This window comes from Miniopterus natalensis, chromosome 9, assembly GCF_054644295.1.
Source record: "Miniopterus natalensis isolate mMinNat1 chromosome 9, mMinNat1.hap1, whole genome shotgun sequence".
Classification (NCBI taxonomy): domain Eukaryota; kingdom Metazoa; phylum Chordata; class Mammalia; order Chiroptera; family Miniopteridae; genus Miniopterus; species Miniopterus natalensis.
This window is the reverse complement of record NC_142089.1, coordinates 52,717,877-52,775,921: the sequence shown is the minus strand read 5'-3', so window position 1 is coordinate 52,775,921 and position 58,045 is coordinate 52,717,877. Positions and strand designations below refer to the sequence as shown.

The 58,045-nt window shown below is 41.1% G+C and overlaps 1 protein-coding gene and 1 pseudogene across 4 annotated transcripts; both read right to left on the bottom strand.

Moving 5' to 3' along the window:
• Positions 1-13,356: 13,356 nt before the first annotated feature.
• SAMD13 (sterile alpha motif domain containing 13) lies at positions 13,357-56,597 on the bottom strand. Of its 3 annotated transcripts, none has more exons than XM_016220662.2 (4): positions 56,544-56,597; positions 51,785-51,869; positions 27,910-28,021; positions 13,357-14,501 (listed from the first exon to the last, which is right to left on the bottom strand). In XM_016220662.2, the coding sequence occupies exons 1-4, from the start codon at positions 56,551-56,553 to the stop codon at positions 14,358-14,360; spliced, it is 351 nt and encodes a 116-aa protein (XP_016076148.1). In that variant the 5' UTR covers positions 56,554-56,597; the 3' UTR covers positions 13,357-14,357. The 3 variants fall into 3 exon arrangements, with proteins under 3 accessions (XP_016076148.1, XP_016076150.1, XP_016076152.1); XM_016220664.2 differs by lacking the exon at positions 56,544-56,597 and adding an exon at positions 53,248-53,356; XM_016220666.2 differs by lacking the exon at positions 56,544-56,597 and adding an exon at positions 53,005-53,224.
• LOC148092461 (dnaJ homolog subfamily B member 6 pseudogene) lies at positions 14,434-20,363 on the bottom strand (annotated as a pseudogene). The gene is made up of 2 exons (XR_015715043.1): positions 18,734-20,363; positions 14,434-14,501 (listed from the first exon to the last, which is right to left on the bottom strand). The product of XR_015715043.1 is annotated as a dnaJ homolog subfamily B member 6 pseudogene (transcript).
• Positions 56,598-58,045: the final 1,448 nt, after the last annotated feature.

Sequence of the window (58,045 nt, the reverse complement as noted above, 5' to 3'; positions counted from 1 at the left end):
GCTCTTAAAACATTTATTGCGATGGGTTGCAGGTGAGCTATGATATCCCAGATGTTACATCCCATGTGTGTGGCAGGGAAACCAGTGGTCTGTGAATTTGCAACCAGGTTCCTGTTTTGTGAAGGAGGTTGTCTCCTGGTTAGGATTGTAATCTATGTGCTGCAAACAGGCTTTAGGTTTCACTTGCTCGTTTCGGGGCTGGCAGAAGGAGCAGGCTGCCTGAACTGTAAACACCTGTGAGGTGTTTGTTTCAAACACTTTGTAATTTTGTTACTGAAGGCGACAGGGACTGTGCTCCTATTTTCTGGGAAGCAGAGCTGCTCTCGCAGCACTCTCCCCTCTTTTCTCCCATCCTTACTCCCACCGCATCTCAAGGACTTTCAGGGGGAATAAGGCAGGTGTGTTTACCGCCTGGGGGGCAGTTTGCATAGCACACAAAGGAGTAGCTATTGTTTGGGGCTTGTGGTCTTGGCAGCCAAGATTCAGGCTGAAAGTTGTTCCAAATCCTCTAAATTCCATCTCATGACTTTTCACTGAGACCAGCTCAGAAAACGTGTCCAGTTCCTTTTCCTTAAAAAGTCAGACTTAAGGTCATGCCATTCTTTACTTTTAGTAACCTGCTTTTTCTCCCTTTTTGCTCCCCAATAGAATGACTTTTGAGACAGTATTTTACTTATTTGTCATTGAAAGAGAATTTATCTTTTTCAATTACCTGCAAAATTTAACTACAGAAACCTTAACTTCCCTCTGACCTCTTAACCCTCTGTCCAGAAAGAGCACTTCCTTCCCTTCAGGCTCTGGGCTAAATGGAGCTTGCCTTTGTCATCTTTTAAAACCTTTGCAGTTTCTGCTTCCTCACCTGCATTTATGAGAAGACCAAAGCTTCTTTCTAAAGACATGGATTTCAAGCCTTCTAACCAGACACACTGGGTTCTTCTTGCTTCCAAATAATGGAGACTTAATCTCTTTGTATTTTTCATATTCTTTGTTCTCATTTTTCAAAGAACTCAGCTGCCTCTCATTCTGCCATTTGCCCAAGCTCTTTTTCCGAAATTCTTAAAGTCTTTTTTTGGATCGTACTGAGGCCCTATTGAGAATGGGATGGCTCTGGACCTACTCCTCAGGAGAATGCTCATGCACGTCCCCAGAGGTGCCATGACGTCTGCTGAGGAAGTAGTTTACATTCTCTCCTTAAAGTATAAGGATTCCAATAGAAATTTTCCACATAAGGAAGACAGTCACCCAAGCATAGAACAAGGGCTTACTGGTTACCTTTATATGAGAAAGGGAAATACATCTATTAGAATAAAAGAGAAGGAGCCCAGGTACATTAGTTTGCTGAGGCTGCTGTAATAAATTAACACAAACTTGGTGGTGTATGACAACCGAGATTTATCCCCTCATTGTCCTGGAGGCCAGAAATCCAAAATTGAGGTGTTGGCAGGATTGTGCTCTCTCTATAAGCTCTAGAGGACATTCTAGGATTATCGGGCAACCACTCAACCTACTATAACAAGCCAGGGGACACTGGGCAGCATCTCGAGGGCAGCTCTTCTGGTGCCTATTGATTTTTAGGCGCACAGGCTACTATTCCCTTCTTATCTGGGGATGGCGACATTCCCCTTCCAGTTTGATCAGCTGTCACACAGATGTTTATAAAAGCCTGAAAAGCATGGGCTTTGGATGTAAATAGTGCTCAGTTTTTAGATTGGGCCCTACCAATCTCTAGCTGTGTGACCTTGGACAACTTACCCTAAACTTTAGTTCTCTAATTTTGAAATGGGAGTAATAATAGTACTTACTTCAGAGTAACTGAGGAGTAACCGGGGAGAATGCACATGTGAGCTAGAGTGATGTTGGTTTCAAGTAACTGAATACCTAAGCATGTATTAAACTGAAAGGACATCTTATTTACTTAAGAAGTTGAGATCGACTATCCCGGGAATGGTTTGTCCATTTGTGATAGCACAAGTACTCAGGCCCTGCCATCTTTAGTGTGTGGTAGTGTTTCCCCGCGAAGTGGGCGGTAAAGCTCCTGCTAAAGATGTTGGGGTGCATCACCCAGATCTCCCTTGGGACCAAAGCACTCGGATGCCAGAAGTGTTTTCCTTTGATGGCTTCTAGGTTGAAAAGGAATTCCCCTGCCCAGGAATTGCCCTTGGCTAAAGGAAGCTGTCTCACCCAAGTTTATACCCACTCCCCTGCTAGGCATTGTGGGAGATCCAAAATCCTTACCCCCTTGCCTCAGCTGAGACAAGTCTGCGGGACACTTAGGCTCCAGAGCTCCTGATTGGCCAAGGCCTCTGTTGCAACTGCATCGCAGTTCAGCTTCTCCCTCTGCCCAGCCCTGCTTCCCTCACTGCTCATAGGCGCTGTTCCAGAGAACACTCCTCAGTCAACCTCCTGCATGAAAATCTCAGGGTCTCACTGTGTGTTTTGTGGGCAAGCCAACCTGGGATACCAGGAGTAGTTCCAGGAAGGAGACTCTACGATGGGCGTTTTGGAACTGGACCACTCACTGGCCAGCTGGCAATGAAGCCATGAAATGAGGTCATGCGATTGTTAAAACTCTCACCAGAGGTGAACTGGAAGGGGACACTGGAGGAAGGGAATACACTGGCAGAGGCAAAATCTTAGATGCTTGAGAGGTTTGGGAGAAATAATTATTACTAAGACTATGGAATTTGGATGGGCGTGGCTGGGAACCATTAAAGCAGTTAGAAAGAATTAAAAGCTGTGAATGATTAAGAACGAATATAAAGCAAAGCATGAAAGTGAGAGGGCCTCCCTGGCAGCATACAGGGTGGGGAAAAAGTAGGTTTACAGAGTTCGTACAGAAAATAGTACAATAATTAATAAATAATAATACAAGAAAAAACTGTTTCCACATACTCACAACTGTAAACCTACTTTTGCCCCACCCCATATAAACAGACACTATGGCCAGATGTCAGAAAAAAATCTTAGGATCAAGCCCAGGATTTACTATGAAAATAGTGGAGTTCCAAGAAAGATTAAGTTCTCAACTCTGACAGATCTCCACACCGAGGTCAGGGTCCTGACTGAAGCACCTGGAACCTTGAATCCTCAGATTTCCCTGAATCCTCTGGCCTGCTCCTCTCTGTTAAAAGCTAGCACTGCTCCCCCTTGCTTGAAGACAAAACAGAGGCTTCTGCCTAGCAAGGTGCTTCCTGGGATCTATCCCCACCTCCCCGCTTCCCCGTCAGACCTATAATTAGGGTCAAGTCACATCGTAAACCAGACAGAGACATGCTGGGCCTCCTCAGGGAGGAAAGGGCTTATAGCTCAAAGAACGGCAAAGACTCCGGCAGTAATACAGGGGCTGGAGGACTGCACATGAGACTGAATCCTGAGGGTGCTGGGTAAAACCCGTCAGACTTTCAGATCAAGGAGGAACAGAGCAGTTTCCACTCATGTGGGATGGACCATTGTATTCATTTCTGGTCCTGCCCAAAGACTACATTAAGTCTCCTGCTGTTTGTGTATGGGATCTTGACCGCCTGGGCATTCCACAGACCATCACTTTGGTCCCATGCATCCGTGATATCATCATGTTAATTGGACTGGAGGAGTAAGAAGTGATGCTTTCGGGTCAGAGAATGGTGGAGTGATTTAGGGCGGGAACGGGAAAAATCTGTCCCACCGCGTGTATTTTGTAAATACAATTTTATTGGAACACAGCCAGGCCCAGTTGCTTATATGTTGCCTATGGTTGTTTTGTGCTATAATGGCAGAGTTGAGTAGTTGTAACAGAGACTATTTGACCCATAAAGCCTAAAATATTTACCCTCTGGCCCTATATAGAAAAAGTTTGACGACCCCTTGGTCTAAGGCATTCCAGGACATGTCTTCCAAAATAAAGGACACATTACTGCATCTCAAGCTTTCTACCACTAAGAAGAAAGCACGGTGCCTGGACGTATCTTCAGGTTTTGGAGACATCATATTCCAATGGGATATTCCAGTGGAAATACTGGTCCAACCCATTCAGTGGGTGACAAGGAAGGCTTCCAGCTTTGTGTGAGGCCCAGAGTAGTAAAAGACTGTGCAGCAGGTCCAGGCTGGGTACAAAAATTCCTACTGCTTGGACCATATGAATTAGCAGACCCTATTCTATTAGAAGGAAAAGTACAACATAGGCTCCTAGGGTTTGGAGCATACTATCTGTAGCAGAGAACTATTTACTATTTGAAAAACAGCTCCTGGTGTGTTACCGGGTCTTAGTAAAGACAAATGTCTGTCTATGGGATATCAAGAAATTTTGTGGCCGGAGCTGCTCATCATGACTAGCTTTCTATCAAACCCACCAAGCCTTGGGGGCTGGCAAGCCCAGCAGGAAGCCACTGTAAGATGGAAATGACAGATCTGGGATCAGGCACAGCAGGGCTAGAGGGCACAAGAAAGGCACGTGGGCGCCGTCCAACAGTGGCTGCAGAGGAGGGAAGCTTTCATGGCAGTGGCAAAGGGAAATCCTCCCAGTGAGTAAGATCTGAAACATGCACCAAAGGGGCCCCTACTTTGTGTAGAAAGAAAAGTGTCCCTAGGTAAAGATATATAAAAACTCGTGGGCAAATGGCTTGGTTGGTTGGTCAGGCTCCTGGAAAGAGAAAGATTCACAGACTGGGGAGAAGAAAGAGGTTTGTGGCTGTATTAATTATGCTTTCTATTTTATGTATCTTATGATGTTTTGAGATGTTGCGGGGACTTACAGACCCAGGGAGAGACTAGACTGCCTTTCTCAGGGGTAGCTAAATACTAAAAATAAAAACTTGCTTGGGAACATGCCTCTCATATACAATCTAACCACCTCTTTTATTTATCGTACACACCATGCCAATATTTCCCCAGTCCCAAGTCAACCCAGGGCCAAAAACCACACAGCTAGAGACAGCTCCTATGCCCCAAAGCCTGTGGGAATTATTCAAACCAACTAATCCTAAACTGTTTACTCTGCCCTGCTTTGCCTTTCCCATGGAAGCGCCAGTTAAGGCCCTGGCCTAGGCGTTCCCCTTGCTCCTGATTCTGCCTCCTGACTAAAACCAAATGCATTCTCTGTGGCCCTGCATGGTGTGGCATGTCCCCTTTACTCAGGAAATATAAGTAATAAATTTTCTTTAACTGGCATTGACTTCTCCATGTTGTTACTCATTAATCTTTATAAATGAAGACCTGGACACAAGTCATGGTGGGAGTGGACATTAAATGTGAAGATCTTTGTATTGCATAATGTCTATTAAAGGGCATCAATAATGGAAGAGGCAGTGACCAATTAAGTGAACAGAATGACTTGGCCAGTTGACGTCAGTCATTCTTTGTCACTGGCAATCCCAGTGCTGGCACAGTGAGTTCATGAATACAGTAGCCATAGTAGCAGAGATGGAGGCCACACTTAGGTCCCCAAAGCATGGGATTCCGTTTTCAATTATCGATCATAACTGTTGCTAACAAATATCCAACTTTCCAGCAGTAGAGACCAAAATCAAGTGAGAAGTTGATATGCCACCAATCCTTGAGAACACGAACCAGGTACTTGGCAGCCAGTTGAATACATGGGACCCCTTTCACTCTGAACAGGGCAGTGACTCAACCAGAATTGGTACATACTTTGGATATGGGTTTGCCTTTCTTGCCCACGGAGACTTAGCCAGCAGCACTATCCAAGTGTTTACACAATTTTGCATAATCTTGCTCAGACCAAGGGACCTACTTTAAAATAAAATTGCAGTCTGTATATGACCACATAATCCTCTGGTCTTATCACATACTGTACATCCAGAAGCTGATGGTCTGAGAGAAGAGTGGAATGAAAGGTCTTTTAAAGTCACAAGTGAAGTGCCAGTTGGCAATGATACCATGTGATGATGGAGTACCATCCTCCAAGATGCAGTATATTCCCCAAATACTTGACTCTTGTATGATGTTATGTCCCCAAACAAAACATGGGTTTGGTAATCAAAGGGTAGAAATGGGAAGGGACCCACTGGGAAATTTATGTTTGCCCATCCCCTCAACTCTAGGCTCTGATTGTGGAGAAGTCCTTTTCCTAAAAAGGAGACAATTCCACTAGGGGATCCAGTGAGAGTGATTTAAACTTAATGCTATAGGCTTGTACAATCAACCAACTCAACAATTCTCAAGCCCACTGTTCCCAGCCCACTGCACAGCCAAGAAAGAATCAATCAGACTAAAATCCTAGAACATTTATGAAGGGGAAATGAACATTGTAGAACTTGACAATGTTGTGAGTTTTCATTGGATGGTGAAGGGGAGCAGTGACACATATAACTCAAATAACTGGATTCTCAGAAAATCACACAAATTGCACGGCCAGGCGTGGCTCAGTGGTTGAGCATCGACCTAGGATCCAGGCAATCGGGGTTCGATTCCCGGTCAGGGCACATGCCCGGGTTGCGGGCTGGGCAGCCGATCAATGACTCTCTCATCATTGATGTTTCTATCTCTCTCTCCCCCTCTCCCTTCCTCTCTCTGAAATCAATAAAGATATATATTAAAAAAAAAAAAAAAAAAAGAGAAAAGAAAATCACACAAATTAACTGCTGAAATAAACGTCTAATTGGACTTTAAAAAAAAAAAGTCTTTATTGATTTCAGAGAGAGGAAGGAAGAGGGAGAGAGAGAGATAGGAACATCAATGATGAGAGTCATTGATTGGCTGCCTTCTGCATGCTCCATACCGGGAATCGAGCCTGCAATCTGGGCATGTGCCCTGACTGGGAATCAAACCACAATCTCCTGGATCATAGGTCAATGCTCACCCTGAGCCACTCTGGTCTGGCTAATTGGACTTATTTATTTCACATGGGAAGCAATTGAACCAAAAGAGGTTAAGAGACTTGTACAAGGTCTTACATATAAGTCAGTAGCGAATCTGGGACCAGAACCCTGATCTCCTCACCCCTCACTCAGTGTTCCCTGGCTCCTCCACTGTGGATTAATAGCTCTAAAGTTTTCCTTTTTAACTACATGCCGATTAGGCGATGTTAACTTACTCTGCATTCTGCATGCTCACCATGCAGAAGATTGATGAACAACCTACATTCTGGTGGCTGGGAGAAGTCACCTTAGCATTAAAAATTCATTATGAAATCTGCCCAAACAGACAATTAAACAGGCTGATGTCAACCTAATTGGCTCAAATTAATGAATGCAGATCAACTCAGATTTTAAAACTATTTAAAAAAAATTTTTTTTTTTTGCTGTTATTGACCCAAAGGTATCAGAGGTGTATCCCTTTCATCAGGTTTATAAAACTATTTTGAATGTCATTGAATGTCCTATTTTTAATTAGGGACAGGATGTACTTAGAATTCACAAATGTCTCAAACTAACTTCTCTAGGTCTTTGGGGGCCAATAAAAACGTGCATTTTGCTTAGCACATTTCCCTTAATTCAGCATAACATTTTCCTATGAAGCTTAAATAATGCAGGGTTTCTTTGTTTTTTATGTGCCCTTAATAAAAATAAAGCTCTACAGCCCCCCAATATCCAAGAACCTAAAAAAGTAATTGTTTTATCTTTTAGTAATAGTAGGATGCATCAAATGAGCAGTGTTTGGGTTCGACATATTAGTCCTGTGATTTGGATGGGCCTGAAATGGAGTGAGGTCATAGTAATAAAACCATACTCCAATCCACTCTTCACATACTACTACTGACTGTACAGCGCAGTCTCATTCGATCCTGCACTACCCTCATGAGACTGATGTTATGGAAGGATTGCCAGCTTCCCTCCGTGTCCATCGTCATCTCCTTGCTTAGCTGGCTACGTGGCTGCCTGGAATAAAGACCACAGTTCTCAACCTCCCTTGCAGGTAAGGATGTGAAAATGCTATATGCAACCTCTTTCCTGTTACTTCTTGGCTGGAATACAGTTGTGATGACTGAAGCTTAAGCAGCCATAGGACCCCATAGGAACCTGGGGGGGCAACACCCTAGGAGAAGCCTGGGATCCCATGATTATGGAATGGCCATACCAAACCAGAAATTCTGTCTTTGCCTAAGTTACTGTTATTCGTGTTTTCAATTGAAACCAATCCTAACTGATACAATGTTCTGTCCTAATTGAGATGTGCTGTAAGTATAAAATACACAGTGGATTTTGAAGATGTGAAAAAAAGATTGTAAAATATATCTTTAATGACTTTCATATTGATTACACATAGAAATGGTAAATTTGGGATATATTGGGTTAAATTTATTATTTCGTTCTCCTATTTCTTTTTACTTTTTAAAATGTGACTACCAAAAATTTTAAAATTACATATGTGGCTCACATTACATTTGTATTGGAAGTGCTAGGCTAGTGCTGCTTTGCCCTGCCTCTATATCTGCATTACAGAAAGATGAGGTACCTGAGGCTAAGAGGAGCCATATGATTTACCCAAGGTCCCATGTCAAGTAAAGGGTGGGGCTGGATTCAAGTTCAGATTTATCTGAAACAGCCCCAGTGCTTCTAGCCACTGCACCACAGTGTATCAACCGGTGGCACAAGAGAGAAAATCCTGTCCCAAACACTAATTCTTAATGGCTGGAAGTGCTGGTTGCTTGAAGAATTTTACTGAGTCTCCCTCAAAATTACATTCATAATCTGATGAGTTTATAGCCTTATTTTCAAATTGTATATTTCCCAGCATACAAAAATATAGCGTAACCCACTGAAAAGGGGAGTGAAACAACTTTCAGAATGATTCTGCCACCTTTAATTCAGAAAGGAGACATTTAACTTGAAAGCTTTGCCACAGATATGCCCCACAGATGATGAAGCTGGAGACCCTACGGCAGATCTTGCCCTGGTTGCATTACCTGAGTTTTCTGGAAGCTTAAGGCCTCTAAGCTCTGTGACCTCAAATGCCCCATGAGTGATGCCTAGGTGCTAGCACGTGTTATCTTGTGGCACAGGTTCCCTTATCTTGTTGTTTGTAGATCTGGCTGCCCGGGCCATGGCCTGCCCCACAGCTAGTAAGTACGTGTAGTATTATTTGCACTTTTGCTCCCTGCCCTCCTCCTTACCTGTGCTATGATGAAGCTGGTCGCTCTGCCTATGTACTCACTCTACGGAAGAGGGGCGCGTTTTCTATTTGGAGACTGCCTGACGCCCCCAGTTTTCCTGATTGCCCCCTAAAGACAACTCTAGACAGGAACACCCTGCCTAACCGAGGTAAATAGACATTCATGAATATAGCTACCTGTGGGTAGCCAACGACTTCTCTTGCTTTCCTCACAGGCTCCTCCATTATTCTGCCCCAGAGTAGGCTAGACACAACCCTCTTCGTGAGGTTCGCAAAGATATAAGACAGCCACAGCCACCAAATGAACTTGGATGTGATTATTTTAATCCCCTTTTCTCTCTATAGAACTGCCGTTGCTGGCCAGAAAGGTACCCAAACGATTTAACTGCCTGTGGAGCTACAGCATGAAGCTAACAAGCTGCTCATTAGTGCAGCCATGGCTCTCTCCCTCCTTCCTGTGGCTTCTGTTCCTGGTTTAGAAGCAGAATTAACAAGTTTTCTCCTAAGCAGCATATCTGTCCTACAGCACTCAGCTCTTTGAACATTGAAGTTCATCCCCCAAATCATTACAGAAAATAGTTAATGGCTCTGTGCCCGGGCCTGACCCCTGCAGATCCCATTTGCAATGACAGTCAGAGGCAGATGGATCACCACCAGTAAGTACGTTTTGCATTTGGCTTCCAAATATGGCAGCGGCTGGGCAACTGTGGGTCATTAGACTCTTCCAAATTAATTTCCTCCACAGATACATTTCACTAATGCCATGGAAGGACAGTGTGTGCCCCTGACGGGGTACACTAAGCTCAGAGGGACAAAATCCATGCTCACATGGGATAGTTGTTGAGGACAGAATGAGAAGGCTGCCAGCAGTTGGTCTCTTTTTCATCCTATCCATCACGTCCACTAAATATAAAAATTGATGCTCATATCTGCTGCGCATTCCAAGGCAATATGCCAGCTTGTTTTCAATGAAATCTACTTGCAATCTCTAGTTCCTGAGTTAACTTACTCTAAGGAAGCTCTCTGTGGTTCTTTGCTTTAGATCAGGGGTCTAAATTTCATTACACCTGTAGGGTCCAGACAGGTAATGTAAAAGTGTGCACTTGCTGATTGCAGAATATTAAGGAATTAAAAGATTGTAATAAATTGGAGCTTTTGGCCTCACCTAGAAGAACGCAAATGTAGTTGTAAAACCATACACCTACTGCACTGGCCAGAGGAAAACGTCAGCTTAGATTCCACTGAAGAGTGACCCGTTGGAGACCTTGCCTTTAAATCAATTCATTAAATGTCCTTTCTAGAGTATGAATCGTAGAGGTTCAGATGTGGGATGGGGTGGGGAGGGGAGGTGGAGTGGCAATTACTTTTCAAAATCCTCTGTGGTTTGATATCCCATGGGCCCCTTTGGTTGAAAATAATCAGGTTCAACATCAAACAGTTCTCAAGGGAAATCTACTGGCACCGAGGCATGCTCATTCCCACTCGCACTCAGGAAGTGCTTCCCCACGTGGCATGTGTATTTGCTCTACCAGTTGCAGACCCAGATCACATTAATAGAAATCCAGTGATCTGAAAAGGAATCAGACGTCTATGGTTTTACTGCTGTCTGGAGACAAAGGCTGCCTACCTGCTGAATTTCCTCTACCTGCTCTCTATGGCCCATTTTGATTACACTGATTTTTCCCTGGACTGGGGTTAGGTGGGGGAGAACGCTTCAGTTATTGCTGAGGCACTCTGTCACAGGCTTCATTCTGCGAGTAGGAAAGGCCAACTACCTTGAATTTGCCAATTTTACCTAAAAGCTGTCAACAGAGGCTGAGGTATGATTTGCTTCTTTTCAGTTTGCTCGCTCTTCTTTTTCTCTTTTTTTTCTTTCTTTTTTATTGGTTAAATGCTAATTTCTTGTAGGTATGGTGAATGTGCTGGTGGTGATAAGAGAAAACAAGAGAGCCAAGGAACTAAGACAAAGCTAGGATGGTAATGCATGGAGACAAATGAACTTCTATCACTTGTTTCACTTGATGAATAAATAGCGAGGCCAAGTACCAAACCCTACATCCCGTACAGCTTGTTCTAATGCCTGCACTCTGACTACGCTGCTCTCCACAATTTATTGGTGTTAGGGAATGAGAATTCTGCATCCTACCATTTCTGAGACAGAATTTAAGGTATTCTTTTGTGGCCCCCACTGGGAGTAATTTTTCATGCAATCTTTTACATGGACCAATCCTTACATATCAGCTTTTCTCTGTAAAATACCAGACTGTCATCTCCTGACCTCGGAATTCTCATTTCCTAGCTGACATCAAGGTTCACAATTTTCTCTATCATTTAATTTCTAAAAATATGTACGTTATCCAGCTTTCTTCAACATTGATAGTGATGATACTCTTGCTTGGAGAGAGGCCTGTGACTACAAAGTCGCCCCCAAATGCCAAAGAAGCCTAGAGACCAAAGGACAAGGCAGACAGTCCAGCTTGTCAGTTAGTGAGTTGAATAAGATGCTTAGTGCAGAAACCCAGTCCTGGGCAGCGGGATGCTGGGGTCTCCGTGTCCACCCCCAGACATGTGGTTTTATGGCTGAAACCACGGCTCTGTGTGCCCGAAGAAGAATGTGAACAACAGTTTGCTTTTCAATTAAGATAGTTTCCTTTCCTTTTTTTTTTTTTTTCCTGACAAGCCTTTATAGAGCAGTCCAGATCCGAAGCTTAGTTGAGTTAGGTTGGGATTACTGAACAAAGTTTCCAATAGTTGTGAAAGGTGACTGTGATAAAAACATCCAGACTAAAAAGGAGTGTGAGCCCAAGTTCAAATCTAGAGAAAAATATAACTAAAGACACACTTTCAGTGTCATTTGCCCAAAGTGTTCAATGGCCAGCTGACTGACAACAGTAAGTCATCCCCCAATATTCTTTCTCTTTTATCTATAGAATAATGAGACTTTTGAATTTTAATTGGGCCCATGGTCTTTAACGAAAATATTATTTCTAGCCCCCCTTGCAGCTTAGTTATGGCAATGTGACTGAATTCTGGACAGTAAGATATAGGAGGACATATTATGAACAATTCTTAGAAATGTCCTTAAAGGAGGGAGGTATATACCTTTCCCCCTTTCATCTTCCCAATGAGTGGAACTCAAGTGGTGATGGTGATGGCAAGAGCTGAAGCAGCCATCTTGGCCTATGAAATTCTAGGAATGAGTGTCATGCATAATGGAGCAAAAACAGAGGTGGGATCTGTGTTTCCATCACAGAGGCCCAGAGCAGGGAATGCCTGGTTCGCTCTCTGGGCATTCACATGAAGAGGAGCAAGCTTCTGTCTTGTTCACATTACCTGTAGAGGTGGGGTAAGCTCAGGGGAAGCAGTTTTTATCACTCACAGCAAAACCCTATTCCAGACTAAGTAATACAGAAGGCATCAGTTGGATGCACCGAGGCACAGGGCCTGGATATTCCCCAGGCTATCCCTCTGAGGTAGAGGGTTCAAGCATCATCATAATTTCACTTGTGGGAAACTCCTTCAGGAAGGTTAATCAAGGTCATTTCACCTCTCTCCTACATGAGCTCCTGCCCCTTCTTCCCCACCTAGGTCTCCAGCAGGTGCAGTTCTCCCCTCTAACCAGTCTCTCTCCTCACAGTACTTACCTGTATTGTGCCTTTTACTCTTATATGTTTCTGTTTGCTGTCTCAGGTAGATCATGAGAACTTGGAGATAGAAAATGTCTCTTTTGTAACTCCCTCTCCCACCTAAAGTGCAAAACAAAGCATTACCTAAATTTCAGATACTCCATAAATTCCAATTAATTTGGAATGTATCTTTGAATCCCACTCACTATACCATTTCCTATGTTTTTCACTCATGTTCAGACATTGTATTCTTTAGAGAAATTACCTCCACAGGGGACTGAATTACAATACTCTCTAAAATAGTGATTCTTAACTCTAGGAGAAGGAAGAGGGAGGTTCAGGGAGTCCATGAACTCTGCAAAGTTTTGTATGTGGGAATATGAACTTTGGTCTGGAAGAAGTTCCATAGCTTTCATCAGAAACTCCCCCCAAATCATGACCCCCCCGCCCACTGGCCCACAGCAAAAAAAAAAAATTTGGCTAAAAGGACACGTAAAATTTGTTGCTGGGATAAGAGAAGGAACAAAGCAGACTTGGACAATTCCACATATAGATCTATATGCTTCCTACAGCTAAAGTTTTTTATTAAAGGTTTAACTTACCCTGGTTTTAAGGAGTAACCTTAATCTTTAATCCCAACTGCAGAAGCAACCAACAGAAAAGATCAAACACACACCCGGAATAAACTGAAGCCATGTTTTACTGCAACCACAAAGCACCAACCCAACAAAGCATTGACACACAGAGATCGAACAAATGTCTCTTTGAACAGAGATGTAGCAAGCCCACTTCTTCAGGTTCTTAAAAACAGGCACTCAAACCAGGAATCGGACAAAGTATCAGAGCAATTAAAAAAATATTACACCATCATGAAGGAATGTATATAAAAATACTCTGTACTAGTAACAAGGCTTTTTGATCTGGAACTCTTTGCAAATTTCTTCAGAAACAAATTATTATAAATACAACCATAAAGTGAAAAAATGCTTTCCTCGGAAACAACCTATTTAAAAGCAATTCTATGCAGAAAACACCATTACCCCCTGTGAAAGCCAGCTGACCATGGATGGATATCCCCAATACACAACAGAGTTTTTCTTTTCAGAGCTACAGTTCTGCTTCTGAAGGGGCCGAGATGCACGTTCCTTCCAAACGTCGCAGCATATCCCAGTGAAACCTTAATAAGGTCAAGTGGAGGACCCTCTGTAAAAAAGGGTGTCGGCAATTCCATCCCAATAACACAAGCTCTAAGGAGCAGAGGAATGCAAGGGAGACAGCAATCCCTTTCTCTTTCTCCCCTTCCCCAAGTCTGTAACCAAAAGATGCTCATTCCATTAAAATTTTAAAAGAATTTTGGGAAAGCCATCTATGAATGAATGAAGGAAATCTTTATGACTTCAAAGCTTTTCTGGGGAAGGGCATCTACTCATATCAAACACTGATTTCTTTTTACTCTCTTTGACAAACCCCACAAGGAAAACCATCCTGCCACGTGTTCGTGCTCCTCCTAGCTGAATTCAGGGCGGCCGATGGATTGCCTAGTCTATCCAATAGGATAACGTTTCATTTGGTTGAATTTCTTTACATATACACATGTATGTATTCTGTTTACAAAGTTTCATCACATGAAACTAAATTATTTCGTTATGTATTTTTTGAGGTCTGAGACCCCAACTGACTGTACTATGAAGAGTTGTTCTTTAAATGCTTTGACTGCAGAGGTTTTACATGATACTCGTAGATTTTCAGAGCAGGCCCCAATTTTAACTGAAGTCCTGTCAGCACGTCATTTCTTGTCATCAATAGCAGGGATTTTCCATCAATTTCCTATAATGGAAGCAGAGGGGAAAGCTGCCATGTAAGTCCAGAAGCTCAAGAACAACAAAACAAACGGAAGTTCAAAGAAAACAATCGTATTGTGATTGTCTCCAAGCTAAAATCATTACTTGTTCACTTGTGTCAAAATGGGGGGAAAAGGAATCTTCTATTTTTATCTTCCAGCTGTTATTTTTATTTTTGGATTAAATACAATTCATAGCTGTTCTTGTTTTCAAGATCACATCACAAATGTCTTAAAAAACTGACAGCAAGCTTGGAGTATGTACCCTTAAGGATCAAAGATAGTGCTTCCAAAAGGAATAACGACACTTTCCATGTATAAAGTATATTATAGTTTATTCAAAATTTGGGTCCTTACTTCCTAAAATAACTATAAATTAGAACAGGCAGGGATTATCATCTTAATTTTACAGGCAAACCATGAATCAAGGCAAGAGGTTAACCTGTCAAGAATCGAGATCAGGAAGTTAAGAAAGGATGGCACAGGGTTTTAACTCTCACCTGCCCACACCAAAGCTGATGTTCTTTTCATAACTCCACCTGTTTCTCTTGACACTTAGAAGTAAATATGTGCTGTTTAGGTGGACCACTGGGGACTTAGGTTTTCTGGAATCTTATCAACCAAAAATGGACATTGGTAAAACAACTCACTCACTCTAAACTTCTTTCCTGCCCTTTAAACGGAGAACCATCTTGCATCAACCTGGAAATCAACCTCTCATGCTGCGGGCCTGACCATGGACCATAATTCCTCTTAATGGATCCTCGAGATTCCAAACAAGGTAGTGAGGGCCAGGGCTCTGCCCATCACAAATTCCCTCCCCTGTTCTCCTCAAAGTCCACTCCCCACGCCCTTCAGATAGCCACCCAGGTATCCTGCATTCCAGTTACCCTGGAAACTACAGAGCTTTGGGATGAAATAAAAATGAAAGATACGAGGACCCTGAGTACTGAAAGTGCTGAGAAACTTTTGGAAAGGAAGCACTGAGAATGCTGACTGCACCTTATTTTTGTAATCCTTTTATTGTGGGGAGAAGCTGAGCTAGTTCTTAGGGAACCTGGGTTCTAGAGATGGACCAGCTGTGCACGCTTGGTAAGCCTTGACATATGCGGTTCATCATTCCACTCACATACACCTGGACTCACCTCCCCCACTGATGGACAGGCGAGGGGACACAATGTGCAATGGTAGCTACATAAAACTATGACTCCCTCCTACACCATGGACAAGGGGGCCATTCCTCCAAACTCTCTCATGTACTTTGCTAGGTTGGGAAGAAACTGTACTTAGACTGTCTCTGTGGAGGGGGAGAAGCAGCACTGGGCGAGGGGGCTGAAGAAAAACCCACTTTGTGACCTTAGGCAAGTCCCTTCCTCCTCTCTCTCCTCAGTGGGTAACGGGAGGAGATGGGGCTTCTGATAGGATTCCATGAGATACCACCCTTGCAAATGCTCCCTGAGCTATGAGTTATACAATCACTTGTCATTATTCCTTGACAAGACCATGGTCTTCATTTCGCTTGTCAGACACCTAACACGAACCAGAGCAAAAGGACATGGAGTTAATTCTATCTGGTCTATGGTGTTTTTGAGTTTTGGAAACCGAAAACAAAATGTCTCCCATTAATATGTAGGAGACTATTCAAAACCATAGCGCATAAGTAAGTAGTTGGTTGACAGGGCAAGAGTGGAAAATTAAGGACATAGGAATTGAATTTCCAATCCTAAAGTATTTTTCTTCTATTTCGGCAGCTAGTAATCCCAAAGATGGCCCATCAGTCAAATCTGCAAGTGTGAGAGTTGGCAGAGGAGCTTGGGGCACCTAGAAGTCACAGTAGCTGTTCTGAAGGCACTGTGAGGTCACAGAGATCTGAATCACAGGTTACATCAAAGCTTGCACACCGAGAGTTACACTGGCTCACTTGGAATGCTTTAAAAAGCGACAGACCCCTTCCTGCTCTCCCTTTTTCTTTGCCTGGTGTTTGCTCCCACTTCACTTATTACATATTTTAAACAGGCACCAGGAGGAGATGACACCACTTTCATCTCTATACAACAAGAAAACTCCCTTGATTAACTGAAAGTGGATTTTTAAAAATCTTTGCTGGTAAAAAGTCCTCCTACAAGTCAGCATTTCCGTCAAAAGCCAAGTATGTCTGTGAAAAATGCTGAAATTGGGATTTTATTGAAGACAAAATGGAAAATCATGTTTCACACTACAATTTGATTTTCCTTTTGTTCAGTAGCGACACTGCAGTTCACCTCAGACTAAAGTTCATAAAAGAAAGCTCTATTTGGAAATCCTTATTTAAAAAATTCTGAAGTAAACAGAGTTCATACACACAACAAAACTTTCCCATTAAATCATGACTGAAGCAGCTCAGATGAATGGGAGCAGAATACAGCATAACGGAAATTTGAGCTTTCAGGTCAAGCAAACTACAGTGTTGTGAACTTTGTCTCCACAACTAATTGTGTGACCCTGGGTAAGGGACTTACTCCTGAAAGATTTTGGAGATTAAAAATGATGCATTCATGTAAGGTAACTAGCACAGTGCCTGACATATAGGAGGTTCTCAATGACTACTAAGTGGAAATATATGGGCTTTGAAAGAAACGAGATATATTCCAATTCCAAATCCGTCTTCTGCTTCCTTTCCGGAAGAGTGCTCTCCGCCTCACTTCTGCCTTTTGCCAGAGGGATGCAGAAGATGGATATTCCTGTTCAAGTTCAAAAACTTTATTAAAATTTTAAAACTTCAAAGATTACATAAAACATTTGTCTCTTAAAAATCGCAAACACAGAAACGTTCCTTGGATTAAGAAAGCTACTCATTTGTTACATAATTTGTATAAAAGTTTGTGATGCAAATGAAATCCAAATTTTGCCAGTCAGCATGGTGTACTAGAATGAGCCTGAGAGTGGAAATTGGAATAAAGGAGTTCTAATGTAGACTCCAGCAGTAACTTTCCACAAGGAACCACTCCTCTGGACCCCATTTAGTAAAAATGAAGGGGTTGGAGTGTGACCCCTTCACTCTAAACAAAAAGATAATTCACATCTTGGGATACTGTTTATACATCTCTGTTAAGGGATAATCATTTGCTAGTTTCAGTAAAAATTTTTACATTGCTTCTGTCTTCCATCTTTATGTAAAAGTAACCAAATACCTGTTAGGCAATAATATTAAAAATGTTTGCATACTTAATAAGTTCCAGCAAGTACTCATGCCGGGAAGTAAGGAGTAGAGATGATAGGTGTAAATTTCCAATGAGGGCAAGACCCTAGATCTAAAAATAAATGAGTAGGATCCATAGATGTTATAGCTCAGTAGATAAGCATGTGTTTTAGAGCAAGACACTTGCTTATTAAGTGGGGCCTGGGGCAAGTTACTTAATCTCTCTAAACCTCCTTTCCTTATCTATGTGATGGGGGGAAGTAGCTACTGTATTTCACTACTGAAGTATTATTAAGATAAGACATGTGAAGTAGAATTCGTGACATCTGCTCAGCACTCAATAAGTGTTAGCTATTAAAAAAGTATATGAAAAATCTTAACTCATTTATTTTTCACTCTCTGCTAATAACCTACACCTAGTTTTCAATTGAGCCTAACTGTGATATGGTCCATTGGAAATGTATACAAATAAAGAAAGTGAGATGGGAAGAGAAGAAACTAAGAGAAAGGCTAGAGAGTGACCATCAAGAAAGAGGCAACTGCCGGCTGGTGTGGTTCAATGGTTGAGCATCGACTCCATGCACCGAGAGGATGCCGATTTGATTCCGGGTCAGGGCACATGCCTGGGTTTCGGGCTCGATCCCAGGTGGGGGGCATGCAGGAGGCAGCTGATCAATGTTTCTCTCTCATCGATGTTTCTATCTCTCTCTCCCTCTCCCTTCCTTTCTAAAAATCAATAATATATATGTGTATCTATCTATCATCTATCACCTACCTACCTACCTATCTATCTATCTATGAAGAAGCAACTGCACCTAACAGAAAGGTAGAGAAGAAAAAGAGTGGAAAAGAAGCCAATGGGGTTTATGATGGTAGGGCCAACTCAGAAGGTCCCAAATACAGTGCAGGGGAAAAGAAGGGTCAATTAGAATCAGAAGACTTGGTCCTAAAGGCCAAACTCTGATGTTTCCTAGTTCCTTATATAAGATCTTGCCCATTATTCGCTTCCTCTGTAAAATGAGATGTTTGGACTAAGCTTACCTCTGTCCATTCCAGTTCAACACACTCCCAGATTCCAATTCTGTCTTTGATAAGCATCAGACTCACCAGCCTCATAGGAAAGTCTGTCTGTGAAGGAATATAGCAGCAACTCCTTACCAATGAAGTAGAGGAAGTCGATGAAATAGGCCCTCTTCTCCCACTTCCGTCTTCCCTCTCACATTTTCTAAAACTTTCTTTGTAACAACTCTCTTGCCATTCACTATCTGGCTACAAGTGGTGACCAGTCTGAAGTTTCCCATTCCACTGCTTACAAAGGGGACAAATGCCTCAGAGGAAGGGGGACCTGGTCTGGAGCTCAGGGATAGAAAACTGGAAAATCCTGTGTCCAAAATGGGGGTCACATCAAAGAAGGAAGAGCAGGATCTCCTGGCTCTGCGCACATGGCCAGTGGGAAAAAAGTCTCCTGAGAGGAGGTCTTCGTCTTCAAAGGCATTCTGAAAGCCACAGTGTGGCCTCTGCAACCGCAGTCCCTCCTTCAAATAGTTTTTGTCTCTGCTGTCTTCTCTCTTTTCCCTTTTGATGTGGTTCCCTCTGGACATGTCATAGTTGTTGCGCTTCTCGGCATCAGACAAAACGGCATAGGCCTCTGCTACTTGTTTGAATTTCTCCTCAGCTGCCTTTCTGTTTTCCGGGTTCTTGTCTGGGTGGACCTGACGGGCTATCTGGTGATAAGCCTTCTTAATATCAGAGGAGGAGGCATTTTGAGGTACCCCTAGTACTCTGTAGTAATTCACCATTTTCTTTAAAGGACCTTTCCTCACCAAAACACAGAGTTTATTTTCTGAAGAATTTCCATATAATTTTGAAAAGGAAGATGGTGAACTACCCAAGTCTATACCAAGACACTTTGAATCCTATCACATGATTCCTGGGACAAAGTCTCTTCTGGAGGAGAAATTCCTCTTTGGTGTAGGTGTCCTCTACAGTGCCTCCACCCCTCCTGCCTTCTGCAGCTCACTGTGGGTGGAGTAATTGTGACTGAACATTATTAGCCAATGAGTCTCAGCCAATGACTCTCAGCCGATGCTGTGCTAGCCTTGCATTCCTATTGGTGGAAAATTGGGGATGGATAATATACATGCTGGGGAGATTTCACCTAGTTTAACAATCCAACACTGAGCAGCTTATTAACAGAGAGAGAATATTGGTGTGGCTCAAAAAGAAGTCTTACCTCATTTATTAAAGTAACAGTTTGAAGTAAAATGGGTCTTGCACTTAAATCAGGCACAGAATTCATTTTGGATCACTTCTAACAGCTAATGCCTTCAGTGACTTAATGGGTATTTCCCTGTGTTATTTAATATTTGCTGCTGGCACAAACTGGGTGATAAAGGGGTTCTGTCACCAAAAAAAAATCATGTGAATATTTCTGATGGGAGAAAAATAATGAAACTCAGTTCATCAAATGCGGTAACTGGGTTATAGAGATGTTTCTCTAGATTTTTTTTTTTTTTTAAAGAGTAGGTTTAAGGAACAGAATTAGAAACGAACGTTTCCCATGTATGGTCAGGTAGGCTTCTTCAGTCGCTCTTTTAATGTTAGCCTTTTTGAAATTGCTCTCTGTACTTAACAAAAATAAGTAGCAGTATCACAACAAATGTTTTGACAAACGTTAAAACAGCAAATGTTTTAAAAAATGGCTTTAAAGCTCAAGTGTAGCAAGGGCTGCTGGGTGCTTTCTTCCTAAGATTTCCTTGCCACTTGGTGTGGTCATGTGACCACATTCTGGCCAATGCCATGTGAAGGGATTGATGTGCACCTCTTTCAGGTCTGGCCAATAAAACTGCCTACACGAATGCCTCCTTGCTCTTATCCTTACACCAACTGGATGTCGATGCCCAGAGAATCTTGAAAGCTTCTGGTTGAAGATGACAGAGCCTCCTTCCTGGATCCTTGGATTTCTGTGAAGCAGACACCCCCACTGACCACCTTGGACTATTTTTTATATGATCAAGAAATAAACTTCTACTATAATGAAGTCATTATACACATTATCATCTACTTGTGACAGCAGTTAGTCTACTCTAATACATCAACTATTTCTACAGCTTCACCTTCCCTTTTAGAGCCTACTCTTATAGTGTCATCAACCAAACCTGGAAACCTGGCAGTCACCCAAGTCTTCATGGTCTCCCACCCTCAAGCACTCTCAGTCCTGGGGCTACACCAAAGAACCAGCATGGGACAAACCTTCAACCTCCACTGCTAATGATCCACTAAATTATTCTGTCTTCCTAGACTTCCCAATCTATCTCTTACTTTCCATCCCCAATGGAACGATTATAGCAGCTTTCTCGCCTTTGTTCTCCTTGTCCTCCAAGACACTCGTCACACTGCCACTAGACAGACCTTTCAAAAACACGTACCGCATCATGGCACTCCCCACTTTCTATGTGTCAGTGGTTTCTTAGTGCCTGACAAGTAAAGTCCTCTTCTGCCAGGCAAACCAGATTGTCTGTTGTCTGGACCCCTACTTACCTTTCAGTCCAATCCCTTGGCATTCCCTCGACCACTCCTCTTACCCCAAGGTATGTGGAGTTCTCAAGATAAACTACGTTATTTCAAGTCCCCATGCCTTGATATTTGACCCCCTCTGCCTGAAATTCTCTGTGCTTCCTTCAAATGGTTCTCATACCTATAATGGTTTCAGGTGGCTTTATTAAACTAAAAGAATACTTGTAATAATGAGCATTATTTTACTATAACAGTCTTATATTTGTTTTGATGAATGTTAGAAAAAACTATAACCACCATGGAAACAATGTGAATAAGCCAAAGAAGCACCACACACCTGTCTTATAATGTCTCACAACTGTTCTCATTTCAAATGAATGATTTAAACCACCTTTTGGGATTTTTGCTGTATGAAAATCTATTTCAATCAAAAATTCAAAAGATTCTTTCCTTATCAGTTTCACTTTCAATTACCTTGACCATTTTCTTACCGTCAGCATTACTCTCTCTTTTCTAAATTTTTATGGGCTGAAAGGACACATCGCAGAGTCTGAGCTGCCACTTCCCCTGCTCATTATGCTACAAAATATTGTAAGCATTTCAGAAGCCTTCGATTGTTAAGAAATATCAGATGTCAGAGCACCTTGAATGTTCTCAGTTCTTGGTGCTATGAAATGCTGATAAAGTAATAAAAGTTACTATTTCCAATTTGTGGGGCTTCAGCTGGTCTGATTCAGAGCTGAATTTACTAGGAAGCTAATGAAGCTTAAGTTTTGCCTCAGCAATTTTGTGTTCATAATTTTGTAATTTTTTCCCCAAGACGATCTGTTAGAATTGTATAAGCTTTAGACCCCCCAAAGCATGGATTTGTCCTGGGTCTTATTAGAAAGCATTCATCTAAAATAACTCCAGTTGAAATCCATCTGAAGACTTAGTACCAGGCTCAGGGTTGCTCCGATAGGCCTCCCCACTTGACTACTTCATTTGAGTTGGTTAATGTTACTTAGCACTTTGCAGCAGTAAAACATTTTACTTATATTTATCATGTCAGTGGCCTCTGAAACATATCAAAATTTAGCAAACAGTCATCTGAAAAGAAATGCCAATCTCTGCATTTCAAATTAATAACTTAAATAACCTGTTGGGCATTCCAGAGTACAATACTGTTCTTATTCATGTGGTTTGGGGAAAGTGAGGAGATAATAGAGTAAAATTAATTTGTCACCTTGAGTTGCATATTATTTTGTCATGATGCTCTGAGAAAAAAATTATTCAGTGATACAAACTGTTCGAAAAATAGAATCACTGACGTCACTCACTTGTCACTTTGAGGAATCTGAAAAATGTAAATTACATGGATTGAAGGGCAGATCTCTATCTTCTGTCTTCTTCTGAGTATGTATTCAGCATATATGTTATGAGTATGTAAGTCAGACAGATAAAGATAGAAATGAAGTGACTATGCTACAAATGGGCAGGCTGTCTTTGTGACTTGCAGTTTAAGTGGTAAAGTTGTTGTACTGTTCTGCCAGAAGGCCTTCACTGGCTGCTAAAGACATTGTCAATAGAGACGGCTTTACACCAAAGAATGGTGCTCATTTAGCCTTCAGAGTTTGGCAAAAATGAACCTGGTCCTTAATGTTCTGCATGAGGACAGTGGCAATGTTTTTTGAATGAACTCAGACAAAAGGTTCTCTCTTAAAACTAAAGCTCTTAGAAAAGTAAAATTTGTAAAGTATCTTTGACTCTTGAAAACCAGCCAACCTATTCCCATGTGCAAGTGCCAATTTTTTATCATCTAGTCATGAAAATTCAACTGTGTATATACAACATCTGAAGGGGTTTTGTGCCCTATGCTGTGCATTGAAAGCATACTTCAGGAGGGCAAGTTCTAAAATAACACTAGATTGTCAAAGCAGGACTTTGAGCAATATTCTGCCTGCTTAACTCCACATTCAAGATAGAACTATGAGTCTAGAAAGGCAAACTCTCTGGGATCATCCAGCGATTCTGAGTCAGTCAGGAGAAAAGAAACCTAGAGTCATGACTCTCACTCATGCCCTTCGCCACAGCCTAAGAGGTCTGCCTGCTAGAAGACACTTGGGAAAATCACCACCACACCACGATGTCTGTGGAAAGAGAGACAATAGTGACAGCACTAGAATCACTGCCCTCTTTAGGAAAGGCTCCCACTGCCTCCTGCTCTGATGGGCCAGTGAACCTTCTGCAGCACAATGTCAATGCGGCCAGTGGACCCAACTCACGATGACACAAACCACATGTCAACCTGAGGGAGACTGACATGACTGATCATAACAGAAGACTAGCAAGAACAGTATTACAACCCAATACACACACACTATTGACAGTAGGTCATTTGTTGGGGGCGTAGATGGGGCTGTGCAGGAGCCTAGGCCTTCCCTTTTGACAGTCCTTTTGGTCTGTAGCTGTAGCTCACACAAAAGGTTGAAAAGAGGTTTGTCAGAAGAAAACTTCATGGAGATAAGTGTACTAGAGGGAAACTTCATGGAGATCATTGTCACGTGGCAGTTAACCTACACAGAGAAGGAGGTTACATGAAGACCACCAGCTTACTCCAGCTGCCTCTCCACACCACAGGAACATGGACACCATTCCTGTCCTCTGGAAGAATGTCGCTCAGTGGCCTGACATCTTCCAAAGGAGAATGCTGCTAGAGAGCCACATATGAGTGGCTGGTTGCTACAGCAGCATAGTATATCCAGTTATGTACTATAAGATCACACCACGAAGACGGAAACTCTCCTGAAAGTCAGCCCCTCTGAGGAGGGACACGTCTAGCATCAGTGTCAGTATCCTAGTCGGTGCAGGCTGCTATAACACGATACCATAGACTGGGTGGCTTAAAACAACAGACATTTATTCCCCACAGTTCTGGAGGCTGGAAGTTCAGTGACAACGTGGTTGGATTCTTGGTGAGGACCCTCTTCCTGGTTTGCAGATAGCTGCCATCTTGCTGTGTCCACACACGGCAGAGAGAGAGAGAGCAAGCTCTCTAGCCCCTTTTCAGGCACTAATCCCATCACAGTGGTTCCACTTTCACGACTTCATCTAAATCTACCTCCCAAAAGCCCCACCTCCTAAAACCATCACGTTGGGAGTTAGGGTTTCAACACACACATTTTGGGGGACACATTTCAGCCCATAAGAGATAGCCTTAAAACTAAGCTCCCCATATCACTGGCAACCATGCTACCCTTTCTGGACTTGCCCTTTTCTATGGTGATTTAGGGGATGCTCTCCAACCCTGCCTGCTTACATCTAAAGGCAGGGCAAAGCCTTTCCTGAGGAGATTGAAGGATGTGCCTGCTGTGACCTAGAAGGTGTGCTGGAAAGGACATGTGTTTGGGCTGGGTATAGCCTGCCGTTTTCCCATATAGGAAGAACCCAGTGAGTGAATGCTTGAGGTTGATTGCCAGGAAGATCCTTGGAGATGAAACACTGATGGCCTCTGAAGCATGATGATGAAGAGGGAGGTTAACATGGCAGAGGATCCTAACCCTCAGTCCTCATGAAAACTGCAGCAGCTACTTGTCTTATCAGCCTGAGCCTGTCTAGTAACTCCCTTCTCATCCTCTTTTAATAAGCAGAGGAAATACCTGAGGATTCACAGTTGCAGGAAGATCTGGATCACTTCTGGAGAATAAGTCAAGGTAGACTCCTTCCCTACCCAGCTGCCCTTCCCTGAGAATGAAAGGACTCCAGCTTTTGGACCATGCTTGCAAACCTCCAGTCCCCTGGGAATTCTTTTCTCAGGCTCCTGAATTGGTGGGTTCAACACAATAGCAAGATGATGCTCCTTCCCCTCCTTGAAGAACTTCTGAATGAAATGCTTTGGGAGAATTCCCTTTTGCCTCCAAGTGTATCTAGTGCCAGAGTGATGTCAACCCTGGGAGAAAGGGCCTGCTCCTGGGCCAAGCTCAGAGCCAAACAGCTCCATTTCGGAGGTCCTGCACAGAACCCAGAAAGCCCAAAGAACACCCCCTACCCCAATCTTGGACATATGCCTCAGAGCAGTCTGAGTAGAAGCTCACTCCGAAGAACGCTTTCGGGTAGCAGGGAATCTGGCCAAAAGAACTGTTAGCCAAGTCCTTTTTTTAAAATTAAACTTTCACCAATATTGTTCAAAGTTAGAGGTGAGTTACTCAACTGCGATGATACAAATGGACTTTCTAACATTACAAACCAAAATAAAACGCGTTCCAGTTGATAAGACTTACACTTTCCAACCTGAGCTACTTTCCCCACAATTTTATTATAAAAATTTTCCAACATAAAGAAAAGTTGCATGTGTATGTAATGAACACCTATATTCTTACCACGTAGATTCCATAATTAACATTTTCTCTACTTTATCATGTCTATCCATCCATTCATCCCTCTATCCATATTTTGGTGCATTTCAAATTAAGTTACATACATCAGTAAGTTGTAAATTAAAACTTCAGTTTATATATCATTGTTTAGCTTTTTATAATTTTTTCCTTTTGAGGTAAAGTTTATAGTTTATGTAATGCACAGATTTGACTCATTTGTATATACTTGTGCACAGGCAGTGACCAATGCATATACCTATCACCCAAATCCTTATCAAGACACAGAAAGTACCATCACCCGGAAAGCTCCCGCATGCTCTATCTCAGCCATTCTCCTCTCCCACCTATCCAGGGGCAACCCCTATTCTGATTTCTTCTACCACTGACCCGTTTTCCGGTTCTCAACCTTTATCTAAATGGAACTGCTATGGTCTGAATGTTTGTGCCCTCCCTACCCCACAAATTCATGTTAAAACCTAATCCCCAAAGGGTAATAGGGGTATTAGTAATTATATTAATAGCTGGGGCCTTCGAGAGGTGTTTAGGTCGCGGGCAGAGTCCTCATGAAAGGGATTACTATCCTTTTTCATAAGAGAGCTCTCTCTCACCCCTTCCTCCCTGTGAGAACAGAGCAAAAAGATGGCTGTATAGGAAACGAGCAGTCACCAGATGCAAAATCTGCAGCCACCTTAATCTTGGACTTCCCAGTCTCCAGAACTGTGAGAAATAAATATTTGTTGTTTATAAGCTACCCCATTTATGGTATTTTTGTTATAGCAGCACAAACGGTTTGAGACAGGCACCATGCAGTATGAACTCTTGTGTAAGGCTTCTCTCACTTCCCATAATGTTTTGAGACTCACCCCAACTTCCTTTTCATTACGGGGTAGCATGCCACTGATGACGACACTGCAGTTTGCATATTTATTCTCTTAATGGACACCTAGGCTTCCAGTTTTAGACTATTATGAATAAAGCTACTAAGAACAATTTTGTACAAATCTTTTGTGAACATGTTTTCGGTTCCCTTCAGTAAACAGGAATGAAATTGCTGGGTCATGGGGCAGACGCATGACTGTTTATGTTCCACTCCCGCCAACAATGTAAGAGGGTGGTTGCTCCACATCCTCACCAACATCTAGGTTTATTAATCTTTCTAATTTTAGTTATTCTGGTGGGCGTGAGGTGACTCAAGTTGCTATTCTGGCAAATGTTCCAAATTAACGACGAGAAAAAAATAGGGATCAGGTTTGAAAGAAATATTGGTTGAAGGAAATCTAGAGGTTGGCATACGTGATATCAGAAAAGTTCAGCTATCCAAACGCAACTTGAGAGAATAGGAAAGGGCTAAAAGGACATGGAAGAAGCAGCTGAACATATTGTTCAGTTCATAATGTTCTTGATTATATTATAATACTAGATTTAACACTAAGAAAACGGCAGCCTTATGGATAGGGAGATGGAAACTCTGTGCTTCCCTACAGAGCTGGTCTGCTATGGACCACAACGTGCTTCCCCAATTTGCTTCCCCATGGTCAAAGCCCCTCGAGCACCATCCCTACTGATCTGACCCGGCCTGAAAAATGGGGTCAGGAATCACCCAGACAACTGGGACGGACCCCCTGCTCCTGCTTTCCCTCCCTCTTTCCAATACCAACCCGGGACCTAAGAGAAGAGAATTGACATTTGGGGGCATCAACACTGTGCCAGGACCTCTCCTAGGCACTGTGCACACAGTGTCCTTGGGTCCTCACCCCCCACCCCATCAAGTGAGGCATCCATAGCTTCACGTTGCAGATGTGAAACCAAGACTCAGAGATGCAGTAACTCGCCCAGGTTACACAGTGTTAGAGGAACCAGGATTTAACTAAATCCTGTGCTCTTTCCACTCTACTTTGCTAAGCACCCAGAAAGCAAGTTAGAGGGGCCATTAAGCTCAGCTGTTGCGAAGGCCAGTAGTAGTTAGAGCTGCACGTCTCTTAGATTTGTCCCTCCTTTTTCATTCTTTTTTCTGCTTTCTAGTGTGTTTGTGTTGAAGGCAGGGCTGTTTCATCTTTCAGAATGCAGATGTAAATGAGCTTCAGCCCTCCTCTCTGCAGCTGTGACTGTGTCTGGGGCTTGGGTTTTTCTCTTGCAGGAAGGGATCATTAGTTTGTCACTTTTGTTCTTCTCTGTCCCACCCTCCTCGGGTTCTTAGGGCCTGATGTGATTAAGACTTGGTATGGAGGAAACGCAGAGCGCCTCACGGTCCCTCACTGCTCTCTGGTCCTCTCCTCCTCACTCTCTTCTGCCTCTGTGGGAAGGGAGGTAATTGTGTTCATCATGTGTCTCTCTAGACCCGGTTACCTGTTCCTGAAAAGCACTAGCTTGCTCCTCAAATCCTGCTGTTCGGAAGTAATTGACGACATCCACCACAGCCCAGTCTGCAGGATCGGGTGGTCTCCCATTCTCCAGTGAACTGCAAAACACAAATCCAGACTGTTGTCATGGCAGAGCATGCCAGCGTGGCAGCCAGGCTCAGGATCCAGTCTCCCAATGGCAGGCCTGGACAGGATCGCTGGAACCATGGCCTTCTCTTCCTTAGAGGCCCAGATTTAAATTCACTCCCCCCAGGACCACAGCCATTCCTGTGTTTCTTGGGTTCAGAAGAGCATTACTCTCACCGGCTCAGTCACTGCTTTCCGAATAAACCATTAGACCTTCAATATAAAGTATTTCCTCATGTACTGTTTTTTAATCCAAAGATATTAAGAGCAGCCCACTGATTTCTGGAAGCCCACAGCCTGAGTAAAGAACACCAGGCCCTTTACAAAATAGCCCCAATGTACCTGTCTTTTTCCATCTCCTACCACCTTCCTCATCTCCCTACCCATACATCCTCTTTGCAGCTGTGGAACTGCAGGGCTAATGCCATTCCCACCTGCCATGGGACTGCAGCTCTGGGCCTTTACACATGCTGTTCCAGCCACTTAAATGCCCTCCCCATTTGTTTCTACCTGACAAAATCTAGCATTCCTACCTAGTTCATCCCAGCCTCCTCCTCTGAGGTATTTTCTTGCTCTACCAGGGAGTTGTTTTTGTTATAACCTCTTCTGCATTCAAGACCCTCATTCAAACTCCCATTGTAGCACTTCCCATGCTGGAGTATATGCTCTACTCATTGAACAGTCTCTCCCACCTGAGTGAGAGATGTGGGCTAGGGATACACATTTGGACCTGGGCCATTTCTCATTTTATTATTCCTAGTGTCAAGCATTTAGTTAAGAACTCCATCAATGTTCAAGTGCCTGGATATGATCAAGCATTTGTCTGCAAGGGTGGGTGGGTAACTTGCTGGACTAGATTTGGAGAGGAGGGACAGGAGAAGTGGAATACAGAAAGAATGGCAGGGACCTGCAGTTACTGTCACTCTACCTCATTTCTGTTTTGGGAGTATTTATTTGGAGTTCTCTACATCCAAGATGATTCTTCCAAAGTGAGCATCTATTCACACTGTTCCTTGCTTAAAATCCTCCAAAGACTTCCCACTGCCTTTAAGATAAATTCCAAACAGCTTAACTTGGCTTAGGAGATCCTTCAGTACAAAGCTCTCCAGCTAGGAACACAAGGGAGAGTAAAAAGACATGGTGCTTGTTCTGTGGACCTTTAGTCCTGTGGGGAAGACACCGATCAGTACTCAATACAACTAAATGTACAGCTGCACATCATGGTCAGTGCTATGGACAGTTTAGCGGGCTAGAGGAGACTTTCCTGTGGAAGTTGCTTTTGAGGGATGGTCTAAAAAGCAGCCAGAAATTAACCAGATGAAAAAGTCAGAAGAAGATTATTCTAGGCTCTTTGACAGGAAGATATGCAACCAGGGGAGACAGGTAGGTCTGCGAGACCACACTAAAGTTTCTGGATTTTTTGTGTACGAGCAATGGGAAACTTGTTAAATGGTCTTATGCAAAGGGTGTGACCTGATCAGATTCACATTTTGAAGAGTATTGGAGAGGAGCCAGAAGGGAAGAACAGGTACCAGTAAGAGGTCTACTGGAGTCATCTAAGCAAGAGATCATGATGACCAAGACTAGAGCAGTGGCTATGGAAAAGGAGAGAAGTGTGTGGATAAGGGATATTTAACCAATAAAATTAGCATGAGTTGGTGGTGAACTAGACATGGAGAATGAAGGAAACGGAACTGCATAAATGGTTAATTCACTTAGATGACACCCCCAGGGTTAGTTAAATGCACTGAATATGGGGTCACATCTATATTCAAGTAGAGATTTAATGTGGACATGAATCTAGAGCTCAAAGCAGGTGAGTGGGCTAGAGGTACACATTTGCTAGAAAGAAGCATTTGGATGGTAACTGAAACCTTGGGAGAGGATGAGAAGAGAACTGGACCTAGAAGTAAACCTGGGAAAGTTCAACATTTAGTGAAAGTTGAAAAGATTTATGTTACTTTCAATGGAAATTAAATTGCTCAGACTTGGGGAATTCCTGAAAGTCTTCAACATCCAAAAGTCCAGGGTCTATTTGTACCTCTGCTTCCCTCCCAGCAAAATGTTTTGCTCATAGGAGGTACTTAAAATATTTGATGAAAAAAACAAACTTCTGTCCTAGCTAAAGAAAACAGAGTCACTAATAATGGCACTTGTGATCAATGGTTTATCAACACAGCACTTAATTTTAAAACATTTAGAGTGAATGCTTACTAGTTAGAAGTGTTTTCCATTTGGGGCTTAGGGATTGTGAATTTATAAACAATGCATGCCCATGTACACACACACTGTGGACATGTATGCTCACATGCATACACACACACACACACACACACACTTCTTCCTACCATTAAACAGGCAATATACATGGGGAAAAAGCTGCTTTACACCCTAACATTGTCAAACATTGATTATGTACCTTAATATCAAAGCTACATGGGTTTTTAAAAAAATATACACGTGCTGGGATTTTCTACCATCCCATTAACATAACAACATGAGCTGACTCTGGAGACTCTCTTTAACGTACCATTTTCCTTCTCTCTCTTGCTTAAGGCGGGCTTGAAGGATGTTTGGAAAGGAGTTCATTGTTCTAACAAACCTTTTAAGTCTTCTAATCAGCTCACTTCTAGCAGTGAGTACAGAGTCCCATTGGGTACGCTTTTAAGTGCCCCAGAAAACATTTGAATTTATTCTCCCTGTGGATGGCTTCAATTAGCTGCCTTTTCTCATAAAGAATAGTTATCTAATTATAATAACAAAGTATGCTACATTCTGGTTTTAGGGTGGGAGGCTTTCCTGATTCTTATTCTGCTGGGATATGACATCATCCCATCCATAATTCTGAAATATTCTTTAGTACTAGCAGTGCAGCAGAGAATAAGAGCTTGGCAAAGCTGCTGGAAGTGTACCATGATGAACAGGAGTACTCTCTCTTTCGTAGGGTGAGGGGGTTCACGCAGACGAAACAAGGCGTTAGAAAACAATCAATGCTTTTAATAAGTGACCCACCTAAGTTTGAGCCTGATATCTCCCTCCCCCCAAAATAATAACTTAGAAGAGAAATTATAATGTTGTACTATTCACATTCTGGGAGGAGAAACCTGTCTATCTTCATCTGTGTAACCCTCCAGCATGCAGCACACACAGGCCTGATGGTGCATAGTCAATACAAAGCAAAGATCTGTTATGTTAATGGACTAACAACCAGGTAGTCTACAATATGCTTTTCCTACATTACTTATTATCAGCCTTCCAGCTACTTGTGAACTGGCTACTGTATCCTGTTTTTAGGAAACTAAGGCTCAGAAAAGTTAAGACACTCACCTTAAATCACATAGTAGACAAAGCCAAGATTCGATTCCATATATGCTTGCCTCCAAATCTATGCTTTTCTACTCTACTTACTCACTGATACAACAAATATTTACTAAAAGCCTATTGTCCTCTCAGTACTGTGCTAGATGCAGGGTTACAGAGACAGGGACGTGCAGGCAGGCCCTGGCCTCAGGAAGCTGGCAATCTGGTGAGGGGAAGCAGACATGTAAAAATGAACTCCAAGTCATACTAGAATTGAGGGGTGAACAAGCGCTACTGAGGATGCATGCACTGCCCGTATAGTTCTGCCCAACTGGGAAACTTGAAGATTTTCAACAGCAATTTTGAAAGCCATCTATTACTCCAAACACACCCTAAATTAGACCCTGAGAGAGGATGGCTTGCAGAGGCAGATACATGCAGGCACACATGGTCACTTCTAGGCTGTTTATGTTAAAGCTGGATGATTTCACTGGGCCTTTCCAGGGGTTTCAACAACAGTTTTAAGGAGAAAACTGGAGATGATCCAAGGCAGCATGATGGCAGGAGTTGGGGGGGCCAGAGTGCCAGGGCTGGGTAAAATTATTAAAACATTGCAGAGGACAGATTTAAATGTAACTTTTCCCCACTGGGAAAGCCATGCTTCCCCTCAAGGACTGTTGTTTGTGGCCAAACTGAGACACTCTGTTCCCTTTTAAATGGACTATTCTTTCCAAATCTTTCCTTATAACTTGTGCATGCCAAATTCCAGAAGGAATTTAATGGTGCTGTTTAAAACACCTCCCAGATGGTGGTTTCCATTGTGGCTGCTAATTTTGCACCAATGAAATGAGATGGCAGATATAAAAGTTCCATTATCATTTAACATTTATTATTTACTATCACCATAGCAAAAGGTTTCTTAGAATACAATGTATTAAGATGTTCAATTCATGAATATTTTTCCAGGCTTGGAATTTTTTTTATATGCATTCTACCTTATTATAAAATATTAGCAAGAAACGAGGCCAGAATTTGTCCCATCACTTAATCAAATCAATGTCTCCATTTAACCTAGCCACCTTTTGGTCCCTGAGCATATGGTTAGGTACATCATGGATTGATAAAAATTATATCATGTGTGAATACTTCACACTGGGAAATGATTAACCCCTAATTAAACAATTACCTCACTTTTAAAGAGAGCTACAGAGGCATCATCATGGGAACAGAAATGCAATAAATAACAAATTTGGCAGATACATGCAGATTGGGATCTTATAATGAGCGTTTCCATGTTAGCACATTATAATTTTAAGTCATGGCAGCAACAGTCTCCACTTTCTCTTTATATATTAGTGAAGGCATGTGGAAAATAGTTAAAACTCTTTCTCTGAATCTAGTATTGTGTATATTTTACGGTACTTAATGGTATTATAGCTTCTGAGGGTTGATGAGACCAAGAGAAAACTGGATAAATACAATCCATATGTGATTCAAAATCCCATTATACTCAGTAATTGCATTTGTGCTTTAAAGTTCAGAGCAAAAGTTACTTTAGACACTGGTTAATACATTATGGTGATATATTTATCATATTACTCTTCTTATAAAGCTATTCTCAATGTTACTTAAATTTCCACTCAGAAATGCACTCTAACTTTGTCCTGCCTTGATCTTTATAACTTACTTTCAAAATTAAATTAGCCTACTCTTTGCCTGTCTTAAAGCAGCCTTTGGCTAAAAGCAATATAATTCTGACTGTAATAAATTAATATTGATCTCTTTACCTATGACATATCTCAGAACAAAGCAACTGAATGAGCTTTGGTTTTTATCTCCACTCCTTTCTCCCCCTCCCTTCATCCTCACAAGCAGGGATCTGGCTACAAGGCAGGCAGCCCTTCAAAAAGAGAAAGAATGAGTCAAAAGTTCTTGACAGGTCATTTTTTATTTTTTAATACTCAGATAAATAAATGCTGACTGCATTTAGCTGCAGCATACCCAAGCAATGAAAGCACTGAAAAAGCAAATAATTCTTCAAGCCTTCTGTATATTTCAAATTCTTTAGCTTGGCAATCAGGGATTTGATTCAAATATAACTTTCCAGGCTTATTTCCCATTCCAAGTATGTACGAAACCCAACTGCGCAAAATGCTGGACTTTCCCATGGCCACAGCTTTGGTTATGCCACTCAAAGCCCTATATGTTCAACTTCCAGGAATTAGCACTTCGCTTATTTTTTATTTATTTATTATTGTTTTTTAAATATGTCTTTATTGATTTCAGAGAGAGGAAGGGAGAGGGAGAGAGAGAGATAGAAACATCAATGGTGAGAGAGTCACTGATTGGCTGCCTTCTGCATGCCCCAGAATGGGGATAGAGCCCACAACCCAGGCATGTGCCCTGACAGGGAATGGAACTGTGATCTCATGGATCCTAGGTCGCCCAGCCTGGCTAGCATTTCACTTATTTCTAAAAGGTATTGGTTCAATGTCCCCTTCAGAATATCCTCAGTCAATCTTTTACTCCAATCACTAATTAATTTTAAGCTACCTATTATGAGCCAGGCACTTGATGAGCCTCAGAAACTCAGTCCAGCAAAGAGGAAAATCAGCTGTGTGATATAGAGGATCATGTGTGTTCCCTGCCTTATTCCAAAAGGCAGTTAAGGAACAGGAGGAAGGGAAAGGTGGAGGAAGGAGGGCACAGCAGTGAAAGTCATCAGGGCAGTGTGAGTCAGGCCGTGCCGGACATGTGGATGAGAGGCTCTGGAGGCCTCAATCCGCAGCAACGCCAGGAGCAGGTCCAGGGACAGAGGGGCATCTTCCTGCATCATTTCTCTCCACTCTAATAGGTACCTCCCCTTAGGCTGACGATTTCCTCTGGAGTGGCATAGTATTCTGTCCTTGCATAGGTCTGCTGGGAATGTCTCCCCAACATCCCACCCCATCTTTCTAAAAAGAAAGGATCCTACAACTGCCTCTTTCCCAGCCCGTTCTTAACTTTCTAGCACAAATAAAGACCTCTGAACTTGAGTAAATAAGGACACCTCTCTCAAGAGGACTCAATGAATTTCTGGTTTTATTCACTATCAAATACAATTTATGCCAAGATTCCTGCTAAACACAAACATATTTCACATCCCATTCATTAATTGTAAAGATCACCTAAAGAACTTCCCTTCCCTGCTCTGAGCCACAGCACAGTGGTACCATCCCAGAGGACTTGGGTGTAGCTTCATTGCTTAGACAAAGTCGGTTTTCCTTCTGTAGGGACAGCAATAGCATGCCAGAAATTATGTGGAAAACAGCAACCTTCAACGTTGCCATTGTATAAAAGATATGTGATGCATGTTTGTGAATTCTGCTGGCTTTGATTGAAGTTCCTGTTGTTTTCATGCTTAAAATATGGTGTTATGCTTAGCTCACTCTAGTTTTATGCATTTTACTCTTTTGAAATGTACACTTCTTTAAGACAGTTATTTGCAATGGATATACTGGTATAAGTCAAAACAGTAAACACAATTCTTAACCCAAGTTATCACTTAATTTAAGGGAATAATCTAATATTTATCATAGGACCATAGGATAAGACTGAATTGTCTCTCCTCTCCCCCCAAATTCCTATGTTGAAGCCCTAACCAACCACCAATGTGACTGTATTTGGAGATAGAGCTTTTAGAAGATATGGCAATTAAGGTTAAATAAAGGCATAAGGGTGGGGTCCTAATCCAATAGGATTGATGGCTTGTAAGAGCCATGTGCATGCACTGAGGAAAGTCAGTGTGAGGACTTATTAGGAAGGTGTCCATTTGCAAGCCAGGAAGAGAACTCTCTTCAGGAGCTGAATCAGCCAGCATCTTAATCTTTAACTTGCCAGCCTCCAGAACTATGAGAAATAAATTTTTGTTGGGTAAGCCACCCATTCTACGGCAGACCAAGCTGACTAATACACCATATATCAGAATGAACAGACATAAAATATTAAGGAATAAATTTTAGCTTCACTAAGAAAAATAAAACTGTACCAGTTACAAGTATCACTATTAACTCCAATATATATCTGTATTCAAGAAATATAGCACTCTAACTTGTCCCACCAAACATATCTCCAGATCCTGATTGGAAAGTTCATTTTTCAGGTTTAAATTAGTGGCTCAGTTTATCTCCAATCCCCTCTTCTCTCTCTTTTCTCCCTCCCTCCCTCTGTCCCTTCCCTTCCCTTCCCTTCCCTTCCCTTCCCTTCCCTTCCCTTCCCTTCCCTTCCCTTCCCTTCCCTTCCCTTCCCTTCCCTCTTCCTTCCTTCCTTCCTTCCTTCCTTCCTTCCTTCCTTCCTTCCTTCCTTCCTTCCTTCCTTCCTTCCTTCCTTCCTTCCTTCCTTCCTTCCTTCCTTCCTTCCTTCCTTCCTTCCTTCCTTCCTTCCTTCCAAGCTATCTGTTAAGAAGTATTTGGTATTTAACCACTTCAAATGTCTTAGGAGTTCTATTTTATTTTTCCATGCTTTTAGTGTAGAGGTATCTTACCATCATGATCATTCCCTGTTCCAGATTGCTGTTCCCTGGAAAGAACAGCATCCCAGGAACCATCACTCACTGCATTCAGGTAGAATGGGGCAGGCAGTATAGTTGTGGGGTCTGGGAAAGGTAGACAGAACAGATGAGAGGAGTATGATGGGGAGAAAGTACCCCAGAACCACCTAGCAAACTGGATACAATCCCCTCATTGCTTTCAAAGAACATACATCTAAGGACTGTTGAGTATTTATGTGATACCACAAAAGGACATGTTTAGGAGTAAATGAATGAAAGCTAAAGTCAGTGATCAGACACACAAGTTCTTTTATCAGTTTCCTTTTCTTCTTTCCTTAAGGAGCCAGGCAAGGCTTTCAGGCAAATAACCAAATATCCTGTGAGGTTATTTATTCAACTCTAGATGTGATTGCTTGCTGCCCAAATGGAGACCTGACTGATGCATAGATTTCTGTACATGTAAACACTGTTAGATTATTTTTAATGAAGTAAGCAATAGTAGCTAATGGTATTGTTATATGAAAAATCTCTTTGATAATTCTACACTGAAGTCAGAATTTTGAAATTTTAGCAATACCAATAACAAATTCTAAGTTGACACTAATATTTCATTGCTACTATTCATCTCCTAATCCTCTAATTCACGTTGGCAAAAATGATAACTCATTTAACTTAATACTTAGCTTAATAGTTAATACAGTAAACAGCCTTCAGAGAGGGCTATCTCAAAGTCAGTATTAACCTATATATGGTCAATTAATTTTTGACAAAGGAGCCAAGAATATACAATGGGGAAAGAACAGTGTTCAATAAATGATTTTGGGAAAACTAGAAACAGCCACATGAAAAATAATGAAACTGGACCACTACCTTATACCATACATGAAAATAAACTCAAAATTGATAAAAAATTTGAACTTAAGACCTGAAACCATAAAACTCCTAGAAGAAAACATACGTGATAAGCTCCTTGACATTGATCTTGGTGATGATATTTTGGATCTGACTCGAAAAACAAAGCTAACAATAACAAAAATAAACAAGTGGGACAACATCCTGTATCAAACTAAAAAGCTTTTGCAAAGCAAAGGACACCATCAGCAAACCTACCACATGAAAAAAATTTGTAAATCACGTATCTGATAAAAGGCTAATACCCAAACTATATAAAGAAATCATAAACTCAATAGCAAAAACAAACCAACAATCAAACAATCCAGTTTAAAAATGGGCATCGGATCTGAATAGGCAGTTTCCAAAGAAGACACACAGATGGAACAACATGTGTATGAAAAGGTGCTCAGCATCACTAATCATCAGGAAACTACAAAACTAAACCACAAAGAGATAGCACCTCATGCCTGTTAAAATAGCTATCATAAAAAGGAGAAGAAATAACAAGTGTTGGTGAGGATGTGGAGAAAAGAGAACCCTGGAACACTGTTGGTAGAATGTACACTGGGATAGCCACTATGAAGAACAGTATAAAGGTGCCTCAAAAAGTTAAGAATAGAACTACCATGTGATCCTGCAGTTTCACTCCTGGGTATTTACTTATCTGAAGGAAACAAAGACACTAACTTGAAAAGATGTATGTACCCCCATCATGTTCAATGCAGCATTATCTACAATAGTCAAGACATGGAAGCAACTAAGTGTCCACCAATGGATGAACTGATAAAGACAACGTGGTATAAACACAATGGAATGCTATTCAGCCATAAAAAAGGAAATCTTGCCATTTGCTACAATGTGAATGGACCTTACAAGTATTATGCTAGGCCAAAAAAGTTAGACAGAGAAAGACAAAGTTGGTATGATCTCACTTATATGTGGAATACAAAAGTAAAATATTTAAAGAACGTTGAAAAATCCAAACTCATAGATGTAGAGAATACATCAGTGGTTGCCAGAGGTGGGAGGAAGGGGGTAAGATAAATGGGTGAGGCAATCAAAAGGTACAAACTTCCAGTTATAAAATAAATGTTATGGGAATGTAATGTACAGCATGCTGATACAGCTAGTACAGTGGAACCTTGGTTCTCAAACTTAATTCATTCCAAAAGGCTCTTTGAGAAGCGATTTGTTAAAAAATGGAATCATTTCTTCCCATTAGCAATACTGTAAATTGAATTAATCCATTCCAGACCCCCAAATGAGTCCCTGCTTTAACCTTTCCTATGCACAGGACTTGTCTAAGCTCTATCATTGTTCTCACAACTTTCCTTTTCACTTTGCTGCTACCCCTACTCTTCTTAAGACCCATAGTGACTTACTGTACACATTTAATAAGCAGCAATGGAAGCAAAAAAACCACAAAAATATTCACAGCACAACTTCCTGAGATGTTAACAATGCCATGTTAGCGGTAAACGGACTCATACTAACACATTCTCTCTGAGAGATGAGTGGCTGATCTTATAGATTTCAACATGAAAGGACTGTCAGGTTGAGAACCTTAAGTTTTGTAAGACAACTGAGGTTTAACTAATACTGTATTGTATATTTGAAAGTGGCTAAGAAAAAAAATGTAACTCTGTAAACATTTCACAATATATACAAATAATGAATCATTATGTTGTACACCTGAAGCTTAAATAATGTTATATGTCAATTATATCTCAATTTTTTAAAAAGCTAATAGCATAATATTAAAGCAAGTTTAAAACTTTATAACAATCATTACTAAGAAAAGTATCATAATAAATGTTAGTTCTAAAATTTAAAGAAATGTTTTATGACAAAACAACATACTGAACACAAAGACAAAGAAAGATAGTGAGAGACACATGCAACAAAAGGCAGAGCATTAATAAGAAATAGCTTCTTTTGAAAGTCCTTGCTAAACTCTGTTGCAGTGAACTTTCTATTGCAGTAGAGCTTCTCCACTGAGGGGTAAGGAGCGGGTGGTAGGGAGATAAACCCTTCCTGTTGAAAAGGGAAGAAGGAAAAAAAGACCAACTGATGAAAAAGAGAGTAAGACTAAGTGAATGACAAAAAATGATATTGAATACTTGTGATTTGTACAGATATAAGTATACATGTAAAATACCTAGAACCGTTTTTAGAATTTAGTAAAAATTCTAACATGGATCTAACATAGCCAAACATAGATCAATGATAAGAGTGTCAAGTACCAAGGTTTATGATTAATTCAAAATCTGCATTTGAAATCCACCAAAAAATACTATAATCCCATTTGTTCAATAAAAGCTTATTTATGTGTCCTTTGAATATATGTGTATTTTTGTGAATGTACCCACATGTGTGTATATTCTTAAATACATGTGAGTATATGTGCACATTGTCGTATGACTATGTGTATATAGTGTCCCCCCCAAATGTATACACACACTTGGAATAATTATAAAGGCAGTATTTATTAAAATACATCTCATTTTCAAAATTGAGCTATCAGTTGTTAAAGTGTGTATACATTTTTTGGGACACCCTGTATATGGCGATAGATACAAGAGTATTTGCACAGAAACTGTCTAGAATATATTCCAAACTATTAAGATAGCTCCCTCTTAGTTACTTAGTTATTTTTAAACTTAATAAATACTCATGAACCCACCAAGGAAAATGAAAGCTAGAATCTTGACAATAACTTTATCTAACCAATGCCCAGGCCCCTGACCTAAGGTCATCCTCCTCCTCAATCTCGTACTCATTTAACCTTCCTCCTGGAGCACCTGGGCGAGAGCTTCTCTTATGGTAGCCACAAATCAAATGGCTACTGAACGTTTAAAATTTGACTGAGCAACTGAATTTTTAAAATTCATTTCATTTTAATTAGTTTAAATTTAAAAACTTCAACTGGTACAAAACCTGTTTCTGTTAAAAGCAACTTCATTGTTTGGTGTGACATTTCACTTTAACCATTGCAAAACTCAGGATACTATTGTTAAATTGAAGTTCTCCTGTCAGATGCCTGTGTCCTCTCTAGTATTACACATCACATACATACATGGCCAATCTAGTTGGTGTCAACAGATTGATTCAGTTCAAATGATTTTTCCTATGCACCCGTGTAATTTTATAATGTGTTTGATGCAGACACCACAGGTTATAAGGATCTTTGAATGTTGTAACTGGAAATTAAATTGACATTTTTCCTATTTTAAATATAAATGTTTTTTAGTTAAAAATAAGTTTGAACAAATTTTAAAATTTTTAAAAGGAGGTATACTACTGATGCAAAATTGAGAGGGATGGAGAAACTAGCACTAGAATAGAACAGTAAAGCAACAAGGAGACTGGGTGAAAGTATATTGAAAATTTCATGATGAATAGCAATTGTAATTTGTTGGATCAGAACAAAAGAAAAAAAGCTGTTTGTTGTGTAAAAAACAGTAAAAAATGAAATGAACAATATTAAGAGACATTTTCAGCAAATATAGTGAATTTGGTAACTTCCTTCTCGACAATCGAAAAGGAACTGCTGAAGTTAGTCACCTGAAATCAAAATTAAATGTCCCACAAAACATTATGAAGTGATTTTAAAAAGAATCCAAGCTTATAAATTTGTCCAGCTATAAACAGCTTGGTTTCTTGCACAAAAAAGAAAATAATTTTTTGATAGATATGTGGTTGTATTCAGATTTGTTAGAATATTATGAGAAGAGACTAAAAAGGTACTTCATAAAAAATGAAAGATTCTTCAATCAAGCCACCAAAAAATTGTGTGACGAATACAAGATTTATTTAGCATTACTAGTATCAATTGATTCAAAATTTGAAAAACACAAGACTTTCTTTAGCTTTAGATGAATAATAGTACAGTGTAAAAGACACTGCCCAATTAATACTTGCAGTGTGCTTTGTCTCATAAGACTCCCAACTTTATTAAGAAATGACAACAATTTTATGGCCTGAAAAATCAGACTCATAGTTTAATTATTTTCAAATCATCTACACCTGTCAAAGAACTTCAGCTAGATTGGCAAAATTAAATTCTATCCCAATGGATAGCAATTCAGCCACATTAGGTGAAAAAATAAAAATTTTAAAAATCTGGATTTAATGTAATTTTAAAACACAAGACTTGTATTTCGCTTATTGCTTTGTTCTACTGTATGATATTCATGTTCAGTTTTAAAATCAGACTCTTTAAAACTGTCATGGATACTGTTGTTAAATCATTCAGTATATGTCTGCAAATGCTATGGATGAACGCCAGGTATATAACTCTTAAAAGAAATAGAACACAATAAATTTAATAACTGGTGTTCTTTGTCAGTGATTCTTAAATAAGTTATGGAAGAATTTTGCGAAGATTTGTTTTACTGTTAAGTCCAATTCAAGACTTTATTAAAACAAAAGAAATACTTGCCAAATATTCAATATTTAAGGGCAAAAAAAGTCAGAGTACTTTATATTTTCTCATTGATATGAGACTACCTATAAATGACCTAATTTGAAGCTCAAAAAAGGGAAAAGTTAATTTGTGATCTTGTATGGAAATGGAATCTTTTCAGAATACAACACAACAAAAATAATTTTACACATTTTTCTAACAAAAATCAATTTTTTAAAAAATTAAAGAATGATTTATTAACACTACAAACTTAGAGTTACTTCTAAATTTATGCAATACCCCTTTGAATTTAATAACAACAATATTAACATATGTATTAGTATATTTAACTTAGGCAGAAGTAGTTTTAAAACTGATAATGCTTTTGCTTCAAAGTCAAATCAAATCTTATATAAAAGAAGAAACAGTTGAGTCAATATGTATGTGTATATTAAAAGAATAATTTTTTGGTATTTGATTTATTTATTGGAACTTTTAAGTATGTTTGGAATTATTGGGGTATGTGATTCTATTTTTTCAATTGTAAATTTTATGAAATCTACTACAGATCAAATACTGCTAATGAAAATTTTACATCCAAATTGAGAAATACTCTAAGTATAAAATATACAATGGATTTAGAAAATTTAGTTCAAAAATGTAAACTATTTTATTAATAATACGCTATACTGGTTACATGTTAAAATACTATTTTGAATATTTTGAGTCAAATATAAAATATATTAAAATTAATTTCATCTGTTTAAATTTGACCACTAGATAATTTAAAATTACATATGTGGCTCAAGTGTTATTTGTATTGGGCAGCACTGGTATGTATCCAGAAATAGAATGGCTGAGTTATAAAATATTTGATTGTTTAACACTTGAAGATGATGCAAAATTGTTTTCCAAAGTTGCTGTACCAATTTAAACTCTCATCAGCACTGTCTCTTATAAATCCATATCCTAATGATTGGTATAGTCAGATATTAAAATTTTTGTCAAGTGAATGGGCATAATATTGTAATATTGATATGTATTTTCTTGGTCATTAATGATATGGAACACCTCTTTATATGTTAATTGGCCATATAATTTCCTTTTCTGTGGAATGTTTGCTTATGTTTTTGCCATTTTTCTTTTAAATCATTTTTTATTTTTTTATTACAGTTGACATACAATATTATATTAATTTCAGGTGTACATCCCAGTGATTAGACATTATATAACTTCCTAAGTGATCATCCCAATAAATCTAGTACCCATCTGACACCATACGTAGTTATTAGGATATTATTGACTATATTCCCTACGCTGTACTTTACATCCCCCGTGTGGGCTGCTGTAGTTGTGCCTTGATTGCTATTGGCACATCAATGGGAGAGATTACCTCCAGGCTGATTGCAAGGACTGGCTGAGACCACCAACCACCGTGGCGGATCAGCTGTGCAGGGGCCTCCCCCACAGAGCAGGACTTACTTCAGCAGGGCTCTGTTGTCAGTTGAGTCTGCCCCTTGAATGTTGCTGTGGAGGTGGTTGGGTGGTGCTTCAACATATTCTAAAGCTGTTCACCAGGTGTGCTGACCAGGTGGCCCCTCCCAGGGCCACCCAGCATGAGCTACGAAGCAATCTGCAGATGTCTGCTGCTTTTGCTGGGGTTGAAGGTGCCCAGGTGAGGTCAAGCTATGAACCGAGGCCATCTGCTGCTGGTGCCAGGCCTGGGGCGACTTAGTGAGGGGTATGGGGCATGCTGAGACCAAATGCTGCATGTTTGAGAAATTTTAGGAAAGTCTAAAGTATGAGCCAAGACCAGCCATTCATATAGAAAACCCACCAGAAACAGCTTGGGTGGGCCCCACAAGTTTGGTGGGGCAGGGTCTTAAGAAATTACCAGGGCAGGGCAAATAGTGATAGCAAGCCTCAATCCCCACTGTTTTTTACAGCAAGAAATTATGGGGACTTTTCTTCTCAGCTCTGGGACACTGGGTTTGGTGTGGGGCTGGGACCCTTTGCTCCTCAGATGGGATCCCCGCAGCTAAAGCATCCCTCCTGATTTTTATCTGCCACACATGGGTGTTGGATCAGCCAGTTGTGTCTCCTCCCTCCTACCAGTCTCAATGTGGCTTTTTAAAATCCCTAGTTGTAGGACTTCTATTCAGCTAGATTTCAGGTGGTTCTGAATGATGGTTGTTCCATAGTTTAGTTGCAATTTTGATATGGTTGTGGGAGGATGCGAGTGCCACGTTTACCTACTCCACCATCTTGACCAGAAGTTTTGCCATTTTTCTATGGCATTTTTCTGTTTGTGCCTTTTTTATTGATTTGTTGGTTATTACTGTTGAAGACTCTGAACATAAAATTAAGTGTACAATTCACTAACTCTTATATCTCAAAATGAGTTCAAGTAGGAATTAGGCCTTGGTGATTATCATGCTAAATCATATTGATTTACAATATTCAGTATAACAGAGATCTAACAAGGGTCATAATTAGAGATCTAACAGTTCTCTGTGTCAAGACCAGGAGGCAGGGCCCAGCTGGGCGTGGCTCAGTGGTTGAGCATTGACATAGGATCCAGGAGATCACAGTTCGATTCCCAGTCAGGGCATGCCTGGGTTGCGGGGCTCGATCCCCAGTCGGAGGCGTGCGCAGGAGGCAGCCGAGCAATGACGACTCTCATCACTGATGTTTCTATCTCTCTCCCTTCCTCTCTCTGAGATCAATAAAGATATACTGAAGACAAAAAAAGACGAGGAGGCAGGAATAAGTGAACAAAGGGAGAAAGAGAAGTCCAACAGGATGTTTGTTTAATATTGTCAAGGTAGTATTTATTGTGTCACAGTCATTTAGGTAACTGCCAGACAGAAGGCCTGAAACATATGTTTCAATAATTTTTTTCCCTTTCTTACGATAATGACATAAGAATCCATGGTCTGGCTGTAGAATAAGCCTGTCCCAACACTGCTTAAAACCAGACCCTCTGCAGTTTGTGAGACTGAGTGAGGACAGTTATAAGACAAAGTTGTTTGGAAGGAAAAGAGAGTCATAGGAGCGGGGTTCAAACCTTAGTTTTGCCACTTTCTCATGTGAACTTCAGCCACTTCTCTGAGCCACAGTTTGTTTCCTTGAAAAAAGATTGCAATAATATTTACCATATCTAATGTTGCAAGAATTCAATGAAATAAGTTTGTAAACATAATTAGCACAGTGCATGGTTCACAGTAGGCACTCTGTGACTATCACTGCTGTATCACTCTACTGTCTACAAATGCCTCCTTTTCATCCTCACGACAATACTCCATTCCTATTTTACAGTCAAGAGAACCAAGTCAGGGAGAAAGTAAGTGATTTACTTAGTAATTCTTCTTCATCTAGTTAAGAAACAAAAGCCAGATCAAGCCCGTCTTCAGAACCTGACTTAACTCAAAGTTGAAAGCACTGTCCATTGCTTTCCAGTGTCATGCTTAATTTCTCCCTGGTGTCCAGATTTGGGCTAGGAGTTTTGTTTCTTTCCTAAAGGAAGGTGAATTTTCCTTCTCAGCTAAAGAACTGGCTAGATTAAAAAAAATTATTTCAGACTTACAACTGAACAGTTGCAAGGGTAGTGCAAAAAACCTACATACCCATCACCTAGATTGCTTCAAATGTTTACATTTTACCACGCTTGCTTTATTCTTTCTCTTTACTGGCCCCTCCCCTTCTATATAAAGCAAGAGGCAGAAGAAGGAAGGCAGAGGAAACTCTAGCTTGAAATTCATGGTCTTAGAGTCTTAAGCAGAAATGACAAATATAAATATATAAACTAGTCCTGCTACATGAAAGCCACTCTGTTTCACGTTCCTCATGTAGAGCTTAGCCTGGAGCAGTGGTTCTCAACTGCAGTGATTTTATCCCCAGGGACATTTCACAATGTCTGGAGACATTTTTGATTGTCATGATCATAGAGAGTGTAGTACTAGCATCTAGTAGGTAGAGATCAGGGCACTGCTAAACATCCTACAATGAACAGAGCCCCCCCCCCCCCAACCCTACCCTGCCCCAACAAAGAATTATTTGGCCCAAAATGTCAATAGTGCATAAGCTGAAAAACCTTGACCTAATGCAGTGGTTCTCAGGACATCAGTATCAACATCACCAGAGAACATGTAAGAAATGCAAGTTCCCAGGCCCCATCAGAGACCTAGTGAATTAGAAACTCTGGAGGTGTGGCCAGCAATCTGTATTTTAACACACCTTCCATGTGATACAAACTCAAGTTTGAGAAATAAGTGGCCTAGTGTACTTAGAACAGATATTAAAATATTCTGTAAACCAGAGAAAGGCACACATGTGGAATCTAATGAACAAAATAAACTAATGAGCAAAACAGATCCAGAGACATAGAAGCATGGAACAGACTGAGGGATCTCAGAGGGAAGGTGAGGATGAGGGTGGGGATGGGGGGGTTGGGAAGAGATTAACCAAAGAATTTATATACATATATGCATAATCTATGGACACAGACAATAGTTCGGTCAAGGCCTGGGGGAGGGAGGAGGGAGTCAACAGAGTAAAAAAAGGGACATCTGTAATACTTTCAACAATAAAGATAAATTTAAAAAATATTCTGTACTTATAAGAAATATACCATTTTGGAAAAGGAAGTCCTAGCTTTGCTAAATTATGGTCATATTATTAGATGTTTGCATCCATCTATAAATCTTGAAGGCAAACAAAGATGGGCTTCCACAGTCTCATGCTTTTATTAAAAGCGACTGAAAGCACCTTTGATAATCTAGTCACTGCAGTGCAGAAGAAAAGATTTGGGCTTGAGAGCCAGCCTTAAATCTGAAACCCAGTCCCACCACTTACAGGCTATGAAATCTTAGAAGGCCTTTAACCTTCTGGAGCTTCAGTTTCCTCAGCTATAAAATGAGAATAATAACACATACCTCAAAATAGAATTAACAAGGCTTACACAAAGTGCTAGGCACATAGAAGGGACTCCATAAACAGCAGCCTTGTAAAACTAAAGCTCTGATCAGGAGCATGTGGCCAGTGAATAAGGGCTATTATCCTAGGCTTCTTTGGAAATGACCCTTTGTAACAGTACATGCCCCAGTAAGCAGCTATATTTTCCATACCTGGAAAGCAAATTGGAAGCAACTGTAAGCCCCAATTTTGGTAGATCTCAGAAATAGCCTTAAGACTCTACGTTTTATGACTTTGGGGATTCTGCAATATAATCTTACTCTGCCCTGTCCAAGAGGTTAACCACTAACCACTACAGCTACTATATAAATTAACTGGAACTTCTATTTCTGATTAAGATGGAGTAACAGGGCTCAGATTTACCCTTCTGCCTAAAACAACTAAAAAAATCGACAAAATATATGAAAAAATGTCACTCAAGGCATTGAACGTAGGCAATAAAAAACAGTAATCCCTGAGGGATGGGAAACAAGCAAGGTAAACTGTATCCAGTTACTACCTGGAGAAAGATTTTAGGCTGTGCACAGGGCACAGTCCTAGGAAAAAAGAACTACACAGAGAGCACTCTGAAAATCTCAAGTACTCAACAGAGTACTGATTATCATATACAAGTGAGGAAACTAACTGAGGCTGGAGAAAAAACCACTCAAAAGAATTAGAACAATCCTTAGAGATCATGCAGAAATGGGAATAGTACCTGTTTTCATCTGCCAGAGTGAAAAACCTCACAATTCAGGAGCATTGGTTACAGTGCAAAGATGAGTCTTACCTCAATAAAAGGGAAAAAACACCCTTAGCCTAAACAATTCTTTTTTTATTTTTAAATCCTCACCAAGGATATGTTTTCCATTATTTTAGAGAGAGGAGGGGAGAGAGAATGAAAGAGAGAGAAATATCGATCTGAGAGAGAAACATCCATCAGTTGCCTCCTATATGTGCCCCAACCGGAATGGAACCCACAACCTGGGTAGGTGCCCTGACCGGGAATCAAACCTGCCACCCCTCAGTGTACAGGTTGATGCCCCAACCAACTGAGCCATACCAGCCAGGGCAACCTAAACAATTCTTAATAGCAAGACTTAACAGGATCAAATTACCTGTTTCTAAGTAATCTAAGCACATCCCGGGACAAAGATCAAGAATATCTACAGGAATACAAAATATTCAGCATTCGACAAAGTAAAATTCACAATATTGATATTCAATAAAAATTAACAGGCACACCAGTATGGAGCTTCCTCAAAAAATTAAAAATTACTACCATATGGCCCAGCAATTCCACTTCTAGGTATTTATCCAAAGAAAATGAAAACACTAATTTGAAAAGTTATATGCACCCCTATGTTCACTGTAGCATTATTTATAATAACCAAAGTTTGGAAGCTACCTAGGTATTCATTGACAGATAAAAGGATAAAGAAGATGTGGTATATATTTATATATAATGGAATATTACTCCGCAATAAAAAAAGAATGAAATCTTGCCATTTGCAACAACATGGATGGACCTAGAGGGTATTTGGTTAAGTGAAATAAGTCAGAGAAAGACAATACTGTATGATTTCACTTATATGTGGAATCTAAAACAAAACAAACAAACAAAACAAAAACAGATTCATAGAAACAGAACAAACAGATGGTTGCCAGAGGGAAGGGGTGTAAAGGGATAGGTGGAAAAGGTGAAGGGGAATCAGAAGTACAAATTTCATTATAAAATAAAATAAGCCGTGGAGATGTAGTGTATAGCACAGGGAATGGAGTCAATGATCTTGTCATAATTTAGCATGACGACAGATGGTTACTAGACTTAGTGTGGTAATCACATCATAAGGTATACAAATGTTGAATCATTATGCTGTACACTTGAAACTAATACACTTTGGATACCAACTATAATTTAATATGGTTTTAATAACAAAAATTACCAGGCATGCAAAGAAACAGAAAAATAACACCCATAATGAGAAGAACAATCAATCAACTGAAAATTGAGTGAGAAATGACAGAATTCGTAGACAAATACATTGAAACATTTATTATGGCTATATTTCATTTGTTCAGAAGTTAGAGGGAAGACTGAATATGTTAAGTAGAGACATGGAAGAAATGAAAAAAGATCCAAGTTTAACTCTAGAGATGAAAACTACATTGTCTGAAGGGAAAAATACATTTGGTGGAATTAACAAGAGATTATACAGTTCAGAAAAAAATTAGAACTTTAAGGCAAAGCAATAGAAACTATCCAAAATGAAACAGGGAAATTTAAAAAAACCAAAAAAATTAACAGGCATTAGTGAATTGTGGGACAATGTGGGGTAATCAAATAATTGGAGTCCCCAATGGAGAAGTGGGGGGGAACCAAAATAAAAATTGAAAAATAATGGTTGAAAATTTTTTCAAATATGATGAAAACTAAGCCCACAGATCAAAAAAAATAAAATAGATTTCAAGCACCAGAAAGATGAAGAAAACTACATCACATCTCATAATCAAATTGCTTAAAAATCAATGATAAAGAGGAAAAGAAAAAGCAGATAGGACAAAAAAAGACATTATATACAAAAGAAGAAAGATTAAAAAAAGATTAAAGGTTTTCTCTTAAGATCAGGAACAAAACTAGGATGTCTAATCTCACTACTTCTATTCAGCTTTTAATTGGGTGTCCTATTCAGTGCAATAAGGTAAGAAAAAGAAATAAAAAGCATCCACATTGGGAAGGAAACAGTAAAACTGACTACTCACAAGACATAATTGTCTGTTAAATATCAAAAGCTACTAGCAGTAATAAGTGAGTTCAGCAAGGTTGGAGGATACAAGGTCGATATAAAAGAATCAACTGTATTTCTAGATAGCAACAAACAATTAAAAATTTTAAATACCACTTTTCATAGAATAAAAATATGAAATATGTAGGGACACATCTGACAAGAGGTGTGCAAAACCTGCACATTGAACACAACAAAACACTGCTGAGAGAATTAAAGACGACCTAAACAAATGGAGGCAAGTGCTGTGTAAGTGGGTTGGAAAACACAATATTGTTAAGATGTCAATTCTCCCTCAATTGATCTATAATTCAGTGTAATGCCAATGAAATCACCAGTAGACATTTTTTGTAAAAACTGACAAGCTGATTCTAAAGTTCATATGGAAGTGCAAAAGACCTAGGAGAGCCAAAACAAGTTTGAAAAAGAACAAAGATGGATGGATAACACAAACTGATTTCAAGATTTATTATAAAGCTATAGTTATCAAAATAGTGTTGTATTGGCATAAATACATACAAAATTATCAATGGAGTAAAATAGAGAGTCCAGTAATAGATGCACACATATATTATCAATTAATTTTTCAACAAAGTTTCAGAAATGATTCAACAAATGCTGGAACAATTGGATATCCACAGGCAAAAAAAAAACAACCCCCAAAAACACCACCACCAACAACAGAAATACTTTTATCTTTATCTTGTACCATACACAAAAATTAACTAAAAAATCAGTCCTGAGTCTAAGAAATCTTAAGAGAAAATCTTTGTGACCTTGGGTTAGGTAAACACTATCTATAAAATAAAAAACTGATAAAAAGGACTTCATCAAAATGAAAATCTGCACTTTGGAAGACACTAAAGAGAGAATGAAAAGGCAAATTACATACTACAAGAAAATATTTTTGAACCATGTTCGTGAGGATATAGAACTGGAATGCTCACACGCTGCTGGTGGGAACATAAAATAGGACAACCAGTTTGGAAAATAGTTTGGCAGCTTCTTAAAACTTTAAACATACACCTACCATATAGCCCAGCCATTCCATCCTTAAATATTTATCCAAGAGAAATAAAAGCATATGTCCACACACAGACCACACAATGGTCTAAGGAGCTTCATTTCTAACACCTAAAAAAATGGAAACAACCCAAAGGTCTGCCAACAAGTAGATGGATAAACAGTGAGCAAATTATTATATATCTAGACAATGAAATATTACTCAGCAATAAAAAGTAATGAACTATTGATAAACACACACTATAACATGAATGAACCCCAAATGAATCATCCTGGGTGAAAGAAACTAGACACCTCCCCCTTCCCACTGAAAAAAAAGTACATTCTGAATAATTCAATTTGCACAAAATTGTAGAAAAAGTAAGCTAATCTATAGTAACATATCAGAGCTTGCCTGAGGATACAGGGGCAGGGAAAGATGGTGAGGTGGGGGTGGAAAATATTAAGGATTATGGGGAAACTTTGTGGGTGACCGGTATGTTCATTATCTTAATTGTAATGGTTTCATAAGTATATACAAATGTCAAAACCTATCAAATTTTATACTTTAAACACATAGTTAATTATATGTCAATTATATTTCAATAAAACTGTTAACTTTTAAAATTGATTAAAATTGAATAAAATTAAAAGTTCAGTTCACCAGTTACCCTAGTCACATTTCAAGTTTTTAATAGCCACATGAGGCTAGTAGCTACCATTTTGGACAGTATAGAATAGAACTTTGCCATCAATGCTCAAAGTACTATTGGACAGCACTGATCTAACATACATAAAAAAGCGCCTTTTCCTTTCATTCCTCCTACATCTACCTACCCCAAACGTCAAGAATGGGAGTAAGCATGACAGCACGGCACTGATATATAAATTACCTGAGAATTTTAAAAAGCAGATTTTATTAAGTTTAATGTAACTTTAATGGACAATATATCTTCCATTCATAAACATACATACAGCCCAGTGTTTCCTCACTTAGATATCACAGCTTCTACGGACTACATTTAAGTTCCCTCCAAAGCTCAAGTTGAAGGCAATTTTAAACTAAATGACATGGAAAGAAATGAAACAGAAAACACCCAGCTGGAACTTACTTTATCTTTGTAATCAAAGTGGTTATAGCTTCAATATAACTTCTAAATGAGAATATACATTTTTTATGTATTTACAGATATCTTTGTGAATTAACTTTTTGTTCTGTTTCAGAATACGCTACATAATGCAACTGAATTTTCCTATGTAAAAGAATCAAGCATATAACTCACAACAAATATAATCGTAAGTTTCAAATGTGAGAACAGACATTAAAATAGAATGCTACAGTGTACACCGATATCTTTCACATTCAAAGCAATGTTCATAAAATTAGGACAGGGAAGCTGTTAAAACTTGGTATTCTCACTAAAGTTTTTTTCCCTTCCCCCATGATAGCTCTCAGTTTTGGGAGGGGTAATTTTATTTTAAAAGACTTGAAAAAAATTTTTTAAAATAAAATAAAAAGACTTGTACTCTATTTTCTGCCCCCCAACCTTATAGCCTATGGACTTGGGAGGCAGAATATGTCTGTTGGGTGTTCTTGTTTCCGCACACAGAATGCAGGGCTGAAATCCTCAACTGTCCCTGTTCCAAAGCCTGATCCACAGTTTGATGTCTGAGTCACCTGAGAAATGGAATATGGAAAAAGGTGACTGGGGTGGGGGGGGGGGAGAAGGGAGGCTAGTGGCCAGTGTAGAACAACCAAGACAAGCCCCAAACAGTGTCTTGGAATAGATACGCAAGAAATACAAAAATAGAAACCAAGTCCCTCTGTTATTCGAGGAAGCAGAACTCACAAACCAGTTTCACTTACTTTTTTACACCGACAGAGCCATTTTCCTTGTTTTCCATGTCAACAGATAGTATGGGAAGGCTGCAGGGTTCCTTTACTTCAGCAACTAATCAATAAGGGAGAAAAGCTTATGTTTAATTCTTAGAAAGTGAGAGAGGAATATATATTCTGAATCGGAAACGTAATGGTTCCTTTTACAGCTTCACACCAGTTCACGTATGTTTGTTTAAATCGCCAGTTCCCTCAGCGATTGGAGAGATGTGATTAAACCTAAAGAACTGGAGGCGACGGGTGGGGGTGCTCTCCTCTGCACTGGCACTCCCTGCCTTGACAATAAGCATTTGCAAACGAAATTGAATCCCTGTTCAAAGCAAGTTCTGTGTGAACTGGCACAGCTTCCTCTGGGCGCAAGCTCTCACTGAAGACATTGCAACTCACAAATGAGTCAAAGTGGAGCAAAACAATCCCCCTTTTCCTGCCCCTTCCCACCATGGGCTGTGACTTCTTTTTTGCCTATTGCATTTGTTGTTGTTTTGTCCACTCCCACTCTTTCTGTATTTTTTCATAGCAGTGCCAAAGAGCACTTAAAGCTTTTGTCAGCAAGTATCCTCCTACCTCACACACTCTCACACGAAAGCCTCAAAAACCCGGCGAGATGGCCATGCTGGAAGCTCACAAAAATGTCAGAGAGCCCTTTGCACAGAAAGGTGGTGGTGTGTGTGTGTGTGTGTGTGTGTGTGCAAGAGAGAGAGAAGGCAGCTCATTAGATTTACGTAAAAAAAAAAAAATCACCCAAACATTCAAGGAGCTAGCATAGCATCCATCACTTTGTCTTTTTGTTTAGTAGGACGAGGGCTGTGAAAAAAAATAACCCTCTGCAACTAATATGCAATTAGCAAGATGAAAAAAGCTATGAACAAAACTGTTTTTTTAAAAAAAAAAAAAACACAAAAAAAAAAACTAGCTCTGAAACACAATTACTCTTCTCCAGCTGAAGCCATAAATTAAATACATTTCCTCCCAAATCACTTTCCACTTCGGCACTCCTCTGGGGATGGCTCTGACCTGGCAAGTGCATCGTTTCGTATATTCGCAAGATTTTATCACTGTGAGAGAAGTAGATGATTAGCAAATATTCCTGTACGTGTGGGATTCTCACACACACACACACACACACACAACTTCCAGCTGCTAAAGCACTCAGATCACTCCCAGAGAAAGCCCACATTTCGTATACATACAGGTATTAACCAACAGCCCACACCGCGGGGCGGACGCGAGGTAGTGCTGCTGCTCCGCGGCCCACGGCTTTCAGTTGGAAACTGTTCACACAGTCACCATTTTCTAAGCGCCTCAGAAAACAAAACAAAAACAAAACACGCACAAGGATACTCAGTTGTAACACCGCACTACCTTGTCTTACTATTATTCTTTTCTTTTTTTTTTTTTTTTTTTTTTGGTGGAAGAGTAAAAAGAAAACCTACCTAGAAGCAACTAAAACATGTCATTTTTTTACAGGCTTATCAAGAACAGCCAAAGAAACCCCCATGTTTTCTTTCACAAAGTAGGCTGGCAAAGGAATTCAATAAGGAGGTACAATTTGACACAGTGAAATAAAACCAGGCTGGCGCGCGGCCAGCATGACGTGGGGACTCGCACGCGGGCGGCACCAACTGCCTCCCGGCTCATGGCTGACTTTTTAAAGCTACAGCGCGCCCGCTCCCGGCTGCCCACCGCCCGCAGCACGCCTGGTGCGCGGGAGCCGCCCGGGCCCGGGCTGCAGGGGCCGCCTGCACCTGTCTTGCGCAAAGGAAAACAAGCTGCATCGCCGGCCTGCTTTCTCCCTCCCCTTCGTTGTTGCTGCATGGTGAAGTGCTTGTCATGTTTCAAACTCTTTTTCTCCCCTGTGGAGGGAAGAAAATAGAAGAGAAAATAAGAACCCAGTGCTTATGGGGCTCTAACCAGGGAACAGGCAGAAGCTGCCGTCCTGTGTCCCTCTCTCTTCCTAACAGACACAGTTCCCACGGCTGGCTTTGAAGTAATCTCTTTGTGAGGGTAAGAGCAGCACTGCCCCGCAGAAGATCCTTTCACTTCATTATGCAGGGAGTCACAGTTTTCAGAGGATGCAAAGTAAATGACCAGGTCTCCTGGGCATGCCCACATTCTTTCATTTTGCTGTTCATCCTACCAGATGAAGTCAGCAAAAATTCAAAATGAAACACACCTTATTTTCCAACAAAGCAATTAGTTCTGGGAGGTTTAATTTTTTTTTTTTTAATCCTCACCTGAGGATGCGTTTATTGATTTTAGAGAGAGGGGAAGGGAGAGAGAGAGAGAGAGCGAGAGAGAGAGAGAGAGAGAGAGAGAGAGAGAAACATCAATCAGTTGCCTCCCGTATGTGCCCTGACCATGGATGGAACCTGAAACATAGGTAACATGGCCTGGCCGCAACTGAACCCATAACCTTTCGGTGTACTAGACGATGCTCCAACAAGCTGAGCCACACTGGCCAGGGCCTGGGAGGTTTTAATTTTAACTGTTAATCCCAGTTGCACAATAAGCATAATTCCATACATTCAACTAATATTTATTATCTATGAGTGCCTAGTACTCTATTAGTTACATATGAAAAAGGAGATATTGTACCAATCCCCAAATTCATAGTATCTCCCACCATCCTAAATCCCAGTTCAGGAAATTGGGAGGTGGCGTAGAGCCTGGGCATGGTCTTTTGATGAAGTTACCCTGGTCAAGCTCACAATTCTCTTGCTTGGCTGAGAACCATGGCTACAAACATTCCAATCCCACAAACGTGCTGCAGACACACATGAAACATGCAGAGTTGTCACTGAAATAAACACTAATCAATATTTGGAAACTTATAGGCCAAGATGTAAACAAAATCACTCAAAGATAGGGCAGAGAATACAGGTTTCCAAGAAGGATCCTAGAAAAAGTCATCTGCTGCTGTAATATTATATAGATTTCAGGCAGAATTGCGGAGAAATCTGTGGGTCACTCTTTTCCTTAGCAATTTTTAAGGTTACTAGAAGATTGGCAATTATGATCTAAATTTGGAACCTGAATTTCAAAGTCAAATTTTTTTCTCTTACTTGTTCCAGGAGTGATATTAGAAGTTTTCACCTTGAAAAATCATTGCTCAGAAAGATGTCTCTCTGCCCATCTTTGCCATTGGCCCCTTGAAAAAGCAAACAATAATTTCGGGATCAATTCTAAGTGTTCATATATTTTTGAGCACCATTTATTGAGCATGGGTCTTTTACCACTGCTGATCAAAATGATGTACTCTTCTGGAGATAGACAGCTCTTTCACCAAAAGTTTTATAATGATTTTGGAATTGATCTGAAATTCCTGAACTACTCTCCAATTAAACTCAAATAAAAGAGAGCGGGGCTGTGAGTCCTGGAGGCAAGGAAGGTGTCCTGACAGTACTATCCTGCCGTAACTCAGAACAAAATCAGGTTCAGCTCTCCACTCTTGGAAGGAGGGGTAAGAAAATGTAGTTACACCCAACTCTTCCTTAGACACAATCACAGGAAGAAGGATTCTGAGGATTCTCCGAGAATTTTTTCCTGCATATAGAAAAGGACATCCGCTTTTGTCTTGCCTGCTGTGATCAAAAGTTTGCCAGTTAGACAAGGGTAAGGGTTTATGTATGGGGTTTGTGGTCTGTAGTCTGAATGGTGTAACGTGTGATGAGTGTACTGTGTGTGCTGTGTGTACTGTGTGTGGGTGTGTGTACTGTTTGTGGTGTGTGTAGTGTGTACATATTTGCAGAATGTGTAGTGTCCATGGTGTGTTTGTGCGTAAGTATAGGGTGTGAGAGCGATGTAAACAAACAAGCCCTTCTCATCCAGGACATCATGGAATGTCCTAAAATACCCTCGTGGGCCCCCGTGTTGGGATTCAGGAGCAGGACTTTTGGGCATACTTGGGAGTGGCTCAGATAAGTGGGAGATGGGTCCGGAAGGCATGGAAGCGGGTGCCTCTGTTAGGCTTCTTTTATTGATCGGCAGTCATGCCCGAGAGAGAGCAGCCGGGTCCAGAGAGCCAGTGCCATCCCAAAGGAACCACCGCCCCTGCCTCCGCCAGGGAATCGGCCCCCAAGGGTGTCCAGCCTACATCGCAGAGCGCAGACCTGGATCCATAAGGGTGCAGAAGAAATCTCAGGAAGGCACCCGAGGGCACCGCAGAGCTCAACAACGGGTCCCCAGGGGCGTCTCAAAGGAAAGTGAGTAGTTGCCTGGAGAAGGGGCGCTGGGAGCAGGGCAGAGGGCAGGAGAGGGGACGCCTGAAAGCCTCTAGCACCAGCGGCGCCGCCCAAAAGCCAAACGACACGCCTGTGGCCCCGGCGACACTGGGAAAAGTTTCTGGCCAAGACTTTCAAGAAGAAACGGTTCGCTCTGAGTTTAGGGGCTCCCCGGGGCAGCCTGTCTTTGGAAAGGGCGTGTGGAGGTGTGGCACTCGCTGTGCACAGCCCAGCCGAGCCGCGCCGTCACCCGCTTCCATCCTGCGAGCTCTCCCCCGCGGCCCCCTGCGAGCCCCAGCGCTGCGCTGGGCCGGGCACGCTTCTGCCCCCAGTTCCACTCCAGGGTGACAGAGTCCACGCTCGTGGGTGCAACAAGCTGCAGAGGCACCGGACACACAGCAGAGACGAGGGAGGGTTTTTATTGTGGTTTCCTTCGTGTCCTTTCATCCTGGAGAGGGGAGAGGGCGGGAGCGTTCCCAGTGCCCTCGCAGCACGAGTGGATCACTTACCTCCCCGCATGGCCGGCGCCGGGAGGCTTTCCCCGGCGCGGAGCTCCGGCCGCCACGCGCCCGGCCCCGGTGCAGCCAGCCGGGCGCGCGCGGCACGCCGGGACTTGTAGTTCTCCGCGGGCCCGGGCGGGGCGGGGCCGAGTGGGGGTCGCGGCTGGGCCTCCGGGAAGGAGCGAGGCCGGGAAGTGGAGGGACGGGAAGGGCCCGGGAAGGGCCTGGGAGTGTAAGGGAGGGCGATCTTAAGAACTTACAACCCCGGGGGTCCGGACAGGGCAACACTCCTGGAAAGATTTTTCAGTGGGGGGTGTTCAGACTAATAGCAGGCTTCACTCAGTGGGCTTGGGCAGCAATGGGAGTTTATGCCGCTTCGGGCCTTCCTCTCCCTCCACCTCGCGCGCCCACGCGGCGCTCCCCGCTTGGAGCACCTCTGCTGTTGCGCACGGAATAACGGAGTGAAGCCCTGGATAGGCAAAGGGAGGGTGAATAATTGCATCTTATATTTGTAAAGCACTCTATAGGTTACAGAGCACTTTTTACTTAATTGGGTCATTGTATCAGAAGCATAAAGCAACACTTCAGGAAAACTCAAGCTGCAGGGAGTTTTTGTGTTTACACCCGCCGGCGTGGACGGCACTCGCTCTCTCCGTCTCCTTGCCCAGCCCTACCTTAGCAGCCAGCGGGGAGAGCGGGAGGAGGGCTGCAGACAGCTGTGGCGGGGCCTGCAAGAAGAGGAGCCTCTGTGAAGGGCTTTCTTGAAACAGCTGATGAGTAAGCCCTGACTAAGCGAGGAGCTGAGCGAGCCGGAAAGCAGAACCTATGGACCGGAGGACTAGAGTGGGGAGGGAAAGGCGGCGGGGTAGAGATGGAGCCTGAGTAGTAGAGGGTTGGGTTTAGGCTAGAGGCCATAGGAAAAACTGTGTGTGCGTGTGTGCGCGTGTGTGCGTGTGTATGTGTGCATGTGTCTGCGTGTGTGCGCGTGCATGTGTGTGCGTGTGTGCGCGTGCGTGTGTGTATGTGTGCATGTGTGTGCGTGTGTGCGCGCGCGCGCGCGCGCGCGTGTGTGTGTGTGTGTGTGTGTGTGTGTAGAAAGTTTAGAAGCCAGATAGACCTGGAATCCTGGTGTTGTCGCTTCGGAGCTAACTCTGCCATCTTAGGTAAGTTAGTAACCTCCCCAAACCTCATCTTTAAGATTTAAATAATAGTTCCTACTTTACAATTGGCTGTGCAGACTAAAAGAGCTGGAAAGCACTTAGTATAGTGTAATTATTATTATTTATTATTAATTAATTAAAATTTAAAATATTATTATAGTATAACAAATATTTATACTCTTATATGTCAGGCACTATACTAAGTATAAATAATATTATTTATATATACTATTATTATCTGCAGAAACTTCTTTTGTGGAAGCATCAAGATATAAATTGGGGTAGAAGCACCAGTTAGGAGCTATGACAGTTTTCTAAGGGGTAGAAAGGAAGCGACTATGAAACACTTAA

Excerpts from the sequence above, each read along its gene's own strand:
- SAMD13 (XM_016220662.2), bottom strand. Across the intron at positions 28,022-51,784 it reads GGCTCTGTCGGTGTAAAAAA|TTCACTGGAGAATGGGAGAC; the intron begins GTAAGTGAAACT and ends TGTGTTTTGCAG. Across the intron at positions 14,502-27,909 it reads CTAGTGCTTTTCAGGAACAG|GAAATTGATGGAAAATCCCT; the intron begins GTAACCGGGTCT and ends CTTCCATTATAG.